The 72,089-nt window shown below is 35.8% G+C and overlaps 1 protein-coding gene across 1 annotated transcript; it reads left to right on the forward strand.

Moving 5' to 3' along the window:
* The first annotated feature begins 38,388 nt into the window (after window positions 1-38,388).
* On the forward strand, window positions 38,389-40,578 carry LOC131077298 (cytochrome P450 86B1). Its single transcript, XM_058014761.2, has one exon. It carries the CDS (start codon window positions 38,609-38,611, stop codon window positions 40,214-40,216), a length of 1,608 nt encoding a protein of 535 aa, XP_057870744.1. The 5' UTR covers window positions 38,389-38,608; the 3' UTR covers window positions 40,217-40,578.
* Window positions 40,579-72,089: the final 31,511 nt, after the last annotated feature.

The following is a 72,089-nucleotide window of genomic DNA, read 5'->3' on the forward strand; positions in this document are numbered from 1 at the left end:
AGGTATCGTTAGGGGTAATATTGTGTCCTAAGGAGTCATATGGTGTCTGATGACACCATATCACCCCTTAGTACACAATATCGTGTGGTTATGGGTCTTCTTGTGTTCTAAGGGGTCATATGGTGTTATATGACCCATTAGGATACCATATGACCCCTTAGGAATCAATATGGTGACGTAAAGGGTGGTATGTTGTCGCAAGGGGTTGTATGGTGTCCTAAGGGGTCATATGGTGTCCTATGACCCCTTAGGACACTATATGACGTTGTTAGGGGTCATATTATGTCCTAAGGGCTAATATTATGTCTTATGACCCCTTAAGACACCACATGGTGTCGTTATGGGTCCTATGGTGTTCTAAAAGGTTATATGGTGTTTTATTACCCTCTAAGACATCATATTATGTTGTTATGGGTTGTATAGTCCTCTAAGGGGTCATATGGTGTCCTATGACCCCTTAGGACACCATATAGTTTCATTATGTATCAAATGGTGTCCTAAGGGGTCATATGGTGTTCAATGACCCCTTAGGACACCATATGACTCCTTAGGACACCATATGGTGTCATTAGGGGTCATATGGTTTGCTAAGGGGTCAAATGGTGTCCTATGGCCCCTTAAGACACCACCATGGTGTCCTTATGGGTCGTATGGTGTTCTAAGGGGTCATATGGTGTTCTATGACCCTCTAAGACACCATATTATGTTGTTATGGGTTGTGTGGTCCTCTGAGGGGTCATATGGTGTCCTATGACCCCTTAGGACACCATATAGTGTCATTATGCATCGTATGGTGTCCTAAGGGGTCATATGGTGTTCTATGACCCCTTAGGACACCATATGACTGCTTAGGACACCATATGGTGTCATTAGGGGTCATATGGTGTGCTAAGGGGTCAAATGGTGTCCTATGACCCCTTAAGACACCGCATGGTGTCGTTATGGGTCATATGGTGTTCTAAGGTGTCATATGGTGTTCTATGACCCTCTAAGACACCATATTATGTAATTATGGGTTGTATGGTCCTCTAAGGGATCATATGGTGTCCTATGACCCCTTAGGATACCATATAGTGTCATTATGCATCGTATGGTGTCCTAAGGGGTCATATGGTGTTCTATGATCCCTTAGGACACCATATGACTCCTTAGGACACTATATGGTGTCATTAGGGGTCATATTGTGTGTTAAGGGGTCAAATGGTTTCCTATGACTCCTTAGACCACCATATGACCCCTTAGTTATCGTTAGGTGTCATTTTGTGTCATTAGGGGTTATATGGTGTCCTATGACACCTTAGGACACAATATGACCCCTTAAGACACCATATAGTGTCCTTAGGGGTCATATGGTGTCCTATGACCCCTTACGACACAATATGACCCCTTAGGTGTTGTTAGGGATCATATTGTGTCCTAACAGGTCATATGGTGTCCTACAACCCCTTAGGACACCATATGGTGTTGTTAGGGGTTGTATGGTGTGCTAAGGGGTCATATTGTGTCCTAAAGATTCCTAGGACATCATATAACCCCTTAGGACACCACATGACCCCTTTGGTGTCGTTAGGGGTCATATTGTGTCCTAAGGGGTCATATGGTATCTCTTGACACCATATGACCCCTTAGGACACCATATCATGTTGTTATGGGTCTTCTTGTGTTATAAGGGGTCATATTGTGTTATATGACCCCTTAGGATACGATATGACCCCTTAGGTGGTGTTAGGGGTCATATTGTGTCCTAACGGGTTATATGGTGCCCGACGACCCCTTAAGACACCATATGGTGTCATTAAGGGTTGTATGGTATGCTAAGCGGTCATATTGTGTACTAAAGGTTCCTAGGACATCATATAACCCCTTAGGACACCATATGACCCCTTAGGTGTCGTTAGGGGTCATATTGTTTCCTAAGGGGTCATACGGTGTCTCATGACACCATATGACCCCTTAGGACACCATATCATGTCGTTATGGGCCATCTTGTGTTCTAAGGGGTTATATGATGTTATATGACCCCTTAGGACACTATATGGTGTCGTAAAGTGTGGTATGATGTCGTATGGTGTCCTAAGGGGTCATATGGTGTCCTATGACCCATTGGGACACAATATGACATCGTTAGGGGTCATATTATGTCCTAAGGGGTAACATTGTGTCTTATGACCCCTTTAGACACTAGATGGCATCGTTATGGGTCGTATGGTGTTCTATGACCCTCTAGGATACCATATTATGTTGTTATGGGTCATATGGTCTCCTAAGGGGTCATATGGTGTCCTATGACCCCTTAGGACACCATATAGTATTAGTATGCATCGTATGGTGTCCTAAGGGGTCATATGGTGTTCTATGACCCCTTAGGACACCATATGGTGTCATTAGGGGTTGTATGGTGTGCTAAGGGGTCATATGGTGTCCTATGACCCCTTAGAACACCATATGACCCCTTAGGTATTGTTAGGTGTCATTTTGTGTCGTTATAGGTCATATGGTCTCCTATGAACCCTTAGGACACAATATGACCCCTTAAGACACCATATAGTGTCGTTAGGGGTCATATGGTGTCCTATGACCCCTTAGGACACACTATGACCCCTTAGGTGTTGTTATGGGTCATATTGTGTCGTAACGGGTCATATGGTATCCTACAACCCCTTAGGACACCATATGGTGTCATTAGGGGTTGTATGGTGTGCTAAGGGGTCATATTATGTCCTAAAGGTTCCTAGGAATTCATATAACCCCTTAGGACACCATATGACCCCTTAGGTATCATTAGGGTTCATATTGTGTCCTAAGGGGTCATATGGTGTCTTCTGACACCATATGACCCCTATGGACACCATATCGTGTTGTTATGGGTCTTCTTGTGTTATAAGTGGTCATATGGTGTTATATGACCCCTTAGGACACCATATGGTGTCGTAAGGGATCGTATGGTGTTATAAGGGGTCATATGGTGTCCTATGACCCCTTAGGTTTTTGTCATGGGTCGTATTGTGTCCTAAAGTGTCATATGACATTCCTTGACCCCTTAAGACACCATATGACCCCTTGGGACACTATATGGCGCTATGGGTTGTATGGTGTCCTAAGGGGTCATATTGTGTCCTAAGGGGTCATATGGTGTCCTATGACCCCTTAGGACACAATATGACCCTTTAGGATGCCACATTGTGTCATTAGGGGTTGTATGGTGTCCTAAGGGGTCATTTGGTGTCTTATGACCCCTTAGGACACCATATGGTGTCATTAGGGGTCTTATTGTGTCTTAAGGGGTCATATGGTGTTTTATGAACCCTTATGACACCATATGACCCCTTAGGAGACCATATTGTGTCCTAAGGGGTCATATGATGTTCTATGACCCCTTAGGACATGATATAACCCCTTAGGAGACCATACATACTAATTTTCAAATAAGGAGAGATATAAAGGTGAAGAGAGATGAAGAACTAAAGAGAGGGAAAAGAACTAAAGGACGAGGACATAAATAGAGATATAGATATTAAGGAGTATGAAGTGAGAGGGAGAAAAACTAAAGGACAAGGATGGATAGAAAGAGGTAGACATATCTAGATATTGAAAAGGAGAGAGGAAGATAGAGATAAAAGATAAAGATAAAGGGAGAGGGAGGTGAATAGATATAGAGAAAGAGAGAGGTAAAGACAAAGATAAATATATGAAGAGATGGAGAAAAATGGACAGAGAGGGGTAAAGAGAGAGATAAAAAAAGGAAGAGATAGAGAGATATAAAGGAAGAGAAATATCGATAGATAGAGATATATAGATAGTGCAAGAGAGTGAGAAAGAGAGATAGAGATTATAGATAGGGATAGATAGAGAGGGAGAGAGAAAAAGAGGAAGATATAGAGATATATAAAGCCACTATAGAGAAGGATATGGGGAGAGAGAAAAAGATATATAAAGATCGAGTAAATAAAGAGATAAAACTAGAGAAAGGGAAAGATACTTCAAGAGGGCGATAGAGGAAGAGACAAAGAAGTGGATTAATCATGTATAGAGGAATATATATAAAGATAGAGGAACATATAAAAAGAGATATTGATAGGGAAAGAGATGGAGATGTGAAGATGGAGATAGAGATAGATATGGATATAACATGATAGAGAGAGTACGATAAATCGAGGGAGAGATGGAGTGAATAAGTGAGATTTAGAGATAATAAAATATAAATATACATGAGGATAGATCTATAGGGATATAGAGAGAGAGAGAGAGGACAAGATAGGGAGAGAAAGGAGGTGATAGAGACAAGTAGTATATAAGTATAGGTAGGATAAGGTAAAGGAGGGAGATAAATAGAGAGAAGAGAGATTATTAGAGAGAAATATAGAAATAAAGAGTGACAATGATGGAGTGGGAGAGGAAGAGATATGAATAGAAAGATGGAGATATATGCAGAGATGCATGTAACTTGGGAATTTATTTATCTACATGGAATGAGAAAATAAGTGGCATCAGTAGAGAACAAAGAGATATATAAAATATATTATAGAAGTATAGATAGACAAGTGATAGATAAAGGAGGTGATAGGAAAAAAAATGAGACTTTGTATGCAAAATTTGTGAGTATTTAAAGTTTTAAAATTGAAGGACTAACTTTAAATGATTATAATTAATTTTTGGTCTATAAAATAATCACAATACCTCATCCATTTGATAGGTCTATGAATTACCTTTCCAACACCTATAAAAAATCAAAATTTCGATAAGAAACGCAAAAGTTATGGCCATTTTACTAAACTATAATTTTTATATTGATAAAATCAGATATCCGATTAAATCGGATATCCGATTTGAAAAGTATGATATCACACTAGTGACATCACATTGGTGACATCACAATAGTGACATCACAAATCAGATATCCGATAATATCAGATATCCGATATTATCGGATATCCGATTTGGTTTGGTATTACCAAACCAAATTCAAATTTCGCCCGACCCAAACAAAAAGTCAAAGCAGATTTTGGCGTATTTGGAAAGGTTGAAAGCACATTTTTTTTTCTATTTCCACTTTTTGGCCCCCCTTGATCTTGCACATGCCCCACAGTCTAATTATAATTTAATTGGTTAGATTAACATTTGATTGCTTATAATCACTCCCGATAAGGCATGCATGATCAATTTGATGTGGGAGGATACACTCTGCTCATATTTTCCTTCTTGATAATTAAGTTAATTAGCGGACGCTTTGTAATTTTTGGTATCCTTTATTTTCATGACTCATAGTGAGGGGAACTTTAATATTTGTAATCATCATTCTCCCTCCTGATCTTCCCTTTTACTTTGTCAATCAAAGTTGTAAGATTATTAGTTTACTATGGGCTTGGTGTGTCTTACCTCCTTGACATGGTGAAAGTCTTTCAATCTTGTCTCCTTGTACTTTACCAGTAGTATTGGTGTATGCTTATACTCCCCCTAAAGTGGGAGCTAAATGTGGCATCATAAAAGTGCAACCCTTGCAATTTTTGACCGCATTTGGGTCTTTGCATTCACAGATGAATCCCTAAGCCTGATCGAAAACCCAAAACATGCTCAGGACATCAATAACTTGCATTTTTCCATCATTATGCATTGCCTTTTGTTGTTGCCTGTCCTAAATCAGGGCAGGACAAGAGCGTAGCACTCTTGTCCTAGCCCTATTTTGGGCCCCCTTTGGTCCCCCATTGCATTGGTCTTGTCAATTATTGAGGTGGAAAAGTCTTTCTATGTCGGCCTAAGATAGGAAATTACCTAAACACCCCTAGTTGGCAAGTATATTGTTGGTATTTTGATGTTTAGTTGTGATTGTCATTCATGGTCACACACTTATTTGTTATATGAGTTATTCTCAACCGATACTATGTGATGTATTGTTCAAATCGATATTGTATGCCATTGTATGCATAGTCTATGTTTGTTGAAGACTATCGGTGTTTGTAGAAGGAGCTTACCGGTCAAAGCATGACCGATGACCTCAAGCGGTACGAGGACTTCAAGCGGTATGAGGACCCCAAGCGATAGCCAATATTTTTAAGATCAGAATACTATATTCCAGTTTATCAGAATACTTATAAAGTGTGATGAGTTATCATCCACCGACATCGATGCAGTGATTCTGTGTCGTGTTACAAATTATGTCTAGATGCACTGTACCTAGGAAATTATAGTCTAATCTCATTGGACTGACATGAAACCAGATTCCTATATGAGGGCATCATGTCTAGGGTTTTGTATGTATGTGTGTGAAGTGTTGCGTAAGAAGATTAGGCCTTTACGGAAAAGGTATCTTGCGACAAAGATTGAACAAAAGATTGAACTAATGCTGCAATGCATTAGCAGAGTGCAATCACGGATCTAACTAAGCATTTTGTGCTACTTTGTAGATCACTTACTTGTTCATTACTAATCTCTTCGACAAGTCAAAAACCCTCAACTGGGTAGGCTCATTTAATCCTATTCTAAATCCTCTAACAAGGTGGTTCATAGTTGTGGATCTAAAATCCTTTAAGAGGGTAGTCTTTAACAAGACTTATCTCCTAACAGAGATCAGGATTGCTAACAGGATCTATTTTGGTGAAGAACATTATAAGGCCTTAACTAGTCTGACCTTAACCGGTCTGGTTTCTATTCTACAGATAGTAGACTTGAGAGTTTTACTCACTGTAGTTTTTCCCATTTGGTTTTCCACATCAACATATCTTGTGTTATGGTGATTGTGTTATTGTCTGTGAATACTTTATTTTCTATTTGACTTGTTTGTGTATTAACCGGTTTAATATTTAAAGGGTTATACCGGTCTGTAGTAAAATTTCTTAAGTGTTTGTTAGTAGCTTTATTGTGTATACTAATTCACACCCCCCTCTTAGTATTCATCAACTGGTATGAGAGAAAATATTTCTTTAAGTCCAACCACTTGAAAGGAGATATGGGGGAATATAGTATGGTGGAACTCACTCACCGTCTGGCTGAATCTAATAGAGCTTATGGTGAACTTAAGGTCAAGTATAAAGCCTCTTTGGCCAAAAGAAGAGAACTTGCTGAGAAAATGCTGGAAATTACTGAAAACAACTCTTCTGATAAAGAAGACATGGATGCCCTAGTCAAAGAAGTGGAGAAACTGAATGAGTCCAAAACTAACCTAAGGAGGGAGCTGGAAGGACTTACTATTAGGATGAGTCGGGAACTGGAAAACCGAAGAAAAGTTTAGGATCTAGTGAAGGACAAGGAGCACGAGATCTTTAAGTTGAAACAAGAAATTGGTACCATTACCGCTTATCTGCATATGGTAAGGAAGAGAAATAAGAAATGCAAGTAGAATTGAATGCAACCTTTTATCAGAATGAAACCCTAATGAAGACCAATGAAGCTCTTTCCAAAGAACTTGCTGAGACAAAGGAGATACTTGCAAAGTTCAACCAGAGTGCTGCAAAGTTAGACCAAAAGATGGAATCAATGAAGCCATCAAAGGATACTACTGGACTTGGTTTCTCTGCATGTGATGAACATCAATCCTCTAGAACCAAGATTGATGCACCAAAAGAGCAATCGGTACCTGAGAACAACATCAAAAGAAAAAGTAAGTCAAAGTTCAAACCTGTATGCTTTAACTATCATAAAGGACATACTTCCAATGTATGTAGGAGCAAGAATTATAATAATTTCCCTTACATGCAAAACAATGTGTATGACCATAAGGCTAGAACTGGTAGATTTAATGGTCATTGTTATGCATACAACAAGTTTGGCCATAGATCCTTTTAGTGCAAATCAGTTATGAACAACCATGAAGGTTATGCACGGAGAAAAAAAGGATTTGTCCAAGAACCTCTTATGAACTAGAACCCAGACCGATATAGAACCTATGACCATAGGTCAAATGGTTATGGAGTGACAAACGATTGGAGAGCAACCTATGTGATCTATTGTGGTAGCGGTCACACTGCTGCAACATGTAGGAGAAAGAATGGAAATGTGAACACCGGACCATGGAGAGAACCTGGTATGGTATGCTATCATTGTAACAAACTAGAACATCTTTCCAGAGCATGCAGACTAAGACAGAATCCATCGAAAGACAAACCGGTTGACCCAGAAGGTAAAGGAAAGGTCGATGTTGAAATTGTTCAGGCCGATATGGATAAAAATTTGGAAAAAGAAATATGAAGAGAAGCCACCAGATGTACCAGTTTCTGTACCCAGTATGGAGACCCCTGAATCAGAAAATTGAGCTTCAAAAAGCTTAAGGGGGAACATATTGGTAAAGGGATTTTTATCGGTATTAGTTACCTATCAACCAACAGAATAAATGAAGTGGTAAAACATGAAATTAGGTTTTGTACCCTAACGATGATGCATTTATTATGGTAGGTAGGAGCATGTATAAAGGTGATTCTTGTAGTCATTTTTACTTACCTATTTTCGAAGAAGCATTTTTCTAACTTGACTAGAGCAACAAAAGCAATCAATCTTCTATTCGAAGAAATCCAGAAAGAAATTTTGTGCAAGACCTAGTAGTCATTACAAGAGTTCTAGAGTGGAGGTCAGAGTGGTAAAGCAAGATTTTGGAGAAGTGTGTTGTGCTCGACAACGGCGAACCCTAGTTTGGAGTGAAAAGGTATTTTTCGTCGAATCACTCTTATCATTTAGAATTATATAAACATGGCTTCTACATCTAAAGTCTCTTCTAGTTCTTCCACACCTAAGGAGTCATCTGAATCTCTTAGGAAGAAGTTGAAATACAATGCCCTATCTCAAATTCCTACCAGAGTAATTGTTGAAGGAGATGTTTTTGGTTACATTGATTGCAAACTAGAAGACCTAGGGTCTCTAGTGATTCACTCCCAGTTGAGTTTGTTTTATGGAAAAGATAAGAAGATTAAACCATAGTACAACGTGATCGATAAGAAGAAATTTCACAATGCAGTATATTTTCTCGAGGAATTCAAAGAAGATCATGTAAGAATTATTCTCAGTAGTGTTCATGGTGACAAGACGTATCTTGAGCGAACCCATGATATCACACCAGAGGCAATCCATGTTGTAACCAGTTTCTACAATATTGGAGAAGTCCCTATTCTTCATAAGATCACAAAAGCCAAAGTAACATAGCTCACCGGTTCTATGAGCGACAAGAGGGCAATGACTGTCAACACCATAAGAGGTGACTTGGTGAAGTATGTGTGCATGGTGATCAGGTATAGAGTATTCTATGCTAGTTGAATGAACTATGTCCCTACCACTGTGATGCATGCTGCTTATCAGATGATCAAGGATGATGCATAATATGACTTGTGTACCTGTATGCAAAAACAACTCATGAAGAATTTGAAATCCATCAAAGAGGACAAGATACTAAGGTTCAAATTCGGTCAACTACTTGTCGGGTTGTTTTTCTACTTTCAAGGGTATTTTCTAGGAGTTGGTGATATTCAATGGTCGAGTGACCTACCGGTTACTAGACAAATCAAGGCAAGTTTCCAAGCAGTGGGATATACCTATCCAGAGATTATAAACAAGTATTTTGATGAGTTCAAATTGAAGATGAACCAGAGAACAAGGATATCAGGTGACCTAGTAAAGAAGTATGAAGATGATATTTGTTTCACCATCAAAGTGGATCATTGCATAATGAAAGTGGTTGAGCCAAGAGAAGATGAAGTTGAGCCAATGGGCTATGAAGTGGTGAGTGATATACTCATTGGGTATGCCTCTACCCTACTTGCTTCACCACTTTATCCAAATAAGAAGAGGATCGATACCTACTCTGAGAGAGTTAATCCTATTGAAGTACTGAAGCAGAAGAAGAGGAAAGTTGTGCCATCGACATCGGCACCAGTTACATCTGTTGTTAGTCCAAAAGTGACCAAGATAATATAAAACCTATTGTTTCTATTTATTTGTATAATTCTTTGGATAATAAATGGCACATTGTCATTGAAAAGGAGAAAACAATTAGGGAGCAATTTTTTTGCTCAATATTTTCCAGATGCTTCTAATTCTAAATTATTTGAGCATCTTGATCAGTACAAAGGAATCTTTTTCATGAGAAAGAGAAGACTTTAGTTACTTGGAGGTAAAATCTCGGAAGTAGAAAAAGACACTCATTTGCAGGCTAAAGAAGCTGTTAAGATGCAGAAGGTATCTGAAGCAAATCAACAGGTTGAGAAAGAGATTGACATATCAACATCTAAACCGGATGAAACCTTCAATGATAAGGGAGAAAGAATAGCTGAGAAAAGATGATCCTATTGATGTGCATGCATTAGATGCTGAAAGTACTAAACTGAAGGAAGCAGAGAAACAAAAAGCGAATAAGGAGAAGGTAGAAAAAGGAGAAAGTGGAGAAATAAAAAGTGGAGAAGGAGAAAGAGAAGAAGGAGAAAGAGGAGAAATAAAAAGTGGAGAAGGACAAAGCTGAAAAGGAGAAAGAGGAGAAGGAAAAAGTGGAAAAAGAGAAAGCAGAGAAAGAGAAAGCGAAAAAAGAGAAAGTTGAGAAAGAGAAAGAGAGAAAGAGAAAGCGGAAAAAGAGAAAGTGGAGAAGAAGAAAAAGGAGAAGGAAAAAGAGGAGAAGGAGGAAGTGGAGACGGAGAAAATAGAGAAGGAGAAAGCGGAGAAAGAGAAGGAGAAAGTAGAAAAGGAGAAAGAAGAGCAGGAGAAGAAGAGACAAGAGGAGATTAAATAAAATGAAGGTAGACAGAATCCCAAGGCAATTGGAGATCAAGTTCAAGCCAAACAAGTTGATCCCATCGGTCATAGTGAATTGACTCTTCCCTGTCTCACCAAATCGGTAGATGAAAATGAGCTCCTGAGAAGTATTCAACTTGCTCAAGAAAGATTGGAGAAACTAAGAAGGAAGAAAGAAAAAGATTTTATTCAACTTGTTGTTGACACTCTTTCAACCTTAGTCCCTGATATTGATCTTTCAAGTACCGCCTCTTCACTGGCCTAGTTGAAGCTATTATGCACAGTAGTGGGTGATCAAGTACAATAATTGGAAGATGCTGCTCAGGCTACTATAGAGAAAAAGCGTGCAAAGGAACTAAAAGTTGCATTGGTAAAGCAATTTAATGAATATAGAGCCAAGCTGATCCATCAGAGAGATGATATCAGTTTGGCAATGGCTGAAGGAAATAAACATTTGAGCAAAATCTTCTAGCCTGATCTATTCTATGATGATGCTCTGAAGAAGAAGGGTCAGCTTCAATCAGAGTTACAACAATAAATAAAAAACTTCAAAGTGCCATATGATTCCTTCACAGTGTATGGGAAGACTGTACAAACTCACCGGCAATAGATTGACAAGATTGATTTAGAGATCTGCAAGCGGTCTCTAGATCTGCAAAAACTTTAGTTGCTTTTGTTACTTAAGTTGCAGATTCTTCAGAAGTGCTTTCTAAACATGGACGTCATCATTGTCACTCAAGAATTGAGCACTATTGATTCCATGGAGGAGTTAGTGTTCCGGATGAAGACTCTAAGTGAAATTGTTGCCTCAATCCTAGATACGTGGTCTACAGACATGAAGGAATTTCTGAAAAACTTTAAATTCATTTTTGAAAAGTTTTACTCATTATTGTCATAAACATATACTTTTTTTTTTCATGTTATGCAATATGATTTTGGCATGTTTGCATTACTTTGTCATTGATGGAAAAGGGGGAGTGATATTGAATTGAAAATTTTATGGGGAGTGGTATTGAAGTAGTACATGCTTGTAATTTTGGTGAAGGGAATAGTGTATATGCTTAGGGGGAGTAATTTTGGTTATGGCATCATTTTTGTTTTGTAAGCACTTAGATGTAAAATTTTCCTAAGTGTTGCCATCAATGCCAAAGGGGGAGATTGTTGGTATTTTGATGATGTTTAGTTGTGATTGTCATTGATGGACACATACTTATTTGTTATATGAGATATTCTCAACTAGTACTATGTGATGTATTGTTCAAACCGGTATTGTATGCTATTGTATACACAGCCTTTGTTTGTTGAAGACTATCAGTGTTTGCAGAAGGAGCTTACCGATCAAAGCATGACCGAGGACCTCAAGCAGTACAAGGAGTTCAAGCAGTACGAGGACCCCAAGCAACATCCAATATTTTTAAGATAGGAATACTATGTTCCAGTTTACCAGTCTTTGTTTGTAAACCGATAATCAGTATATTGTATTTTTATAACTGGCAAACTTGTAAAGTGTGACGAGTTATCATCTACTGACACCAATGCGGTGATTCTGTGTCATGTTATAAATTGTGTCTAGATGCACTATACCTAGGAAATTGTAGTCTAATCTCATTGAACTGACATGAAATCAGATTCTTATATGAGGACATCATGTCTAGGGTTTTGTATGTATGTGTGTGAAGTGTTGCATAAGAAGATTAGGTCTTTGCGGAAAAGGTATCTTGTGACAGAGATTGATCAGAAGATTGAAGTAATGTTATAATGCATTAACAGAGTGCAATCAAGGATCTAACTAAGAATTTTGTGCTACTTTGTAGATCACTTACTTGTTGATTACTAATCTCTTCGACAAGTTAGAAACCCTTAACTGGGTAGGCTCAGTTAAGCCTGTTCTAAATCCTCTAACAAGGTGATTCATAGTTGTGGATCTGAAATCCTTTAATAGGGTAGTCTTTAATAGGACTTATCTCCAAACAGAGATCAGGATTCCTACCAGGATCTGTCCTTGTGAAGAACATTGTAAGGCCTTAATCGGTTTGACCTTAACTAGTCTGGTTGCTATTTTGCAGATAGCAGACTTGTGAATTTTACTCACCGTAGTTTTTCCCATTTGGGTTTCCACGTCAAAATATATTGTGTTATGGTGATTGCGTTATTGTGGGTGAATGCTTTATTTTCTATTTGGCTTGTTTCTTTATTAACCCATTTACCGTTTAAAGGGCTATACTGGTATGTAGTAAAATTGCTTAAGTGTTTCTTAGTAGCTTTATTGTGTATAGTTATTCAACCCCCTCTTAGTATTCATCATATATAAGGATAAATTCCTCTCCTAGTTGCATAAGTGACATTAGGGTGAACAAGTGAGAGGTCTCCATTATCGTTATCAAGCATTCAAACATTGAGCATTTCGTCTCCTTTCAAGGCTAGGTGTTTCATTCAAGACAAGGATTCAACCATTGAAGAGGAGATTTATATCAACATTCGTGACATCCTATTTCACATATCCATTCAAACAAATTCATCTACAAAGGTATCAACATTTCAATTACATCCCCTCCTTGAGGTGGATTTACTTCAAATATTTCGTTTCATTTACTTGCAGCATTTTTCAACCACTTGGTTAATTTGAAAACGAGGTTTGACATGAAGGCAAGCCCCCAATCCCAACAACCTTTCCCTCTGTTTTCTGTGTGTGGGTTGCAAGTGCACAACTATAATTGCAGGTTTAGGCTTCATTTTCGGAGACGAAAAAACCCTTTACGAGGCATGGATTTTCTGGAGGACCGTGTGCAACTTACACACGGTCCCTGTAACTTTTACTCAGATTTGCATGGAAGCTTCGTCTCGACATTCTACTGCTAATTCCAAGTGTACAACTCCATCCCGCATCTCTATCTCAAGATATAATCATTTCTTTGTCATTTATGCACTTAGTCTCAATTTGTTTAATTGAACTAGTCTATTACAAAAGAGAGTCAATTTAATTTCCTAATACCTCCCAAATTTACTGCAATTCACTTATTATTCAATCTCTTACCATTGGGGATTGGATCTAGTAATTCAACCCCTGTTTTGAATTTAATGTGTGAAAAAATGAAGGGAATCCTTTGTGAAACATTTATCCCTCTTTTGAGGGGAGTAAATATTTCCACTTGATATCCCCTCATCATTTTTTCACACATTGTTAAGAAGGAAGAGTTTTCTCTCTTCCATTGGTATTCTACCTTTATCAGTTTTATGATCGAAAATCAATTATGTACAATGGAAATTCTCTTATTACTTTTGTAATCTCTGTGTTATGGTGTAAGATGTAATTGATACTCTATTGTAAATAAAAGAAATTAAACTTCATGAGTTAGGAAGAAGCTAGATATCATTTTCCAAATGCAATAATTAGAATGTAAGAATAGTGGGATATCACTCTTTTAGCTATACCAATTGTGTGGTAAAAAAAGACCTTGTGAAATATTATAAATAATAAAAATTACAAATGGTCTTTGAAATATTATTATTAAGAATTACATATATGCATACTTAATAATTCTTAGATCTAGATTAGTTCCTACTTGAAAATCTGATCATTACAAACTAACACACATTTTGATGGAGGTAACTATAACATACATATTGTCAAGGAGCTTGGACACATTAATTTTAAAGATACAGAAGAAAGACGATTTTACCTTTGATATCTTTTAAAAAAAGAAAAATCTTGACTGTACATTTGTAATGAGAACAAATGTTAATGATAAAACTTATAGTGGCTTGCAATGTCACTATCTATAGAATATATAAGTGAGTAACAAAATGAGGAGTAAATTAAAACGAAACATCGTATACTGTTGTTAAGATTACAATAGTGTTAAGATAGATGGGAGAGTAACATCAAACAAATCTTAGTATTTTATAGAAATGACCCTTTAATGGGGGTAATATCTAACAATAATAGGAAAGAGTTTATTCCAAATATTATCATGTTCAACAAATCAATGCCCTATTATCACTTTAGATACAAAGCTCCCTCCTCTAATGGAGATACTATGTGTTATTTATATTCGCTGCACTCCAACTACCTTACTTTGGTGGAGTATAAGTCAGAGAGTTAATATTAATTGCAGGACAGTAGTAAGCATAAATGGATGGGACAAATGTAAAGAAAATTAATTTCAGAGTTTGCATACCACTCACATAAACTAGCGTTAAGATCGAGGAGCGGCAAACCTTTCACATGTTAATGCATTTCACATAGTAAATAATGTATAAGAGGGTATATGGTGAATCGTTCACTTGTGATGCAAGTTGCAAAGTAGTTGTGAACACTCACTTGTGAAATAAACTTATCAAGTTAGTCATTGAGTTCAGAGTTGTTGAGAAAGTCAAAATCATCTTTTGTTTCGTTTAGATCAAATATAAGATGCAAATTTGGTGAGGGTGTGAATCAATGGTTTCCTTATCAAATCCGAAGGGTAGCTAATATTTCAGAGCATTTTGAGGCCAAATAGACTACATAATTATGTTCAGAAGGCCAAGAAACATTAAAACAAATCATCAATTTGTCAATATTATGTTCAAAAGGCCAAGAAACATTAAAATGGATCATCAATTTGTCAATATTATGTTCACAAGGCCAAGAAACATTAAAACGGATCGTCAATTTGTCAATTTCTGACATAGTCAAATTTGAAGCAATTTTCTTTAAGTAGGAGAGCACCATTGGCCCCACCCACCTAATATGGTATGGATTTAATTTTTTTTATTATTTTCCCACATGAAAAAAGATATTACTAAAAATGGTAGTTCTTTTATATTAAACCAAAAAAAAAATTTATAATAGTTTTTTTAATTATTATATTTAAAAAAAATTATTGAAAAAAAATCATTGAAAAAATTTAAATATTAAAAAAAATATTCGAAGGTACCCAACTAGGTACTCTGTACTAGTTGAGCTTTTTGTACCTGGATGTGTCTATCCTGGCTCCAAAACCTTCAATTCGTACAAGGTTTTGTTGACAACATAAAAAATTGTGGTTGTTCTTTTCAAAATCAATGGTGTATACTCATCAATAACCTGCATGTTATTGACTCTGTACTGTGGTTTTGGAGCTAGAATAGCTACAAGCTTTGTGCCGTTAAGTGGGCCCTGCAGTCCTCGCTTCCCGTCATAGGCTTTTAAGGATTGCATGTGGGGATTAATGGCCATGCACCCACTTGTGTGGGTGGGGGGTGCGGGGGGTGGGTGAGGCCTTGTGCCCCCCCATTAAAGTTTTTTAAAAAGCTTTTTTTTTCAAAAATTTCAAAAAGCCTTCAAGCAATTTTTGCTTGTGTACCTCGGCTTTGCACCTTGACCTTTGTGCAAGAACTGGTGTGTTGCACTCTCCTTGATTTTTGAGCTAGTGAATTTGATTCCCATGCTAAATTTAGTAGGATATTGGTCATTTGTAGCAAATTTGGCAATATTCTATATTTAGTTGGTGGTACAACTACTTTAGAATTGATTTTAGTGCTTAGTACTAGTAATTTTGGCTATTAAGCCAATTTGGAGTTTGGAGATTTAATTTTGGCAAAGGTTGTTGAAATGGATAGCTAAGTTTAGATTATATTTTAATGTTACCTAGTGGTAACTAAAATATTAATCATATTGTAATAATTTGAGTGATTACATGTCTATTGGGTTGAGCTCAAAATCAAACGTGTTGTAACTTGTAAATTATGTAGTCCCCAAATTGGGTGCTAAAAGAAAATTCCAAAAATTACGTAAAGTGGTGGCAATCTTGTCTAGCCGACTTGGGGAAAACATGAGTATGAATCTTGTATATAAACAAGATTCATTTCATACTTCAAACACATCATTTTTCATCAAGCAAGTATATCATATGCCTTGTGCGAACTTAATCAACGAACTTAGATATTAGTGTACAAAGCTGGTGAGCGACCTAAGCGTTCATACTATTGCGAGCTTATCTGATCATTGAGCAAACTTATTAGGCAGCTTGCTGGGAAAATTGGTGTCTTCATACTTCAGTGATTTTCTTCTCCAAGTGGTGTCGATATTCTACCCCTTCTAAAGATTGATATTCTGCAGCTGCATATAATTGGTTTGAATCTGCCCTAGATTGATACTACAATCACATAAGTAATTTGATATATATTGTTTATGTAATCTTCTTATAAATAAGAGATCTGATATGAATCTTTGATGTTGGGTTTTTCCTCCGAGAGGGAGGTTTTCCCAGGGTATTTGGTGTCTTGTGTTTTATTGTTATTACTATTTATTCACAGTCTCATTATAATTTAATTGGCTAGATTAACATTTGATTGCTTAAAACTAACATGGTATCAAAGCTTTAGGTTCATTTAGATAATCAGATTATTAGTTGCCCTTCACTTTCAGTTTGTTTTTTTAGTTTTGCAAGATGGTTGCAGGTCTGAAAGTAGAGGATAGACTTGAAGGTGCCCTCAATTTTACATCATGGAAGGTTCGTGTCCTCCTTGCACTTGAAAAATTAGAGCTGTTACAGTTTGTGGAAGATATGGATTTGACTAAACCTTCAGATCTGGAAGAGCTAAAGAAATTCAATAAGAATACTCTCAAAGCAAAGAAGTTCCTTATTGATTCTGTGAAGGATCATCTTGTTCCAATCACCTCCAAATTGAAGATAGCCCGAGAGATGTTCAAACATCTAGAAGGGATATATGAGATCAACAACATCAGCCAGACACTCACATTGAGGCAACAACTTCTTCAAGTCAAAATGTGCAAAGGAGATTCAGGCATGTCCTTCTTCATGAATATTTCAGAATTGAAGGACCAACTCAGTGCCATTGGAAGCGAGGTTGTGGACAAGGATATTATCATGATTGCTTTGAATGGTCTTCCTTACTCTTGGGATCCCTTCATTCAAAGCATAAGTGGAAGAGATGAATTCCCTTCCTTTGATCGCCTCTGGTCAGATTGCATTCAAGAGGAGTCACGCCTTGCTACCAGAGAAATGCATAAAGGCTCTCATGGAGGAGATCAACATGTCTTGCATCTCAACATGTTAGAAGAAAGGGATGCCATTGGAAGAAGAACAACTTCAAAAGAGATGGAGACTTCAGACCTCCTGCTTTTGATTTAAGGAAGAAGCCAAGGGATCTTTCACATGTCCGTTGCTTCAGATTCGACAAGTTTGGACATTATGCCAAAGAATGTCAGAATCCGCCCATGCAAGGGGAGGCCAACCTGAATGAAGTTGCAAACTCAGAGGATAATGAAGACTATCTCTTCATTTCTGCCTTGTCCAGCAATGTGCCAACCGATAGCAACACTTGGTCGATCGATAGTGGTGCATCTAGACAAATCACAGGATATCGAGAGCATCTCTTAAAATTGAGGGAGAAAGAGTCCAACCTTCATGTGGTAATTGGTGATGATGCTTAGTATTCGGTAAGAGGTTTTGGTAGCACTACTTTAAATTTAGAATCTGGCATGTCTTTGCATCTTAGTGATATCTTATTTGTACCTAGAATTAAGAGGAATTTAATTTCTATTTCTGCTCTAGAAGATAAAGGTTATCAAATATCATTTTCTAAGGGTAAAGTACTTGCATGACCTAAGAAATCTAGTATTAAATCTTCTCATGTTATTGGAAATAGATATGATAGTTTGTATAAGATTTCAGTTAACCCCATTCGAGCACTCATTCATGAAGTTCCTTAATCTAGTGAGCTATGGCATAGAAGGCATGGACATCTTAACTATTGGGCACTTACTTCACTTAAAAGGATGGTTAAAGGTATTCCTAAACTTAATCAATCTCATGATGATTCTTGCAAAGGTTGTGCATTATGTAAGAACACTAAAAGTCCATTTCATAAAAGTGAAAGTAGAGATAAAGAAAAATTAGCACTTGTTCATTCTAATCTATGTGGACCTATGTTTGCTCCTTCACCTAGAAGATTTCTATACTATGTTACATTTATAGATGATTTTTCTAGAAAGACTTGGATTTACTGTCTAAAATCTAAAGAATCTGATGAAGTGTTAAGTAGGTTTAAATAATTTAAATCTCTATTTGAAAATATGTCTAGTAAAAGGATTAAAGTGTTAAGATCTTACAATGGAGGTGAATACACCTCAAGTAGCTTCAATGAATTTTGTGTAGAAACAAGAATTAAGAGTGAGTTCTGCATTCCCTACAATCCTCAACAAAATGGTGTAGCTGAATGAAAGAATAGAACCATTGTTGAAGTTGCCAAAGCTATGATTCACGATCAGGATCTGTAGACCTTCTTATGGGCTAAAGCATCCAAGACTGTTGTGTACATTCAGAATAGATGTCCTCACCATGTCTTGAAAAACATAACTCCTGAGGAAGCTTTCATAGGAGTAAAATCAGATATTAGCCACCTAAGGATCTTTGGAAGTCATGTCTATGCTCATGTGCCAAAGGAAAACAAGACTAAGTTAGAGCCATCTACGAAGAAGGGTATCCTTGTTGGATATAGTGAATCTCCCAAGGCATTTCACATCTACATTCCTGGTCAAAGGTACATTGAGGTAAGTAGGGATGTCAACCTTGAAGAAAATATTGCTTTCCAAAAATCTAAAGGTTCTCTTATTGATAATGATAAATAAGTTAATCAATATATGTATATTGATTCTAACCCTAAGATTTAGAGGGAGCATATTGAGCATCCTGAACCTATTGAGCATGATGATCTGCTTGAGCCTCTAGTTCTTATAGATGGACCTAGAGATATTGCAGTTAGCAAGAAAAGACCACTTTGGGTTAGAAGCACAATTCAAGATGCAGAAAAGTTTGTAGCTCCTAGTGGCACTTTCAAAGAAAGTAAGAGACCTCAAAAGCTCTCTAACTATGTTTCAATGATGTGCAACATCATTGAGGCTGAACCAGAAGCTATGAACCAGTAAGCTTAGAAGTTAGCTATGGACGAAGAGTATCAATCCATTATCAAGAATGATGTCTAGGATATTGTGCCTAGACCTAAAGGTAAGTCTTTTGTTTCTTCCAAATGGTTGTTTAAAATTACACATGTTGTTGATGGCAGTATAGAGAAATATAAAGCTAGATTTGTAGCTCGTGCTTTTTCTGAAAAGGAAGGCATAGATTATGAAGAAACATTTGCTCTTGTTGCTAGATATACTTCCATTGGAACTATTATAGCTATTGCTGCAGCCAAATGTTGGAAATTACATCAAATGGATGTAAAGACTGCCTTCCTTAATGGTGTTATTGAGGATGAAGTCTATATTGAATAACTTGAAGGTTATGATATTCATAATCAAGAGACTCATTTGTGCAGATTGAAGAAAGCTCTCTATGTTCTCAAGCAAGCCCCTAGAGCTTGTGAGAAAGAATTGATAAGTACTTAGTTGGTTTAGGATTTTATAAGAATGATGCTGACCCTAACATTAACTTTAAAGTATTGAATGGTGAAATGCTAATTCTAGTTTTATATGTTGATGATTTATTTCTAACTGGTGAAGATAGTCTCATCATTAGGTGTAAGAAAGAATTAACTATTGAATTTGAAATGAAGGATCTAGGTCTAATGTATTACTTTTTAAGGTTAGAAGTGTGGCAAAGGCCTAATGAAATTATTCTAAGTCAAGGTAAATATACTATTGATATATTGAAAAGATTTGGTATGATGGATTGTAAACCTATTTCTACTCCTATGGAGACTAACTTGAAGAAGTTGAGTATTTCTGCAACTAACTCTAATTTTGCAAATCCTTCAGAGTACAGGGAGTTGATTGGATCCTTGATGTATTTAGTCAATACTAGACCAGATATTTGGTATACAGTGAGCACGCTTAGCTAATTCATGAACCACCCAAAGCATGTTCACTTAGTGCCAGTCAAGCACATCCTGAGATACTTGTGTAGAAAAATTGGCTATGGGATGAAGTATGCAATCAACATAGTAATGAATTTGGAAGGCAACTTTGATTCTGATTGGGCTGGAAGTGTTACTGACATGAAAAACACTTCAGGAATCTATTTAAGCTTGGGTTCCGCTATGATCTCTTGGGTCAATAGGAAATAGTCCTTAGTTGCACTAAGTACTACAGAAGCTGAATACATTGCTTCAAGTGTAGCAACTAGAGAAGCAGTTTGGCTTCGGAAGCTTCTTACTGGGTTATTTGGACAACCTTGGGAATCCACTGTTATTTACTGTGATAGTCAAAGTTGTATTAAAATGTCTAATAATCTCGTGTTTCATGACAGGTCAAAACATGTGGAAAATCATTATCACTATGTTCGTGATATGGCACAAAGACGTGCCATCCAGCTAAAATATATCAGCACTGATGAACAAGTTTCAAATGTTCTCACCAAGCCTCTAGCTCGAGTGAAGTATGAGTACTTCAGAGAGAAGCTTGGAATTGTGGAGAACACAACATTGATTTAGAGGGAGTCTCAATCTCAGTAATGCAATTTAGTTTGCAACCTCCACCCTCTGCAGGAAATGCAAGGTGACAGTATTTCCTTGTCTAGGAGAAGGTTGACATGAAAGATCTCTTCCACCCTCTATGAGCAATGCAAGGTGGATCCATCCTCTGTGGACAATGCAAGATGTAAAGTTTTGTTGGTTTCTTGGAGGTCACCCTTCATCCTCTGCGGGCAATGTAAGATGAAGAGGTCCATGATGTATTATTACAATATGTGATTACTTGTTATAATCCTCCCTAGCTAAGAGGGAGTGTTGAAATGGATAGCTAAGTTTGAATTATATTTTAATGTTGCCTAGTGGAAATTAAAATATTAATCATATTGTAATAATTTGAGCGATTACATGTCTATTGGGCTAGGCTCAAAATGAAACGTGTTGTAACTTGTAAATTATGTAGGCCCCAAATTGGGCGCTAAAAATAAATTCCAAAAATTATGTAAAGTGGCAGCAATCTTGTCTAGCCGACTTGGGGGAAAACATGAGTATGAATCTTGTATATAAACAAGATTCATTTCATACTTCAAACACATCATTTTTCATCAAGAAAGTATATCATATGCCTTGTGCAAACTTAATCAATGGACTTAGATATTAGTGTGCAAAGCTGGTGAGGGATCTAAGCCTTCATGCTGCTAAGAGCTTATCGGATCATTGAGTGAACTTATTAGGCATCTTGCTGGGCAAATTGGTGTCTTCATACTTTAGGAATTTTCTTCTCCAATTGGTGTTGATATTCCGCCCCTTCTAAAGATTGATATTCAGCAGCTGCATATACTTGGTTTGAATTTGTCCTAGATTGATACTACAGTTAGATAAGTAATCTGATATATACTGTTCATGTAATTTGCTTATAAATAAGAGATCTGATCTAAATATTTGATGCTGGATTTTCCTCCAAGAGGAAGGTTTTCCTAGGGTATTTGGTATCTTGTGTCTTATGTCTTGTGTTTTATTGTTATTACTGTTTATTCACAGTTTGATTATAATTTAATTGGTTAGATTAACATCTAATTGCTTAAAATTAACAAGGTGCAAACTCTTTGGTAGACAACTTTTTTGGCGGCATCTTCAAATCAAGAAGTTTCAGACAAATTTGATGGCATTCTAAATTTAGCAACAATTTGCTAAATTTGGCAAAGTTAATTTTTGAAAAATTGACCCCTCATGGTTGGAGCTTTGTGAAAAATTGAAAAATGATATCTTGAGCATACAAAGGAGTTTTTGAGTGCAATATTTTTTTGATTTGGGGTAGTATTTCATGCTCTTCATAGCAAAGTCATTAGTTTTTTCTTTGGGTTTCCCAATTTTTTATTAAATCGATTTTCTCATCAAATTTGAAGGACAATCCTTATTTTTGCAACTTCAAACTAATATAACTTTTGCATACAACCTCAGATCAAGGTGCTTCTATTTTTTAAAGTTGATATTTTTTCAAGAACTACACATTGGTGCTAGTTTGAGGTTCTCATTCTGAGATTGTGTTGCACTTTCAATATTTGAGTCCATTTTTGGATATTGTAAAACTCTAAAAAACAACTTTAGCATTGTAAACACACTAATTTATAAAGTGCCACGATAAATTTTTTGTTTGGGGGGCAGGTCAGGATTCCTGATTGAGTGAAAGAGGTGGGGTCTCTCTTGGTGTGTGTGTTTCTAATCATTCGCTTACTTGTGCTCTTACTCTATATGTTGAAGAAAAAGTAGTTGAACCTATAGAAGATAAGGAAAAGCCAAAATGGATGCTTGAAGAATCAAAAGCTCTTGGATATCTTTGTAGTTTTGTTTCCCTTGATCTTATGTTTAAGATTGAAGCATGTAAAACTTCAAATGAAGCTTGGGAAAAGCTAAAAACATTATATGGTACAACTAACTAACTAAGAGGCTATTAGATTGACAATGGTTTGATGAGCCTTGATCCAAAGAACTTTGACAACATCCAAGATTTTATAACTAAGGTTAATGATTTGAGAGCACAATGTAAAGAATGTGGTATTGACAAAAAGGACATTCAATTAGTCTATAATGTATTGAATAAACTGGGTCCTAAATATGCATCTTTTGTTTCTAGTTTTCATACTCACAGGCTAACTATGGGATCAACTTATGTTAAGCCTTCATTTGCATCCTTTCAGAGATGTTGTTACATAAAGAATAATTTTTTGTTTCTATGGGTCTCATTAAGCCATCAAACAATCAAGCTTTGTTGGTTAGTCAACCTAAGGGATAGAGAGAGTCAGGACACTTTGACAAGAAATAAAAGAAATCAATGAAAAAGACGTTAGGTTATATTAGAATGGTTAGAATGGATACATGTGGCATAATCCTTCAATCACATGTGTCATTTATGCCCACATTTGGGTAGTTTAATGTTACACCCTCTTTTGGATTTATTTTCCACCTCCCCACAACCATTTATTGTCTTTATTTGAGTTGGCATAACCATGTATTTGGCATTTAACAAGTAGGTAAAAATCCCTCCTAATTTGGGCTATAGGGATTTATTATTCCTCTTGGTTTTATGTGCCCATATTGTTTTGTATAAACAACCTCACCTCTCCCTATGCTAAGTACAACACTAGCTCAAATTATGAGTCTAGTTCAGTGCTAGGAGAGTGTTGATTTTTGTTCATCTTTGGATTCATTAATGCTTTCCTCCAGTCATATTGATAATGGGTGGCTTCACGACTAAAACTAACACAAAGTCCTATGGAAAACCTTAGCAAAATAAAAAGAAAGTTCCTAAAGTTATTTAGTGTGGTACATCAAAATTTGTATAGAATAGCTTCCTTGATGATGACTTAAATGCTTAATTATTCAAGATGAATAATTTCCACCATGTTTTGTCCAATAGACCTATCTTGAAGCACTCAAAATGTGTAAAATTATAAGTTATAAAAGACAAGGATTGAGACTACAGGAACAAGGTATGTTTCAACCACTCATTAGAAAAGTTAACAATCATATATTTCGTTTAGGATACACACCTTTATTGGAAAAATATTATGATACAAAAATCATCTTTGATAAAAAAAATTTAATGCCCCCTGCGGTCTGGAGGCTCATGCGGTTTTTCCAATTGGGACTCGAGGAAAAGCTCCGCAGATCTTTGGCTACCATTAATGGGTTTATGGACAAGATAATCAAGTTTCAAATTGGGAACTCTGGGGCTAGGATAGGGGTTGACATTCTGTCACCCTTCATGAAGGTCAAGACGGAGGATGGCAATCATGGTTAATTTCATTCTGGCCGGATGGCAATCCTCGTCAGTGGTGCTGTCTTGGTTCTTCTGGTTGCTGCTCTACAACCCCCATGTCGAAGAACACATCCTAGCGGAGATTCGGTCCGTCTTGTCGAAAACATTTTTCGAGTGGTCTACAAACGATTCAAGGATCAAATGGTTCCCTGAATACAGGGAACCTGAATTTTACAGTAGACGAGCTGAAGCAGATGTATTATTTAAATACGACGTTGTCAGAATCTCTCTGATTCTTCCCCTCCAATCTGTTTGACTTCAAGGTCGTCGGCTTTGATGACTGCCTTCTCGACGGGACGTATTTGAGAAAGGGTACGAAGCTGATATATTCGATATATGGGATGGGAAGAATGAAAGCATATGGGGTAAGGACTGGCATTTAGGTTTAAAAGTGTTAAACATTGAGAGTTGATTGACATTTTTTAGGTCTTAATATGTTGGCTTAAATCATACACACTAAGCTTACACTTCTAGACTTAAAAGTGTTAAACACTTACAATTGACTGACATTTTCTAGGCTTAATATGTTGCTTAAGGTGTGTGGTCACACTATGAATACACATCTAGAATTAAAAGTGTTGAACATTGTATTGACTATCATTCTCTAAGATTGATATGTTCCTTTGTGTGTGGTTTAAGACTGGCCTGCCCACCAGAAATTATAAACAGGGTTTAACTGGTCCACTCTAAGTTTTGACTTCTTAGGTGTGCTTGAAATTTTCCCTTTCAAATCATTTCCTTTTTTGGATTTTTTCGTTTCTGTCGTTTCGTTTATCTGACGTTCATTCACTTCCATGCTTAATCATTTGTTTTGTTTATTAAGTTATATAAAGTATGTATTTATTTATTGTCCAATAAATTGTGAGTGTACATATATTTTTGATAATGTAAAAAGGCAAGCTTGAGCAAGGAATTGCTTTTGTGAAAATTATTTGACTAATTCTTATTCTAATTTGTAAGTAAACAAAATCAATGAACAACTAAATCTTTTAATAGCTGAAAAAACATTAGGGTGTGGACTAGTATTCCATATATTTCTTTGAGCTGATTTCTTAACTACATTTATTCAAAACTTAAATCAACATTTATTGGGTTTGATTTTTAAAAATACATTTTTACCATCCGCATAACTTTGGAGATTGTTTTCTAATTAATGATATCACATTTCCACAATCCATAATTGTTTTGCTACAAGATATCTGGCTAAGATTTCAGATATGATTGTTTTCTAAGTTCAATAAGAACCAATTAAAGCTGATATTTGAATACTTTGTGAAAAGGAAAGATTTACAAAAAACTGACCTAAAATCAAATAAAGACATAAATACTCTACAAAACTAATGTTGAAATCATTTTCCAAATTTTAATAAAATATTTGATTAAAGCAACAAAATTAATTTGAGAGGTACTCTCAAAGTCTCAAATTATGAGCCGAAATGATCTTAGGTGTCTCAAATTATGAGCCGAAATGATCTTAGGTAATTAATTTGAGAGGTACTCTCAAAGTCTCAAATTATGAGCCGAAATGATCTAAGGTAAAGTGTTCCGTCGATCTCTTGACAACGGATAGTGGCTTTGCAAGAGCGTCATAAATTAGTTATATGATAATGTATACTGTTGCTCGTGGGTTCAGTGTACGGGAACTTCGATCAATCGTCCATGTGGCAAAAATTGATGTGTGTCGACAGAATAAATGGATTAAGAGGCTTGAATGGACCAAAATTAAAGGAGCTTCCTTGGCAGATGATGTATATTAAAGTAGATTAAGCCGGGGAAGGTAGATAATTATTGGAGTGGCCCTTCTCGAAGAAACTGCCCGGTCCGGTGACGTCCTCCTGCGCTTCGCCTTCGATAACGTAAGCTTTTTATCAAAATTAATATTGTGAGTTTTAGTTTTAGATTATTGTGAGCTTTTTATTAAAATTATTTCTTGTCAATGGCTAAAGAAATGAAATATATATTATATTTATGCATATTAATAAATAATTTTTTTTTCTTGGATGGTCTTGATTTCTTAACATAATTTTATTCAGAGTTCTAATTATTTCAATTTATTTTTTCTTTTCCAAATTCCAAACTTCATTATAGAAATCTAAAAAATCAATTAAATTATTTACTAACTAATCAAGATTTAACAAACTAATTATGTATTAAATTCACATTTAGAGAAAATGTGTTTAATTAGGAAATTTTAAAAAAAAAAAAATGTATTCTTATAATATTTATACTTTTGTAAATGTTGAATGAATGTTAACTAAAGCATTTACATCCACTGACTTAGTGGAAGAGGACAACAAAGTCTATTGAAGAGCTTTCTGAAGCATACCCCGATACACCAAAGTAGTTTGAAGCAAATCCCATAGTGAGATCTTGGCAGGAGTGACATGAAGCTTCTCGACAAGATCATAGTCACTAGTTTTCTTAGCTATACATTTAGGTGCTTGAGGAAAGTCGGGTTGTGAAGGTGATAAAGAAGTAATAGGTTGATCTACACATTACTTATTCTTTCGTGTATTGCAAGTATGTGCAACATCGTTATAAGAAAATATAATAGAAACAAACCCCACTTAATGGAGGAAAACCACTATTACAAGAGATACAAGATAAATTGATAATGCAATAGAAATAAACCCTACTTAGTGGAGGAAAATCCCTATTACGAGATATAAATTATGATAGAAACAAATCCCGCTTAATGGAGGAAAACACCTATCATTATAGATATATTGATAAACGAATTAAATGCACCTAGATAATAGACACATTCAAAGAGTTTATAGCAAGACAACATCAATATATAGTAGATAAGAAAGAGGAAAAAGCGTTACACAATCAAGACCCCTCTCTTGACATGATAGCGTGGTTGCATTGTGAGATAAGACCAAGTTGCTTTAGTGTTGAGTGTTTTATTTTGACAGAGCCTCACTTAAAATATCAAAGAAAGAGAGCCAAGTATGAGTTCTTGTGAAAATGAGGAAGAATGAAAGGTTTTGTTGTTTTGCATGGGTGGGAATGACTATTTTGGATATGCACAAGCCAAGGGACACACATTGATAAAGGTTTGATGTGGAATATGCCCATTTGAATTTGAGATATTCCTGGGATGTTTGCACACTACGCTAGCATCTAGATAGGATAAACCTAAATTTATCTTAAGGGTGGCTAGTGCTACTTCATCTTCATAATCTACAATGTCAAGATGGTAAATTCCCGATCATAGATTATTGTTATAAATGCACTGGGTGAAATGCAAAAGTGTAATAATTCATTAGGTAAAATTTATGAAACTATACTTAAACATTTCAAAAGGCTGAATTCGAAGATCTAATATGCAAATTGAATATTTTAATAAATTAAACTCAATCTTATTATTATGTGCTAAAAATGGTTGAGACATTATTTGTGTTGTAAAAAAGAAGAAAATTTTAAAGTCCATGCACAAACATAACCATGTATAGAAATACACAAAACTGGAGTCATGAAATGAACTAAAAATATTTTTCTCTACTGGAATATTATAGTCCAAGGGGATCCCTTGGCTGCAATGTGATCATCAACCCATCTTTCATGTAGTGAGTGAGAGCCAACTTGGGCTTCACAACAAGTCATGCTACCATCTTCATCTTGAACCCCCAAATGATTGTTGATGTGATCCATTTCATTTTGTAGTAAGAAAAGTCCTTTTAGTTTGTTTTGATGCTATAACTACTGTTCATTTGTTTTTTTATTCTTATTTTATTAAAAAAAAAATGTTATATGTTGTATTCAAAACTAAATTAGATAATCTTAAATTTGAATCTGAGTGATATTTAATTTATATTGAAAATTAATTTAATTTATATTTAAATAATATAAAGAGAAAAAGATTTCGATAATCTTTAAGTAGAATTGGTCAAAAAATTTGCACTGTTTAAATTATATTAAATTTAGTGTCTCGAATGATATAATGTGATTATTAAGTTGTGGTGTTGTGATTCTTGTTACCAAAGTTCAAAATCTTAAAAAAGTTTTATTGCTAACCATTCATAGTAGGATGAGGTCCTCATTTATGGCCTAACTAGTTCATTGCTCCAGTTAAAAGTGTTTACCTATAAAATAACTTATATTAAATTAAGTAATATTTAATGATACATTAATTAATTTAAGTATTGTTTAAGTAGAACAATTAGAAAAAAATGTGTTGTATTTTTTTTTTGTGTGGGCACCTCATGTAAACAACCAATATACTAGCACTTGCACCAAAAGGAGGTGCAATGGTTATGTGGATAGTAAAATATAATTTGAATATTGCATTGGAGAGTACTAAATCAAAGTGTAAAAACCTACATTTATTAAATTAGTGATAATAATTTGTAGTGTATGTGAAGTGATTTAAATATGAAGATCTAAATATGAATTAATGCAAATTAATTTGAAACTATGGAATCCATTTTGAAATGCCTTGCAATATATTAAATTCACAAAAGAGTTGTAGAATGAGTTACTTTTTAAATTATTTTTATTTATTTAACCCTTAATTTTTATTTGATTGACCCACTTGTCTAAATTGCATATTTTATTTTCTCATGAGTGTTTTTAGACTATTCCCCCATGCTTGAAGTACTTTAAAATGAATTCTTTCCTAATGTCATCATTGTTAATGTTTGTGTTTTTTTATTTTTTTGGTTTTGGAATTATTTATTCACAATTGAAAATTGAAAATGGGAATTCACTAAGTTTTCGTTCACTCATTTGTTCCAACTCAATCAAGTTGAGTTAGAAATACCATTATGCTTAAGATTATATTTACACATAATATTATTTTTTAATGAAAAGATTGTAGGAAAACTTATATGTTGTATTAAAATATTGAAAAAAATCAAAATAACATAATATTGTAGTAAATATATTATTTATATTATGTTTATACTATATTGTTATAGTTATTTTTATATTATTATTTTTAACATTATTATTATATTATATTATTACACTTTAATTATTGTTATATTATTACTTTATTGCTATATTAATTATCTTAACCAGTTTATTTTAAATATTATCATCAAAATAAAGTTAATGCAGTACACTTTCATAATATTGAGAGAAAGCCTTTACATATCAAGAGGACAACCCTCAAAAGGAGCCAGATACAGAGATTTGACTAAAACAATAGCAATAACAAAAGTTGTCTTACATCCGAGCAAAAATTCAAAAGAGATTACAAGGAAGATAAGTGCAACAGTCAGAGGAGAATTTCATCGAGGATATCAACCCAAGCCATCCAGCCATGAGGGCCTTCCATCCACATGATCTTTTAATTATCCTGAATATGAGTGAGCATCTCTAGTTGGTTGAAAGAGGGATCCCTGTTATTTTTAATTTCCATGATCAGCTTGTCAAGAGAGTTTTCAAAGGTCGGGAGGTTTTCCATAGGTCTACGCCACTCATAGCCACCTCTCATCTCATATATGAACATAGTAGAAACCCTATCATTGAGAAACCTAATCAATTTACTTCGCTCCACCTCCAAATTAATAGAGACCTGCGCAAAAAAATTGTAGAAGATGAGTCTGTGAAAAGACTCAGTAAGGGCCCTAGGTTGGCCTTAATACTTGTCTTCATTCCTAACCTTGCAGATAATTCATAAAATAGAAGTAGAAAGAATAGACTAGAAAATATTAGCATATTTCGTTAAACCTTGAATATAGCTAGTGATAATATCAAATATATTAACATGAAAAGGAATGCGGGTACCAAACATAAGCCAAATTTCCTTAGCAATAGAACAATCGAAGAATATGTGTTTGTTGGTATCAGGTAATTTAAAGATGGTACAAACCTCAAGGGCAGTAGGATCTTTCCTAAGGAGAAGTTTGTCCAAGATCATAAGCCATTTAAAGCAGTTGATATTGGGGGTGATAGGAGATTTCCAGCTTCTGAGAAAAATATTTTGCCAAGCAGCTTCACTAAGGTCCATATACAAAAGGAGGTTAACATGCCTAATAATAGAGTCATCATAAGAAAGCACAAGATACATATTCCAGGCTTTAATTTTAGCTAAAAGAGTGCCATCAATCCACTTTAAAGAAAGAAAACTATGGGAGTCAATGTCACAATACTTAGGCAGACCAAGATCCAGACAAGCAGCCTTAATCATGTTGTAGGTTCTTTTTTGAGCAGGAGGTAAATTGTAATTACTGCTAAGTTCTTCCCAAGAGATAAGGTTATCATGCTTAAGAAGGTCAATCAAGTGCGTTATACCTTTGCTGGCCCACAATTTAATATTTTTGATTAAATAAAATATAAAAAATATAAAAAATTAGAAATTAGCAAACATTGTTGCTTACTTTGAATGCAATTTCTGATTTTCCATTTTTAATAAATACAAAGCAATATGAATAACATTGAATACACATATGTAATTCTAGGTCTCTTAATATTTGACCTGAATAATAGATTGTTATGAGATAAAGTAGAATTGGATACATTCTTTGTTATCTTGTATTATCTACACATATAACATTATTTTTCTTTCATAGTTAAAATTTGTATTATAATGTGTAGTTTTACATATATTTTGAAATGTAAGAATAGAACTTGCAAATAAGCTGTAGAATAAAAAATGTTATATCAATTATGATGGAAATTTGTAATGAAATAAAAATAAATAAATGATTAAAAACAATGTGTCGACTCTATTTTGACTAGTTGAAAACATGTTTCAAATAAATAGTGTCTAACAATAACTATTTTTGTATGTATCATTAAATTTAAAATGTTTTTACTATAGTCAAAACATGAAAAATGAATCTTTAGGTTGTATTTATATATTTTCTTTTGTAAAATTAGAAATTAGCATGTTTTTTTATTCAATGTCCTTTTACAACTTTATATATATAAATATATAATAGATTTTACTAAGCTCAATCACATAAACTTTATATAATTGTAAAAAGACAAAACAGATTGATAAAACTGACATTTCTCCAAATTCATATCACATCAATTTAATGAGATCTGACATTTCTCCAAATTCATATCACATCTATTAAACACCTAAGAAAAATTAAATTGTCAACCGAATAATATTTAATGCCCAAAACTACTCATTATTTCATTTAAATCAAAGGCAAAATTAGGTGATGTTAAATAGATCGTTGAAAACATTAGGTTGAAATACGTTGAAAATAGAACCTTAAAATAAGGTGCTGTTGGATTCTATGGATATTGGCAAAAATGGACGTCTGGTTTAACCTACTAAAGTAGATTAAGCTGGCGAACATCGATTGGAATCACATGTTCACAGTAGCTGTGTTTTTAAATGCCCAATTCTGTGCCAAAATAGCTCGTCACCTTAGCTGCCTTTCAGTGCGTAGATAATTAGAATCAAATCTGAAAGCCGTTATTGGGATACATTGTTTTCCATCTCTTTACCAAACCATCAACAAACTCACCTTAAATTCTGATGCCATTCTTGGGTTGGCATCTTCTAAATATAGAAAATTATTTCACATGACTTCCATATGACCCCTACTTTCTTGATAAATTAAGTAGTTGTCATAAAGATGTTTAGTAGCTCTTCTAACACCAATAAAATAACATATGCAAGGACATGCCAAAGGCATGCAAGTTTGGAATTCCCAATTTCGTTAGTCATGCTAGGGGCATGAGTCAACATGCATGACATACAAGACAAATTTAGTAAATTGTAAGTTTCATGTTAAAACTGGGGATTCCTTTTAAGATGTCTTACGATAATTTCTGACATGTGTCACATTCTAAAAATTACACTACTAAAAAATGGATAAATATTTAATAAATATTTATACTTTAATTACAAATTTATTCATCTAAACATATCCATATATACCTTACAAGGCAAAAACTACAATTGAATATTTCTAGGTGATGCAAGATTGCTCTACGCCCAAAGATACCCCTCCATCATAAGGCTAGCTTAAACACACAATAAATGAAATTGAAATTAAGACAATGTAAAGACAACAAAATTGAAAATGAGTATAAAATTCTAAGAGAAAATAATAAGTAGACACTTTATCCTTTACACTTATATACCCCATCTAAAATTTAAATTTATAAATAATAATATGTGTTATTATTAAATTATTATTCATCTAATATTTTAAAAAAATTATCAAAATTTTAATAGAAATAAATTTGGAGATTGTTATTTAAGTTTGAGTAAGAGTTTATTAATGTGGTCAAGATGGGGCACAATGAGTCAACTTGGACTCTTGAGCAGGATGAGGAGTAGACATGAGGGAATTTGCCTGAACATTTGAGAAAGCCACGAAGATCAACATGTTGAGGTTTTTGAGACCCGCTTTACTCTAGAGGCTCATGTGATTTTTCTAATTGGGACTAGAGAGGAAGCTCCATAGGTCTTTAGTTATTGTTAATCAGTTTCTAAAAAAGGGGATCAAGTCTCAAATTGGGAACTTTGGGGCTAATCTGACCTTTTCATTTTACCTCATTATTTATTTCTTTGGGTTTTGAAGGTTTTGGGTTTACAAAAAAATTTCTTAATTTTTTAGTCTTTGGAATGAAACATCTTTAGATAGAAACATGTATCTTATGAAAATAAGATTGTTTTGTATCATCCAAAAAATAATAAGCATATAGATGTTTTGATATTGTAAAAAGCAAAATCTAAAATCAATGGATTGTTTTAATGAAAATGATTTGTGTATTGTGTTCTATTGGGCTCTCATGACTTTATAATTAGCTTATAAAAGGAATAGAAATTTAGACATTGAAATTACCTTTGTTCGAAGGTTTTTTTAATACTTTACACCTTCAAATGAAGGTTCACGTCCATTCAAAGATTCTTTTTCAACTCATCAATGAATGAATGTGCCTTCATTTCATGAAATACCTTCATACAAAGGTACGCATGTTGGAATATTATCTTTGAATGAAGGTGTTTCCTACCTTTCTCCCTCATTCGAATTGGAAAATGTAATGTCCCAAATTTGATACTCATTATTGTAGATTTAGCCCTAAGAATAAACATTTTGTGCTCATATATCAGAGTAAATTTCTAATTAATTCTTTCTCTAGCCTAAGTAAAAAAATTGAACTAACCGATCAAATCTTTTAATAGTCGACACAACAAGGTGCTCAAGTTTTTTGACACATTTAGCATAGTGGAGAAATTTTTTTCCTGAGCTGATTTTTTTATCTACATTTATAGAAACTTGAACATTTATTGGGCTTGATGTGACAATATTTGTTTCTTGATTGGTTAGGATCATATTGATGTGATAACATTTGGCAAGCCTGAAAAATAAATTAAAAGCCATGATGGGAAAAGAATTCTAATAGTTTTTATCCATATGGAGCTTAAATAATGTTATAATATTTTACAATTGCATGTATAGGCTTCACTGTAAGACCAACCAACAATGTTATACCAAAAAATGAGATTAGTGTTTTGATGTATGTTGTCAAAATGTTTAGATAATTTGACAAGCTTAGTGACACACTAGGCACAAGCTTGCATTTTTCATAGCTTTGTTACATTGTCGGATGATAAGATGCCATGATATTAAAATTCAAGTCAAGTTATGATTTGAGGAGATCAATTATCCATTAATTTGTAATTTTTAGTTTAAATATCGTGTAAATTGTGATTTCAATTTTGGTGCAAATAAAATCAAGAAAAATTGTATTTTTGAATTTTGTGTTCATCATTATTTAATTTTTTTTAATTATCTTATGTAACAATTATATTTGAAATGGATTACTTTATATTGCACTACTAATTAGAATTGAAATAACTAGTTGTTATAGATATAGGAAAATTAAATCAAAAGATTAATGGTATTACATTTTAATATTAATGAAGAAAAAATGGCATTTTTAATTATTTTGTTGTCTTTTTTTTTATATTAGAGATCGATATTCCAAAAAATAGATGGAGAGTTTATACAAAACTAGAGAGTGGGGGGCAGGACCTCAACCGCCAAACTAAACAACTAGAGAGAGCTATATACAATTATCTCTTAACCATATGAAAGGGACACAACAAAGTAAAGCACTATTGGAGACCTTCATCCTGGTCCTCTAGCCATGTGGTCCAACCTTCTTCTCCTTCCATCCAAACCACCTTCTTTCTTGCAAGGATTTAAGAGCACATCTCTATCCTATTGAAGGGAGGAGGCTTGCTGTCCTGTAGATCCTTTATCAGCTTCTTCACTGCCTTATCAAAGGAGGTCTGATTCTATGCAATCCTAGCCCATTCATACCCATCTTGCATCTCATAAACAAACATGGTCACTCTACCATCCTTCAGGAATCAGAGGAGCTTGTTTCTCTCGAGGTTCATAAAAAAATAGACCTGCACAACAATTTTGTAATGTGTGAGTTTTTTAAAAAACTCAGCATGTTCCCTTGTAATACCTTGGAACTTCTCCTCATTCCTAAGTTTCCAAATAAACCAAAGAATGTAAGAAGATATAATTTGCCAAACTAGATTAGTATCCTTCCTCAGTCCTTGAATAAAACCAGTAACTATATCAAGTGTGTAAACATGTTCTGTAATAGAAATTCCAAACAGAAGCCAAATTTCTCTAGCAAAGGACTAGTCAAAGAAGATGTGGCATGTGGTCTCAAGTTTTCTGCAGATAGAACACCCGTCATATGCAGCCGATTTATTCCTAATAGGTAATCTGTCCAGTATAAGTTGCCATCTGAAGCATTTGATCTTAGGGGGGATGGGGGACCACCAAAGCTTCTCAAAGGTTTTCTGCCACGTGTAAGGGGTTTGGTTAACATACCACAGATTGTTTATATGTTCGATCACCGAGGTATCACTTTTGAGAAGGGTATAGATGGTTTTGGCTTTGATCTTATGGAGGGTGGAGCCATCCTTCCATAGGAACGTAAGGTACTTATGGGTGTCTACTTGGGTGTTTTTAGGGAGATTAAAGGGAATGCATGCATTTTTAATCATGTTGTATGTCTTCTTATGTGATACAGGGAGATCATATTTAGTGCTAAGAGCCTCCCAGCTGATAAGGTAATCATGTTCTAGAATATCCATAATGTACTTTATTCCTTTATTATGCTAGTGCTTAGCAGAACAACCTTGGGTTAAAGCAAGGGGTTTGGAGTTATGATGTAGGTTCCACCATACTAACCTTTCACCGTGGAGGGTATTGTCATAGTTGATGCTCAAGTTGTTAATGAGACCATGCACATGCTCCCAAGCTTTCTAGAAGGATTTAAACACCCAGGTACCTTGGACAAACACAGGGAAACCACCTGCAATTAAATCACTGAACGGTAGGGCTTTCCAAGTTTTGACAGTTTTGGGAACACCATTTTGTATGCTGGTCCTGATGAGGATTTTCCATGGTTCTTGTCCTTCTAGTGAGTGAAATATCCATTTGGCTGCAAGGTAATACCTTGCAGCCTAAGATCCTTAAGGCCCAGCCCACCAAGCTTTTTATCCAAGTGGCACCAGGTCCACTTGACCGCGTGAGCTTTCCTTTTACCCTTCCCATCAGACCATAGGAATCATCTGATAGCCCTTTAGATTTCAATGACTTGGTAGTTGCTGAACATCCACACCGAGGAGTAGTATATGCTATAGGAAGAAAGGATTTTTTGGCAAACTTGAATCTTGCCAGCAAGGGAGAGGACCCTATTGTCCCATTTGTTGAGTTTACTGTCTATTTTCCCCTTCACCCACCCCCACATGTCTTTAAGAGATGGAGATATAGAAAAGGGGATACCAAGATAATAGACTAATTTATTTGGTCCATCCCAAGCATAGCCAAAATGGTGAAGCCTTATCTTTCCATCCAAGTAGAATGGATTTGGTGCTAGATATCCGGGCTCTGGATGCTCTACTGAAAATGTCAAGCTTTTGATTAAGGGAATCAATATTGTGTCTTGAGAGCTTTAGGAAGAGCAAGGTATCATCAGCAAACTGGATGTTGATCAATTTAGAGTCGTCTGGCATAGTAATGCCTTGGACAAGGGGGATAGGGTGTCATCTCTTAGAAGATAGTATAGGGCATATGAAGCAATGACAAATAGAGGAGGGGCAAGGGGGCAACCCTATCTAATTGATCTAGATAGGGGAATAGGCTGGGAGAGGGTCCCATTGACTTCGATCAGGGAAGATGCGTCCTTGAGGAGGATTCGAACATACTCACAGAACTCACTAGGAAAGCCAAAAGCTGAGAGCATCATGAGGATGAAGTCCCATTCCACCCTATCATATGCTTTCTCAAAGTCGACAAGGAACATGGCGGCTTCTTGATTTGAGGTTCTAGCCCATTCCATGGATTCCCAACTCATTACAAGATTTTCCAAGATGTATCTGCCTTTAATGAAACCTATTTGGGTGGAACAGATGAATTTGGGGAGGATCTTCTCAAGGAGAGAGGCTAAGGCTTTGGCTAGGATTTTGTGGGATACGTTGAGGAGGGTGATTGGCCTCCAATTTTTAATTAGAGCTTTGTCCCCTTCTTTTAAAATTTAATACTCATGATTTAATGATTATATCAAAATTTAAAATGACAAAGAAAAAATTATTGTCCAATTCTAATTGTTGCAATCTTGACCTAATGTATGTCAGTGAACTACATTTTACAAAATTGAATTGTAATTATGTGCACCTTAAAAAAAATTTGCCTTGAATTTATTAGTGTTTCTCAACTAAAGTGAACCATTTTTTATGGTTTATAAATTAATGGCAATGAACAATATCAAAGTATGCAAAGAGAGGTATGAGATCTTCCTTGATAACTAGTTAAAGAAAGTTAGAAGAATTGCCAAGTAAAAAAGTCAAGTTCCTAAATATTAAATTAATATGTAATATTTGATGATGAAATACCAATACAAGTTATGACAATGCATTGTAATGATGAGTAATTTTTTTCTCTAATAATTTGATAAGAATTAATTACTTAGGGTTGTCTTTATGTAAACCAGTCAAGGTGTTCTAATTAAAGTAATTTTATATACAAGATTATGTCCGATAATTATATTTTTTTGAGAGGATTAGATCAATCAAGATGGATTGAGATATGAGTTGGGAGGATTAGAATGTATGTGTAGACTTGTTTAAGAGATGGATCTATGTATGGAGTCTGGTCCAAGGTATATAAATGACTACAAAACAAATGGGCTTGGACTACTAAAATTTGATAAGGGTAATGGCTAATAGAATCAAGGCTAAGGTCAACTTAACTTTTATCCCTTTCGCTTATATGCTCTATGTAAGATTTAAATATATATATTAAAAATTTGGATATATAAATCAATATACTATTATTATAGGTCAGCTAATATTTTGACATTTGTTTTCATAATTTTAATAGAGATAAATTTGTAGATTTCTATTTAAGATGAATAAGAGCTGATTGGTGTGGTTTTTGTGTGTTTGGTAAAGTTTAATGATTCAAATAGAACCTACCTAATATCAAGACTTGTTGAATCGAAAGAAATAAATACTCTCAAAAGTTAATACTAAAGTCATTTTCCAAGACTTCAATAGAATAGATATCTCAAACAAATTTCAATTGAAAATAATATCCTATCACATCAATCTTACCAAAACCAACCAATAAATGATATAATTCAATCAAATAAAAAAATTCAAACGCCTAATAAAAAATTAACTCTACATTATTAAATTGTGAAAAATATACCAAGAAATTTTATGACATCTAAATTTTTCAACTACCATATTTAAAATATTCTTAATGACACCTACTCAATTTTTTTGGGAAGGCCTCATCCATAAGATGCACCGAAACTTTATGTCAGCATAGAAATGCAACAAAGATTGATAGAACTGACATCTTTCAAAATTCATGTCACATTTATTTGACACCTAAAATATCAAATTAACTAGCTAATAATATTTAATGCCAAAAATACTCTTATGATTTCATTAAAATCAGGGGAAGATAAATTGCGTGACATTAAAATAGATCGTTGAAACGTTATGTTGGAAACGTTGAAAATGGAACCTTAAAATAAAGGTGGTGTTGGATGCTATGGATATGAGTGGAAATTGACGTCGGTAGAATAAACAGGGTAACCTACTAAAGTAGATTAGGCTACGAAACATAGATTGAAATCACATGTTCACAGCAGCTGTGTTTTTAAATACCCAATTCTGTGCCAAAATAGCTCGTCACCTTAGCTGCCTTTGAGTGCTTAGAAAATTAGATAATGGGAAACCGCTTCAGTCAGCTTTTGTATTTTCTGTGGTCAGAATCAAATATGAAAGCCACAGACATAGCACTGGCGTTATTGGGCTTCATGCTTTTCCATTTCTTTATGCACAGAAAAATGAAAGGGCCGCCAATTTGGCCTCTGCTTGGCATGATGCCTTCGTTAGTTCTTCACTTAAATGAAATCCACGACTGGAGCACCCGAGTCTTAAAAGACTGCGGGGGAACATTTTACTTCAAGGGGTTGGCCATGAGCGGCATGACCACCGTAATGACAGCGAACCCGCCCAATTTGGAACACGTCCTGAACCTCAGATTCAACAATTATCCAAAGGGGCGCTATTTCCGGGATGTGGGGCACGAATTTCTAGGCGACGGCATCTTTAACGCCGACGGCGATATGTGGAAAGCGCAGAGGAAGACGGCCAACATAGAATTCAACACTCCGTCTTTCAGAGCGTTTATGGCCAAGTCAGTGAAAGAGCTGGGGCAGAACCGGCTGGTGCCCCTTCTCGAAGAAACCGCCCGGACCGGTGATCCAATTGATCTGCAGGACGTGCTCCTGCGCTTCACCTTTGATAATGTGTGCATGGTAACGCTAGGAGTCAACCCGGGCTGTTTGGCGGGCGGAGGAGCAGAAGCCAGGGAATTTGCCCGAGCTTTTGAGGACGCCACGGAGATCACCATGTTGAGGTTTTTGACGCCCCCTAGAGTTTGGCGGCTCTTGCGGATTTTCCAGTTGGGACCCGAGAGGAAGCTCCGCAGGTCTTTGGCTACCGTCAATGGGTTTGTAGACAAGATAATTGGGCCTCGAACACGGAACTCCGGGGCTGGGACCGGGACTGACCTTCTGTCGGTCTTCATGAAGGTCAAGACGGAGGGCGGTGACCGGCTTTACACAGACGAAAAGTTGCGGGAAATCACGGTTAATTTCATTCTGGCTGGACGGGACACCTCGTCTGTGGCGCTCTCTTGGTTCTTCTGGCTGCTGCTCTGCAACCCACGGGTGGAAGAACACATCTTGGGGGAAATTCGGTCCATCTTGTCGAAAAGATTTTCGACTGGTTTACTTGAACTTGAAACGATTCAAGGATCAAAGGGTTTTCTGAATGCAGCGAGCCTCAGTTTTACTGTAGAAGACTTGAAGCAGATGCATTATTTGCATGCGGCACTGTCGGAGTCCCTGCGACTGTTCCCCTCCGTTCCCTTCGACTTTAAGGAAGTGGACTCCGACGACCAGCTGCCGGACGGGAGTTATTTGAGAAAGGGGTTCAGGCTGGTATACTCGATATATGGGATGGGAAGAATGGAGAGCATATGGGGGAAGGATTGCATGGAATTTAGGCCGGAGAGGTGGCTGGACGCCGGTGGGAACTTCGTCAGCGAGTCGGCATATAAATACCCGGTGTTTAATGGTGGGCCGAGGCTTTGCCTGGGAAAGGACTTTGCTTACTACCAAATGAAATGGATTGCAGCGACTATCATTTGGGGGTTCAAGATGAAGATGGTGCCAGGACATGTTGTGGAGCCCAAATTGGCGCTCACTCTCTACATGAAAAATGGGATGCTGGTCACGTTGCAGCCAAGGGAACCCCTTGGACTGTAAAATTCCAGTAGAGCAAGATAGTCTCAGTGCACGTCGGGGCCGCAAACCAATGCATATCCATAATACACAAATAAGGTCTTCCCGTTATTAGTGCATTAATTAATTTAATAGTGAACGGTAAGGTTGAGTTTAATTTAATATTGTATTTATAAACATATGGAATTGTTTTAGAAAGCTAAGTTTAATAAGTAGAAGTATTTGGGTTTTTATTGTAGAGAATCAGTTTAAATTTGGAAATAGATATCTAATTTAGAACTCTATGTTATTATTTCCTTACTATAATTTTTATGATAAAAATTATTGTCATTGGATTGTTGTAACTCTAGGGACACTAAATAAAGGTTCAAATTAATATTGAATTTTGCATGCAAGCAAAGTAAAAATGAGGTTTGATTTTGATGGATTTATAATGATGCATCATTCAATGATGAAGTGTCTCTTTTGTTAAGAATGAGGTGTTGTACACACTATACAAGAAAGAATAAATATTTATTTGTGATACATCTATAGATGTGCTTAGTCACATTAAATATTTTTTGGATCAACCTGTAAAATTGTAAGTAACATTGGTTAGATATTTTATGTGGGTTGGACATGAGAAAATAGTTAATATTTTAGAACTATAATAAAATAAAGTAAATGTGGGGTCAATCATTTTTTGTACTCATGGTTTGAGGAACATGATTTTACCTTACTAATGTTCTATTTTATGTGAGCTTGATTTTATTAAAGCAAGCACATATTTAGTGTTTCAGGTTGGTTTCTTAGTTAGTTGGATTGTTTGGCTTGTATATCATTGTATTGAAGATTATTCTAAAGTGTGCATATGTGAAGCATGTAATGGGATTTGTAGTATCATACTTGGACACATGACACATCGATGATGCATTGGGGGAACTCGATGTTTTTGAAGCATTCATGGATAATCTATAAGTCTATTGTAGTGTTTCTATTATTGGATAATACATTAATTTTGGACACTTTTGGAGGCTAGTTTTTCCTTCTTTCCAATGTATATCTTGTGTTAATTTGGAGCTTCTTTTCCATCTTTGCATATGGCTATTCTATAAGCTTGTATACATATTTTATCTGATGGAGTTATGTAGGAAATGGTTTAATTAACGTATTATTTTTTCTAATAAGTGGTATCAAATTATACATAATTATGATTAATAAATTTGATGGAGTTATGTAGGAAATGGTTTAATCAACGTATTATTTTTTCTAATAAGTGGTATCAAATTATACATAATTATGATTAATGAATGTGAGAGATCCATGTTTATGTATAAACTTTGAGAGAATATGTTACAAAGTTGAAACCATGACAATATTAGAGATATTTAAGAAATTTCAAGCTATGAGATATGTTGTGTTGGTTAAAATTTGTAGATTACAAATTTTAGATATGTTTAGAGTTATGCTAGAAATGTTAATAATGGTGTACAAAGCTCGATACCCTCAAGGTATCAGTAAGAGTTGGTTGAACACTTGCTGGTAGCACGTTGGGGTGGCAAGGCCTTTATTCCATGAACCTTGAAATGTGGTCCTATGGGGAACCTCTAACCAAAACTCCATCTAATATGTGTGGATCCTCTATCATCCAAAATTCCATTTAATATGCATGGATCCTATATCTACCAAAAGTCCATTTAATATGTGTGGATATAGCATCAAGTAGGATCCCATGCACTAATGGACTAATATGCATCTAATAAATAAACTAGTGATATATGTTCTCATATAATAAAAAACATCATTTGAGCCCCTGATTTGTGTCACATCACATGGTGACGGTAGATATGAATGAATATAAGGATCATAACTACTTGATCTTTCCTTTATGGGAGGAATTCTAATTGAGATATGTAACAAATATATACTAATGATATAAGATGAAATTTTTTCAACCTCAATAGTAATAGTGGTAATGCTTTGAAAAATGCCACATCTAGAAGGGATGAGTCTTATCTCTACAACTCCTTCTAGCTCTAGTTATTTTGGAAGAAACAAAAGATGGACCACTTGAAGCCCTCTTGTTTATGGGAGATAGAAAATCTTCTCGCCTCTAATTTTTTTTTCCAATAAACCTCCCTCTCCCTTGTCCAACATGTGTTGGGAGATAATTACAATCAACATATGTATGTAAATGAAACTCCAAATATAATTATTTATATAATTAATGGTAACTCAACATTATGAAACCATATATGATGTGTTCCTAATCATCTAAGATATATAAATGGACCCACAAGTGAATTCAAGCACATTGTGATGGAATAATCTCTCACTCTATCTTATCCAATAGAAAATGGGAACATGTTATGAATATGTTATGATGAAAGGAGCTTAAAATGGATGATCATTTTTTAGGGCCAATAAAACCTAGAATTTCTCAATGTTTTATCATCATAAGAGTTGTATGATAGAACAAGGTCGATCGTATGTGTAATATTATTTGCAATATTGACCAACCTATCTCTATTTGATAGGTTTGGGGTTTTATGTATGGGTTTGTCTAGCAAATACAAGGAATTATCTAATATCTAAATGGTCTTACCATATAGATTAGTTGTATACTAAGCATCATCATCAAGTTACTTATACTAGTGAGAATTTTAATCAACCATGTCTAATTATCTGCATATTTAAAACAAAAAACACATTTAATTTCACAGCCCTTTCTTCCTTCTCCTCTTCAACCTTCAATCTAGCAACACCTTTGTATAAAAATGAACTCCCATAATGTATCCATCTCAAACCCTCAATATATAGGCTTATGGAGGCCTAAATTACCACTATAGAAGATTACCATGGGCCAAAACAAGGTTCCAAAAAACCATGGTAAGAATCCATCCGACCCACCATTGAGATTTTCTCTTATAATTTTTTAAAAATATCACCATTATTGCATGCACAACTTGATGACAAATGCCATTAGATTCTCTTACATGATGTCATAAACTATCATAACATGCACCATCTAATATTAGCATATTCTCTTACAATTGTAAGAAACATGAATAATATATGCTCTTACATATTTTATACACTAATAATAGATTATAGGCATCCTTTAATTACTTGTGGTCAACCTCATGGTAAATGTGAATAGTAAACACTTTCCAAAAGAAAAATTTACTTATCATTGGTAGTAAATAAATAATTACCAGTCTAGTAAAAAAAATTTATTGTCATTGGTGAAACTCCCACCCCTTATGAATAATTTATAAACAATATTAAGAGTAATTAATTACTTAATATTTGCAAGGTTAATGGCACCTCAATCTTAGCATTGTCCCACTTGACATCATACATTGTAAATGCACCCATAGCAATCACAAACAAAGGAAAACCATCCCTTACCAAAACATGTACTGTTCGATTCTTTAATATGCTCATGTGCTCCAACAAGATACCTGCAATAGAATCCAAGGTAACCACCATGAAGAAAAAGGTACTCCTCACTCCCTCCAGCATACCACCTATGGAAGAAAATGAACATACCTAGGTGAAGCATACCAACTATCACCGAGTCTTACACAAATTTATATATGAAAAAATGATTCAAATTCACATGATAACAAGGGATTTAAGTAGCTTCCTTACTCATACCACTTGGAATAGAAAACATAACAAATTGCAATGCAACCAATTTAAACCATACCTCAAATTAGGGTATACCACCTTAGATAAAAATTTATGCCATTGACATATCAACCCAAAACTGCAATCAAGTCTCTGTATATACATCCTTCTACCTTATTGAAACATACCAATGCATAAATCTCCATAGAAAAGTCTATAATAATAATAAAATCTTGTGGATATAGACTGTCCACATCTAAGTCATCCCACTACAATTGATAGTTTGTACACACCTAAAAACTACATAACTTGTAGATCTTAATCTAATGAAATGATCAAACTCATCATCACATTACTGATTAGAAAACCAAGATATCAAAGAGGATAACCAAACATATGTGTAGAAACTCCCACTGCATGAGTAATGCCAAATCTAAAAATAGATCAAAGCATATCAAGTCTATCTATAGTACTTCACATAGAGGATGTGGGTAATCCTTCTATGACATAGTGTCAAGGAAAAATACATTGATTTACAAATCTTGGAAACAAATATATTGTAATATGTCTCTTACCACTAGTCCCCATAGCTTTACCAAGTTCTTTATGCTCAACCATATGAACAGAACATCCAAAAAGAATAATGAAACCAAAGATAGAACCTGCAAATAAAACCATATCCTTATTCCACACTAACATGTACCAAGTTGTGTCATGGAAGATCTCCTTCACCATTTCTAAATTGAAAGGATATCAACATCTTATATTTACATAATAATTTAAAAATAGCAAATATAGATGTAAACCTCTCATACTGAAGGTAGATCAAACAAACCAATCATTCTCATAATAAAGAGAATAATCCTGAAGCCATAAACCATTTCCTATATAACTCCAAATAAGTCCTCAAAACTATATCCATATCCCAAGACTAAAAACAAGGAGAATAACGAAAATCAATTAAATCATGCATCTAGATTGTTAAAAACTCCTTTGAATATCTATATTCAAGACAACTTATATGAGATGATAAAATATAAAATAATATTATATATAATATTCAGGTGAGGAATACCTCTCAGATCATTCACCTACTGAGTAGACCAAAAGTGGGATTCAAGATTGTCCTATGTGCACAACATGAAACATTAAAATCTTATAATAAAGAGCAATCTTGTCTCATTGATGTCTCCCATATCTCAAGTACTTATTTTAAAAGACCCAAATTCAAATCTTCAAGTAGCAAGGAAAATAAATAGAATAAGGATTTTAAATCTAATGAGAGAACCAAGGATTCTCCTTCACATCCTCCTCTTGAGCTTGTTGGTACCCAAAACCACAGATTGGAAAACCAAAGACTTGACTAATCCTCAGTTGATCCAATTGGCCTTGGCCAATGAATAGGGATGGTCAAAGACCAAATCCCTCTGCACTTTAGGCTCCACTAAACCTAGGTGGGTGTACCTTACACTCTCAAGCACAAAAGAGGTTTGTTTCGAGTGAATTTAAACCATGGGAATTAGCAATTGTAGGGATGGAAAAAGGTTTTCCTGCAACTATGCTAACAGAAGTTCTTTTTATTGAATGCATTTAAAACTAATAAAATAAGTGTGAGTATAGTTATATTATGAAAAAGATTACTATTAGGACTTTAAGCAATTATGAAAAAGAGCAGTACTTATATAAATTAGAAGATTTGTTTCTTTGATAAGGACCTAATGCATACAAACTTATTCAGCAAAGATTAATAACAAACCAGTGCCTTTATCTAACAGTTAATGAATAACTTTGCAGATACAAGAATCACTATCAACTCAAGAGACAATTATAAGACCATCACTATGAAGGTTTCATTATGTGTTGCATGAACAATAAAAACCCAATTTTACATTTGATATAACTTCATGTGATGGCACATCACAACAAATCCAAAATATTTATGAAGAGGACATATGATTTCATCAAACACAAAATTACACACAACGATCTGAAGATAAAAACATGAAATCTTGTGGATTAACTTCTAGAATAAGAATGTACACAAAAAATGCACTTACAAATACTCCAATACATTAAGTTTGCACAGAATAAAATTCTTATTCCTACTAGACCTTTCTAAAACATAACACTTACAGCCCAGCCAATAGCACAATTCTCTATTTCCCCCCCATGATACAAAAATGACTCACTACATATATGTGAGCCAAAAGATTCGAATGAAAGGACACACCCTTTTATCTTGCTAAACTAAACTTAACTAAAACCTAACACCTAACTGGTTAACTGCTAGACACAAAATATAATAAAAAATCAGTTCTGGTCGTCCAATATTGTGTCACACTTTTGTATTTGCTCCAAATACTTGCTATCCTTATGAGTGCTGGTGTTGAACATAGTATCTTTGACACCATTCTCCATGGTAACCAATCTCTCCATCTACTCACCTGTATTCTTCATATCCAAAACATCTGCCCAGGAAACATCAAGGGATGTGTTAAGTACATTCTGGCATTCTGAAATCCAAATCTCTTTGTCTTTTAACTGCTCTGCATCATCCACAATATCTGGTAAACCATACCTAACAATATCTTTGCAATTTGTAAATTCCTGTTTAATGTCCACACCAAATTCTTTATGTTTATTCAACCTTCTCTAGATCTTCTCAACCACTTTCTTATTGGCACTCTTATCTTTCAACAATTCCTTTAGCTTGTTCAAAGTTCTTTTATGAGAAGCCATATTATCTAGGGTCTTCTGACAGTTTGTCCAGAATTCTCTGAGAACTTCCAATAAATGTTCAAACCTATTTGTTAACAAAACACAAGAAGCATCTATCCTGGCAGTCCTGATTTGCCTCTTTAACTTAATGTTTTCCTTCATTTGATCTTCACATTTCTTCTTCCATTGAACACCAATATCAACTATTTGTGGTACTTCATGACCACGACTTCTCAACAGGTCTTCATATAAATTCTTATATTTTTGACCCTCCTTCACCACCCACCGCATTTGGGCCTTATTCAATTTTGCAATGTCAATCCCCAAATCTATTGTGACAATTGGATCAACCTCTCCCACTTTCAGCTTCATCATGTGCCCAAATGACTTATCTACATCTATGATTTGGGTCTCTTATTGTATAGGGCCCAAAGCAACATTTTCTCTTCATCTGGATCATACCTTGATCCAATAAAGATATCATCAACACCCTATATGTCCAATTTTACACCCTTTCTGTTAGAATGTAACAAGTTGTCAAAGATAAAAGAGGCACTTAAGTCCCACCCTGGGAACAAAATGATGCCTGCCTCACTTTGAAGTTGTCTCCCTCTCTGTGGTATCATTGTGGCCACTTCTGCGTCAATATCTTCTTTTAATTTTTTAAGCATCTCTGCTTCATTTTCTGGAGTAACATTTGGGATGTTCTCCCTCAACTTTTTCCCTTTATAATGGTACAAGAATGAATTGAACTCCTTTGACAGTACAAAAACCTCATTTGCAATAAAAGTTGCATGCTCTTCAAGTCTTACATCTACATTGGCATTTATTCTCACCATGATTCGCTCCTGGCTCTCTGCTACTTCTTCTAATTCAGGTACATAGAAGGTTGATATAGCTACATTCTCATCAAACCCACTCTCAAAATCTCCTTCTTCTCTTAGTTCCTGAAGCCTCTACTTCTACTCTTCTATGTTTTGGTTTAATTCCTCTAAAAGTACACCAGCCTCATCTCATTCTGTATTTCTAAATAAATCTTCAGCCTCCATGGGTATATGCGGATACTGTCCCAGATTCTGTCTCTTCCTATAGTGATGGATATACCCCTTTGGTCATAATTTTTCCGAGCCTGGTGTGCAAACAAATTGTACTCCTCTACCAACTTCTTTTCTATCATCTCATAAGCCTTGGTTGATACAATGGTGAAGTCTCCAAAATGCAAAGTGCTAGGCATAAATGTCTACTTGTGTGCACCACCCAAATGCTTTGCATTTGACATACTAAGTTTCCTAACAATCTGAAAATAGGCAATCCTATCAAGAACTAATATAGGCAACATATACGGAATACCCTCAAAACCATAAACCCTGAAAAAAGGTGAAATTCGGACATACAAACCAGTCACCCCAATTGTGGCTGACCTTGGTGTCTCCAAAAGCATGGGGTCTCAAGAATCTCTTAATCTCAGGTGAGATAGACCCATCACATTCTACTCCAAACAATTTGTACAAAGGCTTAACAAAATATTCTTTAAACCACACACATTGTGATTTGACAAACCTTGAGTCCCAGAGGGATACCCGTAATTGAACTGGTTGGTCCTATCCATCTTTGTTCCTGGGAGTCACCCTTAATTCCTCTGGCCAAAAACCCTTTATCTGCCCATGAAATAAAACCATATGCATTAGCAATGAGTAAAATTTAGAAGTAGGATTAGGTTTCATCTGCAAACTCAAGAATCCTTCATGTAGCTTCTTTGCCAAGTAAGTTTCATAATCAAATGAACATGGCTCATGCATTTGAATATCTGCAGCCAGCACCAATGGGCCTATCCTTGTGACATCAGGAACTTCTTCCCCGCATACCTGGCCACATGCCTAGTACATGTATTGCAAGTATTGTCTAAACTGAGTAATTTTGAAAGGAGGACCATCCTGCTCTGTGAGTCGTCCTTTCTCCTTCTTATGAATTTCTAAACTCCACACTGTGTGAGTGGTGTCCATTTGGGTACACACTTCTTCCAGGTCTGTAAAATATAGAGGCATGTAGGTGTAGACACTTAAAAATAATTATTTTAATTATTTTTAATTCCTCGCATAATTAATTAAATAATTATGTTAATTAAAATTCCTCTCAATATTAATTAAATATAATTAATATTGTCACTATAGCATGTGATTGATTTATTTAATAAATCAATCCCTTTCTTTATTCTTCTAAAAAATCAAATCCTCACAAATCTTCCTCTTAGCTAATTAATTTCAATTAATTAGTTAACCTACATGATTCCTACAAATCATCTTCTGAATTCATCATTAACCTAATAAATTCTTCTAGAAACTCCCTAAACTCACTTAACATTATTCTTCTAATTTTTTATTCCCTTCATTCATTCTCTCTCCTAGTCAAATTCTCCTACAAATATTAATCCCACCTAACATTTCCTCTAATCCCTCTCCTAATGAGTCGTTCATGGTTAATCATCATGATTAGCCACAAAGTCAACTCTTTGTCTTTTTCATCCAGCCACTAGCTTTAAATGTTCTTTTCCTAGGTGAATGTAAGATTTTTGAAATCACACATTCCTCTAGGCATCCCCTCTCCTAAGGAATTTTTAATTCCTTTTTATTCCTCCAATCCCCATGATATCCTTTTTTGGAGAATTTTTAATTCCTCCAATGCATCTTGTGGAGTGTGGAGATACGAAATGCCTTTAAGGCATAGTTTTTGGTCTCCACACCCTCTCTTGGAGCTTGTGTGAGCTCACAAGTAAATCTTAGCCGTTCATCTCAAGTCCATCCTAGCCATCCATTTTTCTTTCCTCTTTCTATAAATAGGGCTCCATCCCTTCATTCAAAACATCTTGAAATCTAGTAAGTTTATGCTACCCTTTTGAGCCCAGGAAATCATCTTGGCAACTTGATCATCTCATCCTTATCATTTTTCAAATCCATTCCATTTGTGCACAACATTGGAGAGCCATCCACATCCAGCAATCAAAGGAGCACATCAAGTGGAGAATTATCAAGGGGCGCCTTCACTTCATCAAGCTCAATCTGAAGGAGAAGGTAAAATAGCAAGGTGAAATGGTCTTTTAATGATATTTTAGCATTTTGTATGTTTATTCCGTTATGTTTTTAATCATTTGACCTTCAAATCTATTTTCCCCTCTTCATTTTGGCATGCTCGGTGGGACCCACGTCGCTAAGAACTAATGTTTTTTTTAAGGTTTTTGTGAGTTGTGAGACGCAGGTTCCAGAATAGCGCGACTGCAGAAAAAAATAAATAAATCTTTTTTGCAGGTTCTAGAATAGCGGCTCTGTATTTCTATGCAACAACTTCTTTTCTGTTTCTATTTCATTTTTGTTTCTATTCTTTTTCTATTTCTGTTTCAGTTTCAACACGATAGCTCTATGATTAGCGCGAACGTTTTTGTGGGAATTTGAATTCCTATTATCCGATCTGTTATTTGCTCTGTTATCTGCTCTGTTTAATTATAATCTATGTGAAAGTAGGAGAGTATGCTCTTGTCTATATAGACAATCAGAAATCTAGACCTTTCACCTTTCTATTCTATTTAGTGCGACTGTATGCTCTGATCGCAGGAAAGTGTGAAAATAGGAGAGTATGCTCTTGTCTATCTAGACAATCAGAAATTTGGACCTTTGACACTTTTCTATCTGTTAGTGCTACTGTCTGCTCTATTAATTTGTTTGAAATTTTTAGGTGCTAACTATAGTCTGCATTTTTTTTTTTTTTTCATTTCCTGTTATCTTTTTTGTTTAAATATAATCTGTCTGACCGCAAGAATGTGTGAAAGTAGAAGATTATGCTCTTGTCTATCTAGACAATAAAAAATCTGGACCTTTGACATTTTTTTTAATTCTATTGAATTTAGGGTTTCCACATTTCCTTCCTATGAGGCCTTATCCCAAAAAACCACTTTTGAAGCCCAAAATCCCATATTTCTCTATTTTTAGGGTTTTCCATAACTTCTTCACCTTTTATCCAATCACCTCCAAATTTTTCTCATATTATCCATCTCCAACTTTTGCTTCTTTGTCCCTCTTGGACAAATTTTCCCATTCCTTCATCTCTCCTCCAAAATCCCCATTTTTCGCTTGCCTATCCCTTGGAAAGTGGCAAAAACCTAGTCAAAACCCATTTACCCATCAAAGCTTTCTTCAAATCCACATTTTTCATTAGTAAAAAAGTTTTTATTCATGTTTTTCTATTCATTCCCAAAAAGTCAAAAAAATTAATATTTTTGTCATTTTGTTGTTTTTTGTAGGACGCTTGTTGAAGACTATTTTTCCAAACTACTAATCAAGTTGTTTTGCAGGACGCTTGTTGAAGACTATTTTTCCAAACTACTAATCAAGTTGTTTTGCAGGACGCTTTTTGAAGACTCCATTTTTCAAACTACTAATCAAGTTGTTTTGCAAGATGCTTTTTGAAGACTCCATTTTTCAATCTACTAATCAAGTGGTTTTGCAGGTTGCCTAGCTGATTCAACTAAATATTGTGAATTTATTTAAATTAGGAACCTAGATATTAATTAAAATGGAATGAACCATTGTCTTATGTGTCTTTAAGAAAAGTGTAAAAGTAGGAAAGTATACTCTCGTCTTACTAGACGATCAAAAATTCAGACCCTCCAACCTTTTCTTGTTTGATTGTGTGTTTACCTCTAGCGGGCTTGCCCTCCCAACTTGCTCTTTGAGAAGGTAAGAGGGGAATGACCCAAGTGAGTACACCCAGATCTGGGGTTCCCAACTCACTATAATAAATAGGCCATTGACTATGAAAGGGTTAATGGTTGGGGCTATATGAGAGTTCACTCTCACATTGGGTGCTTAGTAGGATCCTAGAGATCTCAATCATGCTTGCGTGAGTACTAAGTTCTTGGTGCTTCATTGGGATATAGGCCTCAATTGTGCTTGCGCAACTTCGAAGGGTAGCTCCTAACGGGAAGACTTACTAAACACCTTGTTCATAGTGGCCAAAAACCTTCTAGTCATTGGTGTAGGGGGTCAGACCTCTGAAGCGGCCCATATTCTTTTGGCCCTTAGTAGAGACACAAAGTTCGGCATGAGGAGTTTTCATGGGAATTGATGCTTGGCTGCCTCGAGAAGTGAGTGCCATGGAGGGGAGCTAGTGGGGTCAAGCATCTAAGTGTCCGCTTTGGGTAAGCGTAGATGGGAAACCAATTGGGATTCAATGACTATTGTCCTTGCTAGCCTTAAGAATGTTGTATATGAGCATGAGTGTCTTTGATATAATATGCATTTGATCACTGTGTTTGCTTTGTTTGATACATACTTGCCAAGAGTAGACTAAAAACACATCACTATCCCCAAACACTTTGCAAAAAAATTTGTCAAGACACAAACAATTGTCCAAGTCATTACCCACATCAGGTCCAAAATTGCATCAAAACTCTGTCCGTCCCATTTTTCATAAGTCTAAGAGAGAAGTTAAGAGTCCGTCATTTCCATCAACATTCAAGTTTGTCCTTTGAAACACCAACTATCATCCAAATCAGGGTGGTCGTATCCCTTCATACAACTTGCCATTTGAATCGATCCTTCATGTTCATACCAAAGACAACCTAGTCATCAAATTTCTTCTAAACCATCACTACCATACCTTCTTCATCAATCATCCTCAAATTTCTTAAATCCTTTCATCCTCAATTTTCTTAAGTCCTTTCATCCTCAAATTTCTTAAATCCTTTCATCACAAATTTCCTAAGTCTTTTCATCACAAATATCATGTATGGTCGCAACTCGATCCTAAAAGAAAAAGATGGCTGAACAACAATATGGCATGCCAAACATTGGTGTCCTATATGAAGATCCCATACAAGATCATACACAAAGTGGGCAACCTAGCGATCAAGATCAAAGTCAAAATCTTGACATGGTTAACCAAGATGAACTTTGTCCGGAAGTGCAAACTTTCCTAGCGGATTCTTATAACCAAGAGATGATGGAAAATTTTATTAAACACAATCCTACTGCACTTTTGAAAACTCTCCTTGAACATGGAGCTCAACTTCCGCCTAAATTTAATAGACCCACTCTCACCCAACAACCACAAGGAGACCTTGCTCCCACACAAAGTGCTGCACCTACTATTCAAACTCAATCAATTGCAGCCCCGTCAATCATCCAGGCTCAATCAATTCCACCCTCGGTACCTCCCACCATGGTCTCCATCCCACCTTCTTCCTCCTTACCATCCATACCACTATCAAATCTGATCTCATCCATTCTCCAACAAACTTCTATACCACCTCCTTCTATTCAACCACAAATTTCTATTCCACAAACTTCCCTTCCTCCCAACAATGTCGCAAATTTTATCTGGGCCATATTCAATCCCGTCATAACAGTTGGCGGACTGCAACCAACTGTCACTCAAACCCCAACGACATCGGTCATCACCTCCCACGTTCCCACCTCCTCATCATATCAATATATTGGTGGTGGTGCACCTTCTTTGGTTCATCCAATTCTTGGGGCAAATACACTTCATCATTATCAAAGCCCACAACAAGACCTCATCAAGGAAATTCAAGACATGAAGAATATCATCAAGGACATGAAACAAAGGACTAAAAAAAGGAAAACTTACTCGCTTAAAGAGTTTTGCCCTTGTCCTTATGATTTATCTATATCAGTTGCACCATATCCCCCGGGATTCAAGATTCCTAAATTCACCAAGTATGAAGGCAAAGGAGACCCCCGTGATCATGTTTGAGAATTCCACATCTTATGCTAGGAAGTCTCCTATAGTGACCTTTATCTTTGTAGACTCTTTCCCAAGAGTCTCACGGGAGACGCCTTGGCATGGTTCTCATCTTTACCATGAGGTTCCATTGTCTCTTTTCCAAACTTGGCAGAAAAATTTGTGGCCCACTATCCATACAACATGGGTAATGATGTTTCTATGATGGACCTATGTAATACAAAACAAAGGCCTAGAGAAACCTTCACCAATTTCCTACAAAGATGGTGATGTCTTATCAAGAAATTCCAGTGGGACATGCCAGAACAACATCAAATTGAACTATTTCAAAAGAACTTGGTGCTTGAACTTTCAAGACCCTTAATATCTCAATGTATCAAATCTTTTCAAAAATTGACAGATAAGGGCCTCACCCTCGAACATGTCTTGTTGGAGGAAGGAACCTTGAAACATTACTAGAAATCAACACAAAGTTCTTCCTCTTATTATAACGACAAGCCAAAATTCTAGTCCAAAAACAAAAATGTGGTCAATGATGGTATAACTGATGCAAAGTGGGTCCAAACCATGGCCGCTCCCCCAAAATCCACCACCAACAATCATCAATTCAACAACCAAAATCAATCACAAAAACCTCACAACAATGTCTCAATCCAGGGACGACCACCCCGATCGAATAACAAGACTCCAAGAGATTTCACTCCTCTGGTTGAGCCTATTGAAGTGGTGTTTCAAAAACTTGTCCAAGCAAGTATAATGGTTTTTCCAATCACTCATCCGTTTGAACCCAATCAACCTAAGCCAAGATGGTATAATGAAAATGAGTATTGTGAATACCATCGTATCAAGGGATATGATACACAAAAGTGTATGAAAATGAAGATCTACATACAAGATCTCATTGATAGAGGTGAGATTGAAGTAGCAAATGAAAAACTTGGTAATAACAATGATAAACTCAAAATGTACCAAGAACCCTTCCCGAAGCATGATAAATGAAAAGGCTCATCATTTAACACAATGAGTTATGACTACGCTAATCACGTAACCGGTTTTGATTTTTTGGTAGGTCACATTGAACCTACAGACAATAATGTCAATGTCATAACCATCCAAGGAGTCAATCATCCTTCTTCCCAAAGCAGACCAAATCCTGCTTGGATAGTCATTCAAGGCGCCATGCCTTCCACCTCCCATTTCCAGAATGACTGCAATGCAACTACACGCCGAGGAAGAGTCACTATCCAAGGAGTTCCTCCCCCACCAAACCCCCCACCCATGTCTTCCACCCACCGATATGACCTCCTTGATCAACTTGGGAAGACACCCACGCAGATCTCCATTTTGGAACTTCTCAAGACCTCCCCAGTCCATAAAGAAATTTTGGAACAAGCCCTTCTCCAATCATACGTTCCAGATAACATCAACGCCACCCAATTCCAAACCCTCATTGGAAACCTTGCTGCCTAGCAGCACATTGTATTTAACTCCAAATATGCTCCCGCAGATGAAGACCATAACAAACATTTGCACATCGAAGCTCTCATCCAGAAGCACAAGGTCAAATGTATCCTGATAGATGATGGATTTGGGATTAATCTGTGCACATACAAATTAATAAAACAATTGGGACTTTCTGAGGATCTGATAGACACATCAGGAAGGATCACAATAAAGGCATATGATGATGCAAAAAGAATTTCAAAGGGCGTGGTCACCTTACCTCTTCAAGTGGGCCCCATTACAATTGAAACCCCTTGCCAAGTACTAGATCTTGATCTCCCCTACAACATTCTCCTCAGGAGGCCATGGATTCATTCCTTGCAGGCCGTACCCTCCACCTATCACCAATGCATCAAATTCCCCTATAACGGAAGAGAGATCACTATCAAAGGTGATCCCCAACCTTTTCAATATTGCAAACTATTAGAGGGGAAGCATCCATATCATTGCCCACTAAATAGACCCTCGCCAATGCCTCCATCTAACACATCAAATGTTGCCTCCACATCATCCCAACCAGATAATCAAATCAAGATCTTGGATAATGGCTGTGGAGAATACAAATTGGAGGATGTCTTATTAATAGGCAACCTCTCTCTCTCTTCTAAATCATTTGGCAAACCAAAAGAGATAAAAAAGGACCCAAAACCAGTCATGCAATACCAAAACACCACCTTCCAGCAATGGGGCCCACTTGATAATGAGAGCCTCGAAGTAGATATCTCTTCATGGCTGTACCGGGAAGAAGATGAAGATCCAACAAGAATATCCAAAGAAATGTACCCAAAAGCATCTGCCATAGTTGAAAAAATGGGTTACAAAGGACATGGCTTGGGATCAGAGGAAAAAGGAAGAAAAACACCCATAAATCCTATCTCTTACAGATACAACAAAGGCTTGGGGTACACCCCGGTGCCTAAGATTACTATCGCTGGTGCCCCTTCTAGTCCTTCTTGGGATATCGAAAGCACTGACGAAGAGGAATTCCATGAAATGCCTTATGAATATGAGAAAGATATCTTCTTGGACGCTTACATCAATACCATCACCCCCGTAACCCCTCCCACTTCACATGAGCTACATCTTGTCCATCCTGAACTCATTGACTGGGGCCAATGAGACAAACCCACTTTAGATATCTGCATCGACGATAATGCTCTCATTGCTCTCCTAATAGTGCAAAATATGGAAGATTGTAGTAGAATCAAGGGTATTAAACTACACGAAAAGGGATACTTTGCTAGTTAAGTCAATGCCCTTAGCCACAAAAAAGATAATAAAAGAAAAAGATATGATTCACTAGGTGAAAAACTCCCTGAGGTGCCTTAGGATGAACAAGAAATAAAAACAAAGGGCGTATCTGAAAGTGAAAACCTGAAAAAGGCACTTGACGATGAGAGATTTGACCTCCCTACCATTGGTTACCTTCCATACGACAAATCAAATTTGTTGATAGAAGAAATAGACAACATCAACATGGGCACCAAAGTCATTCCGAAAAATGTGCTCATTGCCAAATCCCTCACAAAAATCGAGAAACAAGACTTTATCAACTTCCTTACTGAGGTAAAAATCAATTTTGCATGGTCCTATTCCGATATGCCAGGGTTGGACCCTGCCTTGGCAGTTCACAATCTCACCGTCCGCCCAGATGCAAAACTTGTAAAACAAAAATTGCGCAAAATGCACCCACATATTGCACTCCTGGTCAAGCCGGAACTTCAAAATTTATTAGATGCAGAATTTATCAAACCATTAGATTATGCTGAATGGGTCTCCAACATTGTACCTATCGGCAAACCTGCTAGGGGCATCCACATCTGCATAGATTTTTGAGATCTAAATATAGCTTGTCCTAAAGATGATTTCCCGCTCCCAATATAGACATGATTGTGGACCTTACAACAGGACATGAAATGTTATTGCTAATGGATGGGTTTTCTGGATACAACCAAATCAGGATAGTAGATGAGGATCAGCATAAAACTGCATTCACAACACCTTGGGGTACTTTCTATTATTGGGTCATGCCTTTTGGTCTCAAAAATGCTGGAGCTACATATCAACGTGCAATGACAATAATTTTTTATGACCTCTTACACAAAATTATGGAGGACTATGTGGATGATCTACTAGGCAAATCTAAGACAAGACAAGAACACATTCCCATTCTAAAGCAAATCTTTGAAAGATTAGAAAAATACAAACTATGGTTGAATCCAAAAAAGTGTGTGTTTGGAGTCACATCGAGAAAACTATTAGGATTCATTGTTTCCCGCAGAGGCATCGAGGTCGATCCTGCAAAAGTAAAAGCTATCATGGAAATGCCTCCACCAAAAACTCTCAGACAATTGCGCAGTCTCCAGGGAAAACTTCAATTTGTCAGACGTTTCATTTCACAACTAGAAGATAAGTGTCATCCATTTGCACACCTCCTGCGCAAGGACACAAAATTCAAATGGGATTGCTTATGCCAAAAGGCCTTTGAGAAACTAAAAGAATATCTAGCATCACCTCTGATATTGATGCCTCCTACTCCTAGGAAACCCCTTATTTTGTATATATGTGCTATTGCAATGGCATTGGGAGCATTATTGGCGCAAACAGATGATCAAGGGAAGGAACATGCCATTTACTACATTAGTCGGACGTTGGTAGGATATGAACTCAATTACACCCCCATTGAAAGAGCATGTTTGGCATTAATGTTCCGCACACAGAAACTACGACACTATATGCTAAATAATAAGATAAAATTAATTGCCAAAATTGATCCACTTAAATATCTCTTGTCCAAAGCTACTCTCACTGGCAGAACCGCCAAATGGGTCATGCTCTTAAGTGAGTTTGACATTGAATATGTGGACAAAAAGCCAATCAAGGGACAAGTCATTGCAGATCAGTTGGCTGAAGCTCCACTTCTAGGCAATCATACTCTTCTCACAAAATTACCATATGAGTTCATTATGACTGTTACCACATCCTCCACATGGAAATTGTATTTTGATGGCTCCTACACTCAAAATGGATCGAGGGTAGGAATATTATTGGTCACACCTCAAGGAGATGGCATCCCCAAATCATACAAGATAGCCTTTGCATGTACCAATAACATAGCAGAATACGAGACCCTCATCACAGGTTTACGCTTGGCTATCCACTGGAAAATAAAGGAATTACAAGTCTATGGCGATTCCCAACTCATCATAAAATAAGTCAATGATGAATACTAGACAAAAGATGATAAACTCCTTCCCTACCATGCCATGGTTGAAGATCTTAAGAAAAATTTCATGGCAATCAAGTTTGACCAAATCCCACGAACAAACAACAGGGCTGCGGATGCAATGGCCACCATTGGCTCACTCCTTCAAATGCCAGCACACAGTTAGAAGTGCAAGTTCTTGGTTGAGAAATTGTTTATACCGGCATATGACCTACTAGAGTATGAAATGGTGTGTGTTCTCGTTGGTCCTGAGTCCCCTTGGTACCAAGAAACCTTCGCATTCCTCAAAGACAACACCATTCCCCCACACCTCACCAAAACCCAACAGCAAACCTTCATCCGTCGATGTGCCCTTAACACCATCCTTGCAGACACCTTGTTCAGAAGGCATTTTGATAGTTCCCTCCTAAGGTGTTTAGATAAACAAGAAGCAGAATGGGCATTACGTGAAGTACACGAGGGTATCTGTGGGGCACACTCAAGTGGACTCACATTGGCTAAAAAACTTTTGAGAACAGGATACTATTGGCCTAAAATGGAAGAAGATGCATACAATTATGTAAAGAAATGCATCCCTTGCCAGCAGCATGGTGACAAGATTCACGCACCATCACAAAAATTGCAGCCATTCATTACACCATGATCCTTCTCACAATGGGGGCTCGATCTCATTGGGAAAATCCACCCTTCATCTTCCAACAGACATAAATTCATTATCACTACCACCAAATACTTCACCAAGTGGGTAGAGGCTATCCCTCTTACTTTCACCACCGGAAAGCAAATATCCAAATTCATCTTGGAACTACCTAATCTGCCAATATGGCATCCCAAAAGTTATCATCACAGATAATGTTAAACAATTTAAGAACTAGGATGTCAAAGAACTCTACCAAAAATTTAACATCCAACACCACTTCTCCACTCCATATTACCCCCAAGGCAATGGCCAAGCTGAGGCTTCTAATAAAACCCTAATAAAAATCCTCAAAAAGACAGTCAATGAAGCGGGCCGTGATTGGCACCTCCAAATCCATCCTGCATTGTGGGCCTACTGCACCTCCATCCGCACCCCCACAGGTGCCACTCCTTATTCCCTAGTATTTGGTTCCAAAGCCATCCTTCCCCTTGAGATCAAGATCCCCTCTCTAAGGGTTTCGCTACAAAACATCCTACCAGAGGAAGAATATAGAATTGCCCGCTTACAAGAGCTAGAATTGTTAGATGAAAAGCGCCTCAAGGCCTTGAATCATCTCCGGGTATATCAAAACCATCTGCACATGAGTTATCATAAAAAAGTCAGAACCCAAGAATTCCAAGTTGGTGATCTTGTCCTCATGGAAAATCAGAAAAATCTACAAGAAGGAGAAAAGAAAGGCAAGTTCGATCCTAATTGGCTTGGACTGTATGTAATCACAGTGAAATATGGATCAGGAGCTTATCAGTTGGCTACTCCTGAAGGCGATCCTTTGGATGATCTAATGAATATCATGCACCTCAAAAGATTTTATGCTTAGTCCTTAGAAAGTCTTAAATTGTCAAAAAAAAAATCAAGAAAAATTTTTTAAAAAAAAAAATGAGAAAAAGATCCTGAAAAAATTGTCACTTTGGTGAAAACCTGGCAAATAGGTACCTTATGACACAAAAAAGTTAAAAAATTAGAAAAAGAAAGAAAGAAAAAACACTTCGTCCATTAGTGAAAACCACTTAGTGATGCTATGGACAAGAACCTTGGTGAAAACCTCTGTGCAGACGCCAAGGTAAATAACCGGATCCACTGTCTATCATGTTGATACTACAAATCATCTACCATCTAGCCCACCCATGTGCAACATTCCTTCTTTTCTGCCTCCCAATAAAACATGTGTATGATGATGTAGTCTTCGCCTGAGTCATGAACAAGGAATGTCCCATTGAAATTGAGATTTTATGCCTCTGTGTGTAAGCTTCAAGAAGTCCTGAGAAACAGTCCCAAGTCCATCCTAGTTCTACTCTTGGCAAGAGGTATCATGTGGTCGCAAGGAAGAGATTTGTTAGATTTTGTTAGATCTTTTCATATAGGCTTGCATCTTTTGCCCTACGACTACCACTATTTACGACTGCCTGGGTTCTTCCATATCCAGGTACGTTATGATAGGTGCATACTAGGGCATATTTCATAGTATGGCATGTTTTGGATCCTTCTTGCATAAATCGGTGACCTGGTACTAGTGTTTATCAACACTTACCTTCTCGTGTACAAGAGGTATCGATGTGTTTGAGGGTTTCCTTGCACGAACCCACAACTCTATATTAGTGTTTCTTAACACTTGCATTGTTGTGTGCAAGAAATTCCTGTTTGTCTACAGAGTCAGTCCATGCCCTGCATTTCTCATGGCATCCTGATTTCTATAATCAATGGTGCAAGTCACTTAGGGCAACATCAAACTAGGTTGGCTCTCCACATTTGTTGTGCACAAAATCTCACCATCATTCCATCAAATCCTAAACTCAATAATCCCATGGAGTTCTTAATTGCCCCCATTTTCCTTTGTGGTCTCGCATCTCATATTCTTCTTTCCAAATACCTCACGACTGCTTCATATTTGTTCCTCATCTATCCCTTCAACCTTAATTTTTCTTCCTCTATTTTTTTTTTCCTCACATAATTAATTCTGATTCTGATTCATGTCTTATACAGGATGTATCCTTCCTGAAACCAGATGCTGTGATCATGTCTTATATAGGATGAATCCTTCCTGAAACCAAACGTTGTGATCTGATCATGTCTTATACAGGATGAATCCTTCCTAAAACTAGATGTTATGATCAGTCATGTCTTATACAGGATGTATCCTTCCTGAAACCAGACACTCTGATCATGTCTTATATAGGATGAATCCTTCCTGAAACCAGATGTTGTGATCATTCATGTCTTATACAGGATGTATCCTTCCTGAAACTAGATGCTCTGATCATGTCTTATACAGGATGAATCCTTCCTAAAACTAGACGTTGTGATCTGATCATGTCTTATACAGGATGAATCCTTCCTGAAACTAGACGTTGTGATTAGTCATGTCTTATACAGGATGTATCGTTCCTAGAACTAGACACTCTGATCATGTCTTATATAGGATGAATCCTTCCTGAAACCAGACGTTGTGATTAGTCATGTCTTATACAGGATGAATCCTTCCTAAAACCAGATATTGTGATCAATCATGTCTTATATAGGATGAATCCTTCCTGAAACCAGACACTTTGATCATCTTTATCTTATACAGGATGAATTATTCTTGAAACCAGACCGAATCTAGATCCTATCAATCGAATCAAAACAAATCTATCGGGATATCAATTTCGTAAAAATCCAAAGATCAAATACCTCAATTGATCTCCCGAGGGGGCATCACCATACCATAATCTATTAATCAAGAGCCAGGGCATCCTATCAAACCAATATCAACATCAAAATAAGATTATTCTTTGAATCAATGTGTCATCACACCTCGCTTCAAAGAGGGGCAAAATGTAGACACTTAAAAATAATTATTTTAATTATTTTTAATTCCTCACATAATTAATTAATTAATTATGTTAATTCAAATTCCTCTCAATATTAATTAAATATAATTAATATTGTCACTATAGCATGTGATTGATTTATTTAATAAATCAATCCCTTTCTGTATTCTTCTAAAAAATCAAATCCTCACAAATCTTCCTCTTAGCTAATTAATTTCAATAAATTAGTTAACCTACATGATTTCTATAAATCATCTTCTTAATTCATCATTAACCTAATAAATTCTTCTAGAAACTCCCTAAACTCACTTAACATTATTCTTCTAAATTTTTATTCCCTCCACTCATTCTCTCTCCTAGTCAAATTCTCCTACAAATATTAATCCCACCTAACATTTCCTCTAATCCCTCTCCTAATGAGTCGTTAATGGTTAATCATCATGATTAGCCACAAAGTCAACTCTTTGTCTTTTTCATCCAGCCACTAGCTTTAAATGCTCTTTTCTTAGGTGAATGTAAGATTTTCGAAATCACACACTCCTCTAGGCATCCCCTCTCCCAAGGAATTTTTAATTCCTTTTTATTCCTCCAATCCCCATGATATATTTTTTTGGAGAATTTTTAATTCCTCCAATGCATCTTGTGGAGTGTGGAGATACGAAATGCCTTTAAGGCATATTTCTTGGTCTCCACACCCTCTCTTGGAGCTTGTGTGAGCTCACAAGTAAATCTTATCCCTTCATCTCAAATCCATCCTAGCCATCCATTTTTCTTTCCTCTTCCTATAAATAGGGCTCCATCCCTTCATTCAAAACATCTTGAAATCCAGTAAGTTTATGCTGCCCTTTTGAGCCCAGGAAATCATCTTGGCAACTTGATCATCTCATCCTTATCATTTTTCAAATCCATTCCATTTGTGCACAATATTGGAGAGCCATCCACATCCAGCAATCAAAGGAGCACATCAAGTGGAGCATTATCAAGGGGTGCCTTCACTTCATCAAGCTCAATCCGAAGGAGAAAGTAAAATAGAAAGGTGAAATGGTCTTTTAATGATATTTTAGCATTCTATATGTTTATTTCATTATGTTTTTAATCATTTGACCTTCAAATATGTTTTCCCCTCTTCAGTAAGGCTCATAACACACATCAAAAACCTCATGAATAGTCCGAGCAGATATCTAGGTGAATGGATCCCCATTGGGCAATTGAATGCACCTTTTTTCTTTGTTGTACCTTCTGGTAAGCAATTCAAATAATTTCATATTCAGAAAAACATTTGGGACCACCAGTTTGCCCAAATTTGTCATCCAAGGGTTCGACAGTGGCATCTCCTTGTTCCGCCTCAGGTAATGATATAGAAACAATTCATGGCCTCTTATGGTTGTCCAGATATCTCCAACCTCTTTGTACTTGTCTTCTAGTTAATCCTTAGGCAGAAAATAGGCTTTAAACTTCCTTGACTTAGCACCAGATGACTCCACTTGGTTAATCATGTCCTCATTCAGTCTTCGCTTTTGCACAACCTCTACAGACTTCATCTTTTATTATTTAGAAGATTGTGTGTCTGAAACCTCTATAACCTTTCTTTTCCCTTTTGAACTAGAAGCCTCCATGATTAAATGCTTGAACTTTCAAATTACCCACGCTTCTTGTCTGCAACTTCAATGTTGATGGCTGAAAACACTGTGAATAATTCTGGCATGGAAACCCTCTCTTTATGCTGGATATGCCATGGCTAGAGTCTGTAACAATCATCAACTCATCAAATTTGCTTCGTGCAGATCTAATCTTCCCGATTGAAAGCATTAAATAATGGGTATCACATTAGATATTCCAATGGCTAATCAATGTAACCCTACCTGATAATTCAATTACTTGGCACCACCCACATTTTCCATTCCTTCAATTACCTTTTTGTCTTTTTGATTAGCAAAACCTTCCCTGATTGCTTCATCAGGTATGAGCGTAGCATATTTTCCTTGCTTTTGATGGTTATATCTTTCCTGATGGATTTGCCTTCTGTCCCTCTATGGTATTCTGCCCATCGAGCATCGACACAACTTTGAAAATATTTCTCTAATAATGTAAGTTACCGCGATGAGTCTTTTATTTCAATCCACACCTTACTCTCCTTATTGGGTTGCTTCGGTCTATCGGTGTAGGTTTTCCCAATGTAGTCTCTTCATTTACGACGAGCTCATCTCCATCATTGAGTATCAGGATAACTTAAAACATAGCTTCCCGATAATGTATGTTATCCTGATGGCCTAGCTCCCCTTTTTGCTTGGTACCACTTTATCGGAGAAAGTCTTTCTGATAGAGTCACCTTCTCCACTTATTTTATCAAGTATCAGGGTAACATAAATTAGGACATCCCGATGACCTGATGACACTGCTATGAATACATCACTCCATCTATTGTCGGCAAGAGTTCCACCGGTAACTCCATCGGGTATCGAGATAACATTTTTTCGTCATTTCCGATAGTGTATGTTACTCTGATGACTCTGACTTCTTATCATATCATCACTGCAACTCTCCCTGATGGATTACAACTTAGTCTCACTTCTTCCCACCACTCACGCTTTTAGGAAACACCATCGACATGTGTCACTCTGATCAACACACTCCATCCTCCTTGGGCGATCTCATCGGGGTGACTTATGGCGATAAGAAAAATTTTGCATTTTGTACAAAAGAAGCCTTTCTCCTTGGATGCAACTTTTTAATAACCATACTGAAAGGTTTCTCCCACACCATTTACATCTCTAAATATGTTTATAACCCTTCTCTATGCTGATCTTCCAAAAGTGCTCTTGCAATGAAACTAATTGTGAAGATGAGGATTACCAGAATGTCATCATATTAAACATTCCCCTTGAATATGCCTGAGTGATGCCTTTTCATGAAGACACTGCAACATATCACTTGCACATACAATCTTGCAGTAAATGCTCTTGTGATGAAACTATATGCAAAAAACATCCATATATAGCACAAAAATATTTTGTAAAAATATGTGCTAACAGGGCCCATGTCCTCTTCTCAAGAGGAATCATCCAAAAAGAATAAAAATAATTGTACCCATTGAAAAAGATAAGGACATGATGGGAATAGGTATTATACTAAGAAGATCAATGAGATTTCACACCTTCTTCAAAAGAACCATATTCCATTACCCTCATCAATGTCTCCATATTTTTATTCCACTTCTTAATTGGTAAAATCTTCATCAACATAGTTAGGAACTTCAGGATTTGTTAATTAGATGAAACTTAGAGGACTTTCTGCTTCCACCATCCCGAAAATTGGGAGATTGGTTCTTGATTCAGGTGCATCACATCATATAGCATCTTCTATGGATATGTTTTCTTCTTTTGAGCCTTGTTGTTCAAGTAACATTTTGATCGATAATAATGCATAAATGAAGAATTGTAGGAAATAATTTATTGATATTGGTGAGGGATCATTTAATGATGTTCTTTATGTACCCCCTTGACCAATAATATCCTTTCAGTTTATCAAATTACCCATGTGATACACAAGTTAAGATTGTTGAGTTCACTCTTGACCATGTATTCATTAGAGATATGGAGACTAGAGATATCATTGCAACAGGCTTGGTGGATCATGCATCACAGTTGTATTATTTTTATCATTTTGACCCTAATGATGATATTCCTATGGCTAATGTACATACCCTTCCATCAAGGGTAAAATATGTTTGTGAGGAGATGTTTGGTCACTTGAACATTGGCGTTCTTGAGATTGGTGTTGGACTTACTCCTCCTCCACTTCCTACTTCTTCAGATTTGCAGATTGCTTCTATTCAATAGATTGACCATATTGTTCCAGATGTTGCTCTCTTGGATGAGTATTTGGTAGGTATTTTAGATTTTTCGTTGAGTCTCATCTTTAAAATTTGGGAGAAATATTTGAGGCTATTTCTCTCCTCTTTGATGATAATTTCGGCATGGTTGTTGATTCATCTACATTATCTTTGGAGATTGACATTGATGATTTTTCTCATTCACTTGATTTATCACATTTATTTTTTGTGTTTGATCATGATTATGCGGTGGCTTCTTCAAGCTTAGATAATCCTACTTAGTTTTTAGATATTTATCTTTTGACACTTCCTCCCTCCTCCTTTTAGTTGGACATAAAGTGGCTTCTTCATCATTTAATGGACTTGTTTCTTCCTAATGGTAGATGTGTTTCTTGTAGGTACTAGATCACCTTTTGTTTCCAGACATACTTCATCAATATTGGAGCTTCTTTATTATGAGGGTCTATTATTGTAAAGTTATGATGCCAATAGCTAACAAGATGAGAGGGGGGGTGAATCATACAAACTTAATCTTCCATAAAATCAACAGATTCAACCTTGGTAACGTATGCTTCAGCAATATAACCAAAAATTGCTAAACATGCAAACTCATAAACACATATAACACCAGATTTAACGTGGAAACCCAAATAGAGAAAAACCACTATGGGATTTTGGACCCACTACGAAATATACTCTTCTAGAGTATGCTTGGTTAAAAGAAAATCTTGTTAAAGATTACAAACACATTTCTAGATGTGACCCAGTTAAGGGATTTCCCTCAAATCTATTAGGATCTTAACTTTGTTAGAAGTGACCTTATCAAAGGATTTCAATCACTCATTTAGAATGTTACCTTGCTAGAGGGTTTACAAATAAGACTGTTAAGTCCACTCGGTTAAGAGATTTCCTGTTACTTACAAAATAATAGTAATAAAAATATATCTGCAACTTCACATCTAAAATGCTAAAGTAGATTCTTATTTGCTCAAAACAATCTTGTCATAGGACTTATCTTGTCCCTCTGCTAGGCTCCCTACTCTGTTATTCAAATAGGTCTTCAAGCTTCTATGCTCGGTAATCACTATGTAGCATCCCTATTCTTACACTTGCCCACATGCATTTTTATCAACAATTCCTTATTTATAAATAATTGCTAATCGCTTAATCTCCTTGATCACATTTCCCATGATCAATTTTAGCCTTCAGATCTTCAAACTTGACTAGGTTCAATGTATCCTTTGATCTGAAAATGTTTTACCTCACCTAGGGACTTGCATTCCTTTCTAGGAACTTGTGCTAGGTTATTGCGGTTCAATTTGTGCTGTAGATCTTTCTCTTGATTTTCCATTGTTGTAGATCCTTAACAAACTTCATGCATGGCATACCAATCATTTATACATCTCTAGCTCATCTTTGTCTTTCATTAAATAATGTTTGTATTCATCCAATACGATCTGTCATAACTCGGTTGCAATTTAGTAAATACTAAACTTTACTCGGTAGACATTTCGCCTTCATTAACCGATATCGATAACCTTAGGGTTTACCGACTAGGTTTTTTGCTCGGTGACATAGTATAGTATTAACCTTACAATCAACAACATATGTAGGATATCAAAACAATCTAAACATCATGATTTCATCATTGTCTAACTCTGCAATATTTGCCCATTGAATAACTTATTTCTCCCCTTATTCATCACATTCTTTCTGTGTCTTTTACCAACATCTTAATTCTCTTCAAATCAATCTTCTCAAGATATGGCAACATCATACTGACTCAGAAAATCAATTTCTTGACATCAATGATAAAATAATGTTATAAAGATAGTTATCATCCTTTTTCAGTTATATCAAATAATCTTCAACAACATTCTCAATATCCTTAATGAATATCAACAATCTTCTTCTATTGAAATGCCAACAATCTCCCCCTTTGGCATTGATGGAAAAACTAACTTTTTAAATGGTAATACCAACAAGATATTCAAATTGATTTGGATTCAGATTGCTGTTAGACTTCTCCTGTTATCCTTGAGCTATTAAAATCTCCTGAAGTCTTTTCCCTTTTGCAGTAATCTTCTCCCCATATCATTAGTCTTCCGTTATCTTCTTCATTTAGGGCTTTACCATTCAGTCAACCATTTAGTCTTCTCCGCCTTTGACAACAATGCCAAAAAGTAAAAGAACTAAATCATGATTTCTTCCCCTATGAAGTGATTTGCCTTGCTATGTATCATCTCAGTCTCGGTTTGAGCAACTTGTCTCTATTCACTATTTCCTGCACACCTTTAGAAAACCTTCTAAAGTGCGTAAATCAGCATCAATCCACACATAATACTCTATAGATTCATCAAATTGATGCTTTCACCAAACTCTATCAGTGAGTAGAAGATAGGGGTAGGACCCCTAACTTGCTTCCGAGATACTCAAAAGTATCCCTTGGCAATGGCTTTGTGAAGATGTCTGCTAATTGCTCCTTTGAACTGATATATTCTAGCACAACTTTCTTTTCTTGAACTTCTTCTCTGAGATAATGATACTTTATAGATATATGCTTTGTTTTAGAGTGCATTACCAGATTCTTTGAAATGTTAATGGCACTAGTATTATCATAGAATATAGTTACTAGCTCGGTAACCTTTTCATTTATACCTTCCAACAGTTGTTTGATCCATGCTATATTTGTGCAATTCAATGTTGTAACAACATATTCAACTTCTGTTGTTGATTGTGAAATACATCCTTATTTCTTACTAAACCAACTTACGAGTCTTTCTCCTAAAAAGAAAGCTCCACCACTTGTGCTTTTCCTGTCATCTATGTTGCCTGCCCAATCAGCATCAATATAAACTTTTAAATCAAAAACATTCCTCTTTTCATATACTAAGCGATAATCTTTAGTGCCTCTCAGGTATCTAAAAATTCTCTTGATTGCTGTCATATGGGTTTCCTTGGGATCTGTAGAGAATCTTGCAACGATACCTACTGCATGTGCTATATCCAGTCTACTATGCACAATATATTGCAACTTCCCAATCATAGATTGGTAAAGTGTCTCATCAACAGATGTAGATTCATCATTCTTTGATAGTTTATAGTTAGTAGTGATAGCAGTACTTATTGGTTTAGAATCATCCATTCCAAATTTCTTCAAGATTTCCTTTATTTACTTGGATTGAGTAATGAAAATCTCATCTTTCATTTGCAGTATCTGTAAACCTATAAAATACTTTATCTCACTGATTAGTGATATCTCAAATTCTTTGCACATTCCATTACCAAAGTTCTTGCATAAGGAGTCATTACCACAAAATATAATGTCATCAACAAATATGGCTGAGATCAGTATTCCATTGTCCTCATCATTCTTCATGTACATATTGTTGTTTTCACTTGTCCTTATAAAACTAATCTTGATTAAGTAAAAGTGTAGTCTCTCATACCATGCTCTAGGTGCTTGTTTCAGACCATATAAAGCTTTGTTTAATTTACAGACCTGATCTTTACTCTTGTTTTCAACAAATCCTTCAGGTTGTTCTATATAAACTTCTTCTTCTAGTATACCATTCAAAAATGTAGATTTAACATCCATTAGATATACTTTGAAATTTTTGAAAGCAGCATATGCCAACAATGTTTTTACTCCCTCAAGTCTAGCCATAGGTACAAAAGTCTCACCGTAATCTATTCCTTCTTCTTGAGTATAACCTTTGCAAACTAGTCTTGCTTTGTTGCGAATGACCTCACCTTTTTCATTTAGCTTGTTCCTGAAAATCCACATAGTACTGATTACATTTTTGTCCTTCGGTCTTGGGATCAGTGTCCATGTGTCATTCTTCTTGATTTGATCAATCTCTTCTATCATAGCATTTACCCAATCTTCACTGTTAAATGTCTCTTTTACTATTCTCGGTTCAAATTCAGATATCAGGCATGTGTTCTGTCTCAGTTTGTTCCTTGTCATCACTGGATCATCCTTATCTCCAATAATCTGACTTGATGCATGATGTCTTCTGACATATTTTGCTAATATAGGATTGGTAGGTTATGTATGATCTTCTTCATCACTCGATAACTGAACATTATCTTCATTTTCTTCAACAACTTTCTTGGTAGGACTTCTCGGTTGAACATAAACAAATTCTTCATAATCTTCTGGTTCTTTGGAATTTCCTTCATCATTTCTTTCTGCAAATTCATCAATTTTCACATTTGCAGTTTCTACTATTTTGTTAGGTGATTTGATCAGACATTTAAATGCTTTACTTCTAGAAGAATAACCAAGAAATGTTCCTTCCTCACTTTTCTGATCAAACTTTCCATTTCTGTCATCTTTGTGAACATAGCATCTACTTCCAAAGATTTTAAAATAACTTACATTAGGTTTCTTGTCATACCAGATCTCATATGGTGTCTTCATAGTTCTTTTCTTTAGTTGAACTCGGTTCAGGGTGTAAACTGCAATGCTGATTGCTTCTCTCCAAAATGTTTGAGGTACCCTCTTTTCTATCATCAGGGTTCTGGCACAATCTACAATTGATCTGTTTCTTCTCTCGGCTATCTCATTTTGCTAAGGTGTTCTTGGTGCATATACTTGCCTTTTTATACCATGATCATTGCAGAATAAGTTAAATTCATCAGAAGTGAATTCTCCTCCTCTATCAGATCTAATGCATTTCAGCTGTCTTCCTATTTCATTTTCAACTCTTGCCTTGTACCATTTAAACATTTGAAAAGCTTCTTATTTTTCTTTTAAAAACATAATTGACATCATCCTTGAGTAATCATCCACAAATAATATGAAATATTTATCACCGTAATAACTTTGAACTTTCATGGGACCACAAAGATCAGTGTGTACTAGATCTAAAATTCATTTAGAAGTCTAGGACTTACTTGTAAAGCTTGATCTTGTCATCTTACCCATCTGGAATCCTCGGCACATAGCATTCTTAGGTTTTTCCAGACTCGGTAGACCTCTTACTCAATGCTTCTTACTTATTTTGATCAGATTATCAAAATTTACATGACAAAACCTTTTATGCCATAACTAGGTATCATCTATCTTAGCATAAAGACACTTGTTCTGAGTTGAGTCAAGATGAAATGTATTACCTTTTGTTTGTATCTCGGTAGCAGCTAACTTTCCATTCTTTTCATGAACTTTTACAATTCCTTTCTGAAATTCTATTCGGTATCCTGTATTGTTTAGCTATGCTACACTCCAAAAATTGTATTTCAAACCTTCAACCCAGTATACATCATCACATTTAGCATTGTCAAGAAGTGTTATAGATCCTTAACCTTTCACTAGACATGGTGAATCATTACCAAATCTTACATAGCCTCCATCATAGTCTTCTAATTTAACAAACTTGTGTTTATCCCCTGTCATGTGATATGAGCATCCACTATCTATGATCTAAGAATCATTATTATTTATGTGAGTTATTAGGGATTTTTCTTCATACCTTTCTTCATCAGATCCATCTTTAATAGCCACATAAACAACTTCCTCAGTATCAGTGTCATCAGATTGATCAGCGTTGGATTCTTCATTAGCTACTAGGCATGTCTTTCTGTCTCTCCTTCTGAAGTCTCAGTGTCCTCTATATTGATTGTCTTTCTACCTATTATCTTAGTATTCTCTCTTTTCACTAGATTTCTTGTCAGGACAGTTAGAAGCCATATGTCCTATTTTATCACAATTAAAACATTTTAAAGGTATCTTTCCTTTATACTTGCCTTTGCCTCTTGGTAACCTTCTGGCTAATAATGCTTCAAACTCTTCTTGCTTCTTGATTTCCTCATACAGTTTGTGCACTCCTTCCATGTTCTTATGAAATCTTTCACTTGCTCCACTGTGATTCCCTTCAGAGTACTTACTCATTCTATCATTGTAATCATTAGATTTACCAATATGAAAAGAACTGAATGCAGATTCTACTTTATTTACCGACAACCCACTATTATCAAAATTACTTAACTCAAATGCATGTAGCTTACCAATAGTAGCATCCAAAGAAACTGGCATGTTAGGTACAGACCTCAATTCATTGATTGTAGAGACTCAAATAACACAAGCTGGTAGAAGTGTTCTAAGCAACTTACTTGTTGCATCCTTTTCTTCAATAGTTCCTCCCGCTCCTTTGATTTGATTGATAGTCTCCTTTAACCTTGTACTGTATAGGGTTATGTTCTCACCTTCATTCATTCTCATGGATTCAAGTTGTCCTCTTAGACTATCTACTTTTGCTCTTTGAACATGTTCATCACTGCCATACACAGATATGAGCTTAGTCCACATTGCTTTTGCATCATTACAGCCTTCTAGATCATTAAACTTTGAGTCGGTCAATGCTGATGTTATTTCAATCATAGCTTGAATATGTTCTTGCTTTGCCTTTATGTCTTCCAAGGTTATTGGGTTGGTGCTTGATGGTATGTAATCATTCTCCAAATAATATGTTGCATATTCTCCAATTCCTGATAAATGCAGCTTCATCATTTTCTACCATGCGGAGAAACTTGACTTGTTCAGCTTTGGTGCATCCCTTTTATACATCTTCAGATCTTTGCCTCAAGTACCTTTAAACTTTTCTTTTGGATTCCAAAGCTCTGATACCAATTGTAAAGTTCTGATGCCAATAGCTAACAAGATGAGTGGGGGGGGGGGGTGAATCATACAAACTTAATCTTCCATAAAATCAACAGATCCAACCTTGGTAACATATACTTTA

This window comes from Cryptomeria japonica, chromosome 8 (genome assembly GCF_030272615.1).
Source record: "Cryptomeria japonica chromosome 8, Sugi_1.0, whole genome shotgun sequence".
In the NCBI taxonomy this organism is placed as follows: domain Eukaryota; kingdom Viridiplantae; phylum Streptophyta; class Pinopsida; order Cupressales; family Cupressaceae; genus Cryptomeria; species Cryptomeria japonica.

Coding starts and splice junctions, on each gene's coding strand:
- LOC131077298 (XM_058014761.2), top strand. CDS start 38,609: ATGGGAAACCGCTTCAGTCAGCTTTTGTATTTTCTGTGGTCAGAATCA.